The following is a 70,207-nucleotide window of genomic DNA, read 5'->3' on the forward strand; positions in this document are numbered from 1 at the left end:
CATTATTTCATTCTTTTTAATGACTGAGTAATATTCCGTTATATATATGTACCACATCTTCTTTAGCCATTCCTCTGAAAAGACTCACTTTAGATCCAAAGACACAAATACAGTAGATTGAAAGTGAAAGGATGGAAAAAGATATTCCATGGAAATAGTAAGCAAAAGAGAGCAAAAAGACAAAATAGACTTTATATCAAAAAAGGTTACAGATTACTAGGGGTATTAGCAGAGGTAAGGGTGTAAGAAAAAGCAGGCCAGAGAGTACAGAGTTTTAAATGGCAGGCTAGGTATTCTTTCTGCAGTGTGCAGTCATCAAGGCCATCCAGCAGGGAGGAGCCATAATCCTAGACCTGAGTGTGAAGGATGAAATGAGAAGAGTGTGGAGGAAGTCAACTTGGTTGAGGAGTTATTTCAGTTTACTCAGAGAACAATATACCTTTTTCCAGAAATGTCCTGATATAAAATACCCCTAATAGGGTCTGCCTCTGAAAATATGTCTCAAAGAGTTAGACATGATTTTTGATAGTATAAAATGAAAGGCTAAAGCTTGCCCAAGCTCCAGCACCTATTGCCCCAAAATAAAAGAACAAATGTACAGATTTTGACCAAGTTGCTTTTGTTCTAATTGGTTTTTAAGAGAGCCAGCATAGGTTGGCTGTATAATAATACAATAATAATAAAACACAACATTGTAAATCAACTATACTTCAATTAAAAAAAGAATTAAAGGGCTTCCCTGGTGGCGCAGTGGTTGAGAGTCTGACTGCTGATGCAGGGGACACGGGTTCATGCCCTGGTCTGGGAGGATCCCACATGCCGTGGAGCGGCTGGGCCCGTGAGCCATGGCCGCTGAGCCTGTGCGTCCGGAGCCTGTGCTCTGCAACGGGAGAGGCCACAACAGTGAGAGGCCCACGTACCGCAAAAAAAAAAAGAATTAAAAACAAATAAACAAACAAAATGATTATAGTAACCATTGAATGAGCACTTGCTATGAGCCAGGTACTGTAGATCTTTCCTCATTCAATACTCACAAACCTGTGATGTAGATTCACTTATTATCATCATTTCATAGATAAAGAAACTGAGTCTAAGAGACGTCAGAGTCAATATGCAGCATTACTTAGATTAAAATGCTGTGCTTTCTATTTCAAAATCATGTCTTTACCCATTGCACTTCATGTGCTTAAGCAGCTGTGCTTGGCAGACAGCGTATAGCATTGCCCCCGGGGATGATGTTGTGACAAGAAAAGAACTGCTTGACTTCTTTGTGTCTTGATTTGTTCAGCAATAAGTGGAAATAATAACTGCCTTTTTATCAGGCAGAGTAACGGGAGAAAAGACTGTTTTTCTCTCTTGGTTTGATTGCAAAAGAGGCCATGTCCACCCATAGGTGTGAATGGACATAAGAGGCCACTTACAGAGTGTGGTTTGTGTTGGTGGCCCAAGTGCCGCTGCCTCATCTATACAATGGGTATAATAATAATAGTGTCCACCTCCTAGGATGTTGTAAGGATCCAGTGTATTCATACATGTCACAGATTTAGGACAGTGCTTGACAAATAGCACTCGCTATCTAAATGCTAGCCATTACTGGTATTAAAGATAGAAACTTGGCTACCAGGGATCACTGTGGCCATAAATATATGTAACCTCCAAGCAGAGATAGGGAGAAGCCTCACTCACCCTGGCTTTTTCTCAGTAGGCATTTAGTTAGGAAGATTAGCTAGCTATAATCTTGGCCAACAGTAAGCAGAGCGCAAAGAAAATGACAGGGATGGAGAAATAACGTTATCAGAAGATAAAAATACCTCCTAATTTTTACCATTTCTACAATCACGCACCACATTAAGAGTATACCAACTTGGTCTTGCCTACTCCTCACAGTTCTGTGGGGTAGGTGTTATTAACTGTGTCCTCTGTCAGCCTCCACTCCCACCTCTGTAAAAAGACAATAGAAAGTGATGGGAGAGGTGGGGGGAGGGTGGTCCTGCTGGGCTCCTGGCCGAGCAGCTTCTCTTGGCTCTCTCCGAGGCAGGAAGCGCCTCTTCCACAGGACGTCAGTGTAAGCCTGAGTAACAAAAAGAATTTCTCCCTCCTAAGCCATGGCACATCAGTTGCACAGAAATACCACTTTGGGAAACAGTCTTCAGGAGAGCCTCGATGAGCTCATACAATCTCAACAGATTACCCGCCAACTTGCCCTTCAAGTTTTACTTCAGTTTGATAAGCCTATATATTCAGTGTTGGTACAGAAGGTCAGGAACAGAGTCAATTCCAGGGCTATGTATGTTTGGCTACCTTCCCTAAAGAGTTACTGAGATTTCAAACGTCCGAAACATTATCTGCAGGATTGAAGGGCTCTCTTAATACATACAGATTCTGCGATAATGTATGGACTTTTGTATTGAATGACGTTGAATTCAGAGAGGTGACAGAACTTGATAAAGTGAAAATTGTAGCCTGTGAGTGGGACCTCTCTGGTGGACAAGTGGCTAAGACTCTGTGCTCCCAATGCAGGGGGTCCGGGTTCGATCCCTGGTCAGGGAACTAGATCCCACATGCCGCAACTAAGAGTTGCGCATGCCGCAACTAAAGTTTCCGCACGCGGCAACCAAAATAGATCCCGCAGGCTGCAACTAAGGATCCTGCATGCCACAACAAAGATCCTGCACGCGGCAGTGAAGATCCCATGTGCTGCAACTAAGACCCGGCGCAGCCAAATAATTTAAAAAAGTGTAGCCTGCGATGGTAAAAATACTGGCTCCAATACTACGGAATGAATAGAAAAAAATTGGCTTTTTAATGCCATCCTGTTATTGTTCATCTCTTTTCGAAGAGAAGCATAGGAGACTTTTTAAAAAATTTATTCTAGCATTGCAGAAATGACTACACCGTGCCGTACTATCGAGAATTCCAGTAGAAAGAAGCTTATAACTCTGTACCCTCTTACATTACATTTATTATACGTCATGAAGAAACAGAACTTTCTTCTTAATGACACATCAAACACTGTTGCCTTCCTAAGACTATTCTTTAATAAATTCATTTTAAAACAAACAAACAAAAAGTGATGGGTATTCTTGCTGGGCAATATGACCCCAGAGCCCACACTTCTAACCTCTACCCTCAGCTTCCTTGAGGGTTTACCACTGGGAACCAGACGTCAAGGTGGGGGGTCAACAGGCTGGGGTGGAGGTGGGGGAACTAAGACACACCATAATTACACCACAGTCTGCAGTAGGGTTTAAGGAAATAAATTATAGGCCCCCAGTACTTTGAGTTTCCTCGTTTAAAATTAGATTTTAAACCCTAGGCCACGAGTATCAATGGTACTTTCTGAGAAACTCTGAGTGAAGCCTGTTGACACAAGTGCTTTTGAAATTTCAAAACACCAACAGATCTTGTAACCTCTGCTTAGAAAGAAAGGAGGGAGGAGAGAGAATATCTACTTCCCAGGTTTTATAAAATTTAGGTTAAATTTATACTTATTCTTGTTTTGGGGTGTTTTTTTTTGCTTTTCAATTGCTTTATTAACTTCACATTTTCCATGTAAATGGGTGAAACTCTACTGTTGACAGAAACTTAGATTGCGTGCCAAGGCAATCTCCAATTAGAAGCTGGTAACACAGAACCCACCTGACATGGAAATTACGTAAGGTTCACAGCAAATGGATCAGAAAAGGCGTAGTAGGAAAATGCAAGAAAAAAGAGAACAACAGTGGGAATCACAGTATTAATCTCGTGGAAAATGGCAGGAGTCAAGGCATAAGGCAAATTCATCACGATGGTCATGGTGATTAGAGAGCTCCCCCATAAGGATACGCAGACAACTCCTCAACTGCATCTCCCTAAGTTTTCTCCTGATTTCGCTCATCTCTTCATGAACATTTCCATATAATCTCCATCTCCACCCATCCCATCTTTGACCTGCCTATTGGGTATGGCCCATCAGAAATTAGGGGCAAGTTGGCGAGCCTGTCCCCGTCTATTACTTCCTGCCGGCTGGTGGCCTTCGCCCCCTCCCAAAAGGCGGCTTTCCTTTCCTTTTTGCACAGGCTGCTCCATTTCTTCGTTTCCCTGGGCCTGTCCTTGCTGTCTCCTGCTCCTCCTGATTCCTGCCACAAGTGCGCTGCCGTGAAACTTAGTACTTATTCTTTATACTTATTTCTATCTTGCAGAGCAGTAGAAATTTCCAAGACTCGTTACTGGGGAAGGCAATGAAATTTCTGTAAGAGTCAGAGGTTTGTTTTCATAATTATCTTCCGTGGGTTGTTTTCCCCTTACAACTATATTTTCATTATAGAAAACTATATGTGTTGCAATATAGGTCCCCTCCAAGTTGTAAAGTATGTCACAGGAGGGTGGACTTGCTCACTAACTCTATGATAACTAACCTGCTAAGCATAACTGCATATTATAATGAACACAAACAAAATATCAAAACTGGGAAGTTTCTTCTTACATTAAAAAAAAAACCCAAAGTCCTCATGTGATATATGAGGCCCTACATGATCTAGCATCCTGCCACCTCTCTGCCCTCATCTCCCTGTCCCCCTGGTCCAGCCATCCTGGCCTCCTTGCTTGTCCTTCAACACACCAGACATGGTCCTGCCTTTGTACCTTTGGACTTGCTGTTCTCTTGGCTTAGAAAAGCCTTTCCCCCAGATTATGCATATGATTTGCTCCCTTACTTCATTCACATTTGTTCAAATATCACTCCCTCAGGGAGACCTTCAAATTATCTCATCTAAAATCAAGCCACCCACCCCACCCTCACATCCATCATCTTCTATTCTTTGGTTTGCCTTTTCTTCCCCATAACACAAATCACCATCTGATACTTTATTTGTTGATTGTTGATTGCTGGGTTTTCCCCACCAGAATGTAAGCTCCATGAAGGCAAATCTTTGTTTTGTTTGCTGCTGTATCCCCAGCCCTAGAACGATGCCTGGCACCCAGCAGGTGCTCAATAAATGAATGAAGTGAAACTAATGAAAAGATATGGGTTCCATGACAGGAAAGAGCTTGCCCTGGGAACCCTGCACCAGGTGGTTTAGGAGATGCCGACCATCAGAGCCAGAGATGACCTTGAGAAGGGAAGAGATCCCTGGGAATTCACAGAAACCTGGGGGGTGAGTACCAGACTTTATGAAGGGGGTGAAAGGGGGAATATGGAGTAACTCTAACTGACACATGCATCACACACACATTATCTTATTTTATCTTAATATCACAACAGATGAGGAAACTGAAGATCAGAAAGGTGAAGTGACTTACCCATGGCTATTCAGCTAAGTAGCAGAGCCTTGATCTGAAGTCAGCTCTGTCTGACTCTAGAAACCATGTTCTTTTCAAGACACCACACAGCTGAGGAGAAAGTTTGGCAAAGAGTGTGTGTTCAGTTAAGTAACAGTTGAAGGAATGAACAAATGCTTCATAGAGAAAGTGTTAATTTGGTCTTTTTTGAGATCAAACAGCCTTATGGAGAGACCAAAGGCAGACCTGGAGAAAGAAGGAGATTGAACAAAAAGTTTTAAGATTAGACAGTTAGGTGAGGAGCTGTCCAGGGAACACTGAGTACATCAGCTTAGCTGGATCTTAGAGTGTTAATGGAGTATTTTGGGAGATAAGGTCTTCAAGGACCCAAATGTGAAAGATCTTGACTGCTTGGTTATGGAATTTGGACTTTACCATGAGACGGTGGGGAGCATTAAGCTGTAGAGTAATATGCTCAGACACTGCTTTAGGAAGTCATTCTGGGGTGCTGGGGATGGGATTACCAAATGGATTTATTGTAAAAGTCCCAGTGAAGAGTTATCGCCAAAGCAGTCAGTTCTCTCTGAACCCATGAAAGGTTGAGGTTAAAACCAGCCCTGACCTAAACATTCACACAACAGCCACTAGTTGGCAGCAATGTCCCAAGAAACAGGTGAGCCAGCCTCCAAGTAGGAGCTTCCTCAGCCAGCTCCTTGGGCTGTGATGGGGTATGGTCAACTGGTGGAACACAAGAGTAGTTGGGAGAACAGCCTGTGTGGAGGGAACCCCAAAGACGCACAGGGGAAGGAGTATGTGGAGGTCAGAGGACAGGGTGATCAATGCCTGGAGGATGGTTGCAGTGGGATGGGGGGCAGGGGTGAGAGGGGAGGCTGCATCTGAGAGGTAGAAACTGATTGCAAATGGCCTTGAATTTCCAGGCTAAGAAAGCTGGACATTATCCTGAGGGAAATGGGGACCCAGGAAACCGATGTTTAAGTAGAAGAGAAACATGACTAGACTTGCCTTTTAGAAAGATCACCAAGATTGCAGTGCGGAGAATGAGGGGAAAGAGACAGGAAGCAGAGAAAACAGTGAGGAGGTGCTGCAGTGATCCCCAGAGAGATGATGAGTGGTCTGAACTAGGGTCAGCAATTGAAGTGGACAGAAGGGGTCAGATTTGTAGGTGACTTAAGAAATAAAAATCATAGAATGAGAAAGAGGGCATTAAAGTGTAGTTTTCACAGAAGAGAATGAATATTCTCTCCCCATTATTAAGAACACTTTCTGAATTGTTGGATTTTCTCCCTAAAACTGCAGTGGAAGAGCTCAGATCCTGGAACTTCTTTAGGTCTAAATTCACTCAGTCTGTGGTGGGAACCGGCGACAAAGGAATGACTTAGCAGTTGCCTCCCCACTGGTGGAATAACAGTCAACTTTGATGGAGGAAATACAGGACAGTGTGGGGTCCAGCGGGGGAACCTGATGTAGGTTTCCAGGGAGAGGAGACTTGTGAGCCCAAAATATGCAAAGGATCTCACAAAACTGTCAGTGAGCTAAGCACTGGAAAAGAAGGGAGTCTGGGAGCAGCCCCGTTACCTGTTTACCCCTTTTCGTCACAAACCGTAGGCGTCACCTTATGCGCGATAAGGTGTCCCAGGTGAGCTACCAGGATGAAAGCGCTAACCCAGCCACGGTCGCCAGCTCCTGGAGCAAACTCACTTCCCAGAAGACAGACATGCTTAGTGTCCCTCAGAGGCTCCTGGACCGCCGCCCAGGGCAGACAGGCTGTGATTGGTGGGAGCCTGGGGCCCGCCCCTCACCAGCCCAACACTGCGGTTCTGATTGGTGGAGAAACCGCGTAGCCCCGCCTCTCCCGCCAGTCGGCAAAGGAGGCTACCCAGGTGGGTGCGCGACTGCTGAGGGGGCCCTAGAGCACCGGTGTTACGGTCTGGGAGAGATGGAAGACCGCCCCGGCCCCAAATCTTCTACACCCGCGGTGGACTGCAGTCCCTAGAGAAAAGGCGTCAAGGGACCGGAAGCTGTGCTTCCCGGAGCATTGTGGGCCCAGGCGGGGGTGGGCCGGGTCTTCCGGCGCCTGCTTGCACCTAGCAGTTTGGGAAATGGTGGCCCCCGGCAAGTTGGTGCAAGCCCTGTGAGGGGCGGGAACCGGGGAGTGGGTTCTCGGGCATTTTCAGACCAGGGTGTGGAGCCCTGGGCTGGGGTGGGGCCGGGATGTTACCGGGCGCCGCCCCGCTTTGGGGCCTCGGGCGCCACTGCTTTGCATTCTTAAGCTCAGGCCTCTAGCGTGCCCCTTCCGCCCCAACCCCAGCCCTAGTCCGTTTCCTTCCATCCGGTAGGAACAGCAGCCAGGGTGCCACCATCGGATTTTAGGAGCCCCGAGTGCGCACCTGGCATCCTGGGCCCCTGACTCCTCTTTGCATTACCCCTCCCGGGGCCCCTGCGAAGCAAGAGCTAACTCCTTTCAACAGAAGCCTGCTGGGGCCATGTGATAAGGCCTCCTCCATCGCACCTGGTCCCAGCCCTTCATCGGGTAACCACCCTGCCCCCAGGCTCAGGCAAGGCACAGACCTTCTCCGAGCCTCACTCCTGATTTGTGAGATGGGGATGGCTAACTCCTCAGATTCTCTGTACCGAATGATAATACACACAGGCGCTGCCAATTACGATGTACCCATGTACCCGTTTTCCCTTCTCACCCTCTCCGTACAACCCCGCTTCATAGCAAGCAGATTTTATAGTTTAACCTGTGTGCAGTTATGAAGGCTTCGACAGGCATATCCACTCCACCCTCCCGATTTTGTCAGCTGAGCCTCTAGGGACAAATATCCTTGGTGCTTTTATTTCAACTGTTTTCTGAGTGCCTGCTCTGTGCCAAGCACTGTATTTAGTACTGAAGACCCAGATGAACCAAATTGACTTCTTTCCATGAAATTGAGACTAGTGGGGGAGATAGGAACTTGTGATAAAGGTGGTGATAAAAGACATGTGATAAAGATACAGTGCCACAAGAAAGGAAAAAATGAAGTGCTCTTGAAATTCAGGGATTGGGAGAAGGGGATTAGAAGTCTTTAGAGGGTGTGCAGTAGCCTGTAAGCTGGATCAGAGGGGGCATTCTGAATTAAATAGATGGGAGAAGGCAGCCTGACAGCTCACTCTGCCCATGCAGTGAACATGGTTCATTTTGCTTTGGAGGGGCTGGGGGTTTGGGGTGAGGAGTGGGGTATGGGGGGGGGGGCTGCAGTATAATTTTTTTTTTTTTTGGCCACGCGGCTTGCGGGATCTTAGTTCCCTGACCAGGGACTGAACCTGGGCCACCACAGTGAAAGCGCCGAATCCTAACCACTGGACCACCAGGCAATTCCTGCAGTATAATTGTTAAAAGCAGGGGTTTTAGCATATTTGCTGTGAGACTTCAGGCACATTAACCTCTCTGAGACTGTCAAATGTACAGAGATAGTACCTACCTCACATTCAAGATAATGCATATTATCTTGATGCCTGAGCATCAAGGTCAGCACATAGCTGTCATTTTTTTGAATACCAGCTGTCATACGTGACGGAAAATGGGAATGCCTCGAATGCCAAGATTTTTAGATTTTTCTCTGGGTAACAGAGATCAAACAGATTTTTAAGCAGTAGAGGGTGTTGATCAAAGGTGCTTGGAAGTGACTGAATCTCGGAGTCAAAAAGTCTGAAGCCGCTCTAATAGTTGCTTCTTTCCCATTCCCATCCAGATCTGTCTACCCTCAACCCATATGCATTTCAGAACGATGTTTCTAAAAACCAGCCATTTATATCTGCTTAGGTAAGTTACAGAGTGAGGTGGTGTATTTACAAGTTGGTTTTTCCAGATATACTATAACTTAGTGTCTGTATTTAATATTGACAACCAAAAAATATATATAAATATCTTCCAACTATACACAGCAGGGCAGGAGTGTTCACGTCTTCTTGAATAGTGAGTTCTCAGTTTCCCATGGCCCTCCTCTCTTGGTGACCGTCTGGCCCTCAGTGCAAAGGAGACTAGCACCTGGCAGCCCAGTCTGGCCCTTCCCCTCTCCTCCCTGTACTCCAGTGCTCCCAACTGGTCTCAGGCAAGGGAAGATTAATTTGAGTGGTTGGGTAGGAAGAGACAGGAATGGGCGAATCCTAATGGAGCCTGATCCTGGAGCCTGATCCCTAGGTGGGGAGACCCAGGCCCACAGAAGGAGTGGCCAGAGCCACCTCTTGGGGTAGAAGACTCATGGTTCGTAGTTCGATTAGTGTGTCCTTGGGTCATAGGTCCGGCCCTACAGATTAGCTTGGCAAAGAAGGCAAGTGTCTAGGCAGGGCTTGGTCCCCACCCTCAGGCACTGAGCCATTCAGGGTGAAGCCAGGGATGTGGATAAAGGAGACTCTGGCTGATAAAAAAATAATAACAAAATCAGTAATAAAAAAATTATAAAACCCGTTGCTTGTCTGAATAGATCTGAGCAACAGTCTTTTGTTAAAATCCTGGAGCCATTAAAAGTCCTGAATATTCTTCTGGACATCACTACTGGCTGAAGGAAAGAGCCCCAGGCCCAGCTCTGCTGAGATCTTGTCAGTTTGAAAGTCTCATCCAGCTGCCTGTGCTCCGAGAGATCCCTGGGCTGCTGGGAGCAGACCGGGCTGGTGGTGTGGGGCACCTCACACTTGTGAATCAGCTCCCAGGGGGTGGAACAGCTCCTCGGGTGTCTTGTCACTTTGGCTCGCTCCCCCCTGCCGGAAGCCGGAAGCAATCTCATCGAAGGTCCTGCCTTTCGTCTCGGGAACTTTGAAGTAGGTGAAGATGAAGAACAGAACCAGGAGCACGGTGAAGATGATGAAGACATAGGGACCACACAGTTGCTGAAAGATACACAGAAACACTCGGTTGGAGACCTGACCCTACCTTGGGCCGTAGGACCTTGGCTAAGTCACTTTACCTCTGGGCCTTTGATCTGAAAAAGGGAACACCCACCGACAACCCAGGAGCATTGGGATGTTAGTATTAGACTCCGCGGCACCTGGCATGTGATAGGAGCAGTTTCCCACAGCAGAGCAGAACAGAAAATTCAAAGATAAGGAAAGAACCCTGTGTGACTTGGGCTTCTGAGCCTGCTTCCTCCCCAGCATGATTCCCGTAAGAACGGCAGGGACAGCATTTTGCACAGTACTATGGGGTCCTGCATGCAGGAGAGAAATGCTGAGTGTGGGCACTCTGGGAGTTCTCACCTCCACATACTGGAAGCACATGCCCACAATGAAATTTGAGGTCCAGTTGGAGAAGCCAGCGACAGCAATGGCAGCTGGACGAGGGCCCTGGCTGAAGAGTTCAGCCACAATGAACCATGGGATGGGGCCGGGGCCCACTTCGAAGAAGGCCACGAAGCCAAAGATGGCCACGATGCTCAGGTAGGACATCCAGGGCAGCTGCTCCTGTTGAAGACGAGAGACGGGAGGAAAGTTAGATTGGGCTGTGCTGGATCCTCAGGAGAAACAAACTGCAAAGGCAGCCCAGGGCAGGCCTAAGAGCTCTAGGCTGGAAAGCAGGAGGCCAGCGTTGATCCTGGATTTGCCGCGTGACTTAGGTAACCTGTGCCGGGTCTCGGATTCCTCATCTGAACAAAACAGTTTAAGTCCTGCATGGTCTGCCCTCCCAGAATGGTCATGTAGTTGCATGTGGAAGGCCCTAAGAAGAGGTCCCTGGGGTCCCCCGGCTCTGGCTGTGGAGCAGTCTGCTTACAGTAGGAGGATGTGGAAGAACATTCCTGGGGGTGGGTGTCAGAAGGCTTGTAAGGTGCCCTACTCAGGACTGGCACAGGGCAGGCATGTGGTTTTACGTATAATCATTCTCGAGGAAGGTGCAGCGGAAAAGTTATATGGGCTTTGTTCCAGATCCCAGATCCGCTGCTCACTGCCTACGGTATTGCCAGGCCTCTCGGCCATCACCGCGCTCTCTAAGCCTTGGTTCGGCTGTAAAATGAGTGCACTAGTGCTTTCCTTGCCCAGATGTTGGACAATCAAGTGCTGTGTGTGAAGTGCCTGGGACAGGATTATCACAGAGATTACAGTCACGGGCTTGGGGCCAGCAGACCTGAGGTTGATTCCTGGCTTCGTCCTTTATCTGCTACATTACTAACCTCACTGGGGGAGGTTTCCTCACCTGAGAAATGGGAATATTGACTGAACTACACCTGTGCGTTGTGAGGACTGAGTGAGATGAGGCATGTTTCCACGCCTCTGTGGTGAGGAGGGCATTACTTTCTAGGGCTGTTCTGAAGATGAAGATGCAGAGAAGACTTTGAAAAATTTAGTATCAGGCAAAGTAGCTCCTGGGGAGAGAGAACTTTAAGTCTGGGGCTGGAGGTGCGGTGGTGAGAAAGCACCAAGCAGCGAGGAGCCATTTGAAGACAGGATGGGAGTGGGATGGAAGGAGCCAGCCTTAAGAGGCAGAAGGTCAGGCCCACGCCCAGGATTGTGAGGGGTGCAGAACCAGGGCGAGGGCAGCCCCCCCTGCCAGCACCTGGCCTCCAGTGCTGCTCGCCAGCCTGGGGCTGAGACAGGCACTTTGGGGTCTGATGCCCACGTGAGCTCCCCCCACCTGACGCCTCACCCGCCGAGCAAGGCAACTCACCAGCAGCGCCAGCGCGATGGTCATGAGCACCGCACAGCCTGCCATACCGGCCAGGCCTATGAGGTGCAGGGTCCGCCGGCCAGCTCGTTCCACCACAAACAGCTGTGGGCAGAGAGGATGTCAGTGCAGCCTGCCTGGTGCCCGTCTGAACATACCCCTTCCTCCGGGAGGGTGGCCCCCAGTGCTGGGAAAGCCACGTGGCACTGCAGAGATGGACGCCTCCTCCCTGGGGCTCAGCTCGGGGACTACATAGGATCTGAGGGAATGAGAGCTGGCCCCCGAGAGCCAGACAGCTGAGCATTCTGGCTGTGGCCTTGGGTCAGCCATTGCACTTCCCTGAGCGTCAGTGTCATCAGCTGTTTGATAGAGTAATGAACTTGACAAGTTGTCCAAGATGAAATGAGAGAGCACTTAGGGAGCCCGTGATGCGTGCCTGGCTCACAGTAAAGGCTGCTGTTTGGTCATGAGGCCCTGAGGCCCCAAGCTGGACCCCAGCTGCCGACTGGCTTGTGGGCAATGATGCAAAAGACTCACCGACACGACAGTGAAGGCTGTGTTGACGATGCCGGAGCCGATGGTGGCATACACAGGCTGCTGCACCCCCGCCTTCTCGAAGATGCTTGTGGAGTAATAGAAAACCTACGAGACACAGAATTCACGGAGCTCAGCCAGGTGCGGTGGCTCTTCCCCGGCCTCTGTCCCAGTGGGGTCAGGACACACGGTCAGTAAAGAATGAAGGGGACACTGCACCAGTGCCCTCATGGGTTCTGGTTCTAAAGGACAGCTGCTCCTCTGGCAGGGGCTCGTCTGTTGTTCTAAGTGTGGGACCTGTCCACAGCACACACTTGACCGCAGGGTTTGGTTGGGGACACAGGAAAGGGTGGGTGAGGGCACTCACAGCATTGATGCCAGACAGCTGCTGGGACAGCTGCAGCACCACGGCAATGAGGATGGGCTGACGGTAGGCGGTCGAGCGGAACAGCTCCAGGATGGTGACCTTCTTCTCTCGCATCATCTGCCGGCTCTCCTCCTTCATCTCCTGCAGGTCGCGGGTCACATCCGAGGTCCCGCGCAGCTTCTTCAGCACTGGGGGGGCCGGAAGGAAGGCGGGGGTGGCTCAGAGCAGGGAGGAGGCCGGGGCCGGGGGCGGGGAGGGGCAGGGCCTGCCGTACCGCTCTTGGCCCGGTTCTCCTCGTTGCGGTTGATGAGCAGGAAGCGGGGGCTCTCAGGGCAGAAGGGCAGCAGAATGCACTGCAGCAGGGCTGGGATGAAGATGACGCTCAGCAGCAGGGGCCACAGCTCCTGGTTGCCCATGATGGAGTCCAGGCCAAACACCTGGGGGAGGCAGGGCCAGAGCAGCAGCTGTGAACACCTTGCCCTGGGCCCACTCGCGGCCCCAATCCACCCAGGGGCCTTCTTCACCTGCTTTGTGGCAGCTGCTGCTTTAGAGAGAGGGCTCTAGTTCTCAGTCTAGTTCTGCCACTAACGTGAGGCTTAACTTCTCTGAACCTCAGTTTCCCCATCTGTGACAAGAGGGAAGTAGGACCTACATCACGGCATTATTGGGGGATAAGATGGCAGGGCTGCAGACATGTCTGGCAGGGGGATGGGGGCTGCTACTTTGCCACAGGACGATTTAGGGGTGGGGCAGGGAGAGCCTCGAGAGAGGGGAGTGCATATATATATATATATATATATATATATATATATATATATATATATATACAGGCATCAAGGTGTGGAAGTGTGAGAGAGTCGGCACGTTGAGGAACCAGTGGGCTGCCCTGTGGTTGGATCCCCACAGTGAGAAGAAAGGATGCAAGGCTGAGTGGGCTGGGATGAGGAGGGTCGAGGCATCTGGACTTGCTCTCCCACCGGGGGGCCCCGGGAGAATGGTGAGCGGTGTTGTTCTCGGGACCTGCGCCTAGGATGTGTCTACGAGGCTGCCCTTTGCAGGGCTGTGGAAGGCCAGGTGAGGAGTTGAATCTGGACACACACCTGAGGCACTGGAGCCATGGGTGGGGGCTTACCTGGGCGATGAGGATGCCGACGACGATGCCCAGCTGGTGCAGGGTACCCAGGGCCCCGCGAAGGTCTGTGGGGGACACCTCCCCCACGTACATTGGCACAAAGCCAGTGGTCAGGCCGCAGTATACACCAATGACGAAGCGACCCAGGATCAGCATCTCAAAGGACTTGGCCAGTTTTGAGAAGCCCATGAGCACAGCGGACACAAAGGTCAGCAGGTTCATCATCAGCATTGAATTCCGCCTGGGGGGCAGGACGGGGAGGAGGTCACAGGTCAGGCAGGTCCCTGGACCCCCCGGAGGCCCCAGGGGCTGGGTCATAGGTAGACCCTAGGACAGCCAGGGAAGGCCCCCCACCTCCCACTACCTGGGCAGGGCCAGGACCCCTTCTGCTCACCGGCCAAAACGGTTAACGAAAAGGCCCACAGAGAAGGAGCCAATCATGCCCCCCACGGAGAAGATGGCCACAGAGAGGGACCAGAGCGTGGTCAGTGTGGCAGGCAAGATGCGCTCCCCATAGCGGTGGATCCATGTCTGGTTGTAGAACTCCTCAATCACCTGCAGGAGCAGAAGCAGCCTGGTGGGCGAGGCCAGGACCCAGTCATCCTTCTCCCTTGCACTCCCCCGCCTCAAAGAGGACCATTTTATCACGGCTAGAGGGGGCCCAGGGACCCAGCACCAGGCCCAGCCCCAAACTCGCTGCTTTCTTACACCGGGTGCCACCCCTTTTGTGGGCCTCAGCCACCCACACCACCGAGGGAGAGTGGTTCCGGCTCTCATACCTCCCCCAGGGTGGTTTCCAGAGCCCTGTAGTTTCAGGAGCTCAACAGGACTTTCTGGGGATGATGGCAGGTTCAGGCATAGCAGAGAGAGTGCTTCTTCCCACATGCCCCTCCCCAATCCCCCTTGCTGGGGAGGAAATACAGCTGGACAGAGGCCCTTCGAGGAAGGGAAGGGCAGGCTGACTTTGCACTCAGACCTGGTGTGAGCAACTTGCACACAAATGCTTGTGAGATCCACCCCCGGCTGGCCTGGGAGTTCCCCTCTGAAGGACCCATGGCCTCGTCCCCTCTCTCAGGTGCCCAGTTGGGCGGTACAGGGAAAGCTACAGACAAGGAAGCAGTTCCAGGAACTGGAGACACCTGTCCTAGAACAGGCCTCCCGCTAGCCCTGCCCCCACCAAAGGGAGGGCCTGGCTGGCCCAGGCCCAGGAATGTGGCAGGCAGGCAGCCCTGGTTCTGCTTGCTCACACTCACCCCTCCTCTCAGGTGATGCAGATACATGCCCAGTGCCTCGGGACAAGCCAGACCCACCCAGCAACGTGCGCAGCCACAGGCCCGCCATACCCAGAAACAGCCTCCTGTGTACACACGCCATCACACACACGAACTCGCGCTCACGTAACCTGAATATTCCCGACTTCAGCCAGTCACAAACCTGCATGCCCCTCTTCCCCTCCCCACTTGCAGCTCAAACTCAACTCCACGTGAGCCCAACCCATCTGGCACCCCTCCCCACTGCAAGTTTGTGTGCACCGGGCAATATGCAGCCTCTCATACAGTACGATCTCCACTGCTCTTGGCCCTCCGTAACCCTCCCAAGCTCCAGGGGTCTAGCAGAAGAGGAGGCTGTGGGTAGCCGCAACTGCCAAGCCCACAGTCCCAGGAGTGCCCACTGAGTTACCTACTTGTCTGTCCCAGGGAAGCTGGACAGCTCAGGGGTGAGGAACCTGGACGCAACCAAGTTCAGACCCCGCTCTACCACTCATCTCCAGTGTGACCGAAGGCAAATGATTTTATCTCTTCCATAGTGTTGCGGGAAGTTAATGAAACACCCTTGGCAGTGCTCACACGGTGCTTGGTACCACCACTGAGCTGAGGGACCCCACCACGTCCTGGTACTGATCCAGGGGCAGTGCAGGCCACTGACAAAGGCTAACAGAGCCTGCGTCCCATAATTCAAAGTCAAGGCTCCTGCCAGGTATCAGTCCCACCTCCCAGCATCTCTACTTTTGCCCTATGCACCCTTTCCCCCAGTTCCACGGTTACTCCTCCTGGAGGGCCCACCTGCCTTACCGGGCTGAAATCTTTTGAGACCCAGCTCAGAGGGTCCCAAGAGTCTGTCCTCCCTGAGGGCAGGGACCCCAGTGGATTCACCCCAGGGCCTCTCCCAGAGCTGGTGCAGGGGCGCCTAGCAAGTGGATGGAGGAGCAATGAAAGGGCCTTAGGCTTCCCTCCTAGCAGCCCTTGCTTCTGCCAGGGGCAGAGAAGGCAGATTTCAACAAAACAAACACAAAGTGCTTGTGTTCTTCAAGGGACAAAACCAACCCCAGAGGACTGGTTGGGAACAGTAATGCTCCACTTATCAGGCTCTGCAGAGAGCAAGCTGTCCTGGATAAGGGAACTGCCCAGATAGATGGCCCTCACCCCTTGGAGGGCCCATCATCTGGCTGGAAATCTTTCTCCCTCCCGTCCCTCACACTCTGCCGCCCAGAGCAACCAGACCTACAAGCAGGGCTCCGGGGCACTGATGTCCTTGGGGCTCTCTGCAGGGGCAAGGAGAGGTGTTTGCCCCGGATGACACTTAATTTTTGCATGCTGTAGTTCTCAGGCTCACCCCCTGCCCCCTGTGTTTCAGACGCTTGTCTCATAGAGCTCTCCACATCTCATTTTAAAATTTGTCAAGTCGGCTAATGGAACTTGCCTGAATTGTACGCAGAGCCAATACGTGTAGTATTTAGGCAGTAAGTGCTTACTACCTAAATGGGTTTAAGGGTGTGAGGTTGAGGTCTCTAACCTCTCCTTGGGATCCGGCTGGAGATGTTGAGGAACCATGTGTTAAGTGAGGTGTTACCAGAGCCTCCCCAGTTAAGTCTCCTGCATGTGGTAACAAGTCAGAGGGGCCAAACCCTGGCCATGGCTAGCTCCGTTATGGCTCCTGAGCCCCTTGCTGCTTAGACCACTTTATGGGGTTGAGGCACGGTGAGCAGCCAGCACCGTCCACCTTGGCCCCAGGCTCATCCTCTTCACCCCCCAGCAGCACTTCTTGGCCAAGCCGAGGTTGCCCACTGGGTTCCTGCCTCTTGATCTGGTGCTTGAGATTTGTGGGAAGAAGCCAAGTGTGGTTTTCCTTTCCTGCGGGCGGTGCACGGGCTGTTTGTCCTCTCCCCTCGGGTCCATGCCCTGTGTGGGGGGTGAAGCTGGCCCTTGGCCCAGGAAAGGCGGTGGGTCCCTGGAGAACAGGAGAACCCTGCGTGGGGAGAAGTTCTGGGGTCACCTCTTCCACCCAGCCGCTGCCTTGAGCATCATCCAGCAGTGGCTGGGTGCCCGTCATGGAAGAAGAGCCTCCTTACTGCTCTGCACCCTTAACAGGATCCCACAGGCCTGGTCTTGGCAGCGAGCTTCCTGGCGGCCTCCTCAGCCCCGGCTCATGTCTGAGGCGAGGCCTCACACGTGCTTCTTCTGAATGCTCTTTCCTCACATTCTGGTTACAAGCCTGGGAGCTACCCTTGATCCTGCCACTGCCCCACATGCAGTCACTCACCAGGTCCTGTCCATAAAATCCTACCTCCTTATCGGTCCTCCTCTCCACTCACGCAGCACCTGCCCTAGGTCTCACCTGGATTCTGCTCCTGACTTCTCCCATCCACCGAAGCCAGATTCCGATTCCCACCATTATTCCCTGACTTGGCAGTCGAGCCCTGGACATCAAGCAGACCAGGCTCAGCCCTCCGTTTGTCTCTGTTCCCTTCCCAGCCCATTCCCGACCCCTCTCCCTGCCAAGGGCCGGTGTGAGTGCACGCGTGCTGGGGAGAAAGGGCAGGTCCCGGTCAGCCATGGCATCAGGCTGTTGGAAGCTGAGGGGCTATTAGAGCTCTTTCTCTAAGCATCCCCTCATTGAACCTAGGGCGGAGGCTCACTTGGCGACACTGTAGGGGCCAGCCTGGAGAAGCAGGATGGCCCTGGGCAGCTGCCATCCCTTGGACTGAATGGTTTCCAGTAAAGAGCTATTCCTCGGGCTTCCTTGGTGGCGCAGTGGTTGAGAGTCCGCCTGCCAATGCAGAGGACACGGGTTCGTGCCCCGGTCCGGGAAGATCCCACATGCCGCGGAGCGGCTGGGCCCGTGAGCCATGGCCACTGAGCCTGCGCATCCGGAGCCTGTGCTCTGCAACGGGAGAGGCCAGAGGCCCGCGTACCGTCAAAAAAAAAAAAAAAAAAAAGAGCTATTCCTCATCCCAGCAGTTCTCCTGGGGGTGAGGGTGGGGAGAGGCTTGTGTCATGTCTGTCATCCCCCCTCCCTTCCCTGCCTGGGTAACTGTGGCTGAAGGACCACACGTCTCTCTGTCTAGAGCAGAAGTTCTGACTTTCTCTGTGTCAGGGCAGCATCTGTAGTGAGGCTCTGGGTGTGAGGCGGAGCCCACTGCCTGGCACATGGAGAAAGCTGTTCCTTGTGTCACTGTTCTCTCAAGGAGAGAAGCCATCTCCTTGAGAGGAACATTAAGGACAGAGTTTTCCATTTTTTAATTACTGCAAGACAAAGCATTAACCTAGGAATTTATAGTACAAGAAAGAACCTGAAGGAACTAGAGGCTTGCCTTGGGGAGTAAAGCTCTATCTTCAGAACTTGCTGGCTGCCCAGGCCGAGGGACCCAGCAGGTCTGCAGAGCTCTATGAGACAAGCATCTGACTTCAGCTCAGGGGAAAGAAGAGCTTTCTAGGCTTCAGAGGATGAGATTACCCATGTTACAGTTAGTGAGTCCCCTGTCAGCAGGGAGCATACAAGTCAAAGTTTGGATCAGGGATTGATATAAACAATTTATGTAAAAGGCTAGATAGAAAATATTAGAGTCTGTTGATGACACATGGCCTCTGTTGCTTATTTTTCTTCCCTTCCCTCCCTTCCCGCCACCCCAACCTTTTAAACACGTAAAACCCATTCTTGGCTCATAGGCCATACAAAAACAGGCTGCTAGCTGGATTTGGTCCCCCTGCCAACCCGTGTTCTAGAATTCCAGACCACTGCCAAGAGAAGGGGTATATGTTTTGGAATTTCTGGCTGCTCTCCACATCTTCCCTGCAGAGGCCTGGTCTCCTAGATCAGCGGGCCCCAACCTTTTTGGCACCAGGGGCCGGTTTCATGGAAGAGGGTTTTTCCATGGACCGGGGGTGGCGGTGGGCGTGATTCAGGCAGTAACGGTGGGCGTGATTCAGGCAGTAACGGGAGCGGTGGGGAGCGGCTGACCGGCCCGCCCGCCGCTCACCTCCTGCTGTGAGGGCCCCCATACTGGTCCCTGGCCCGGGGGTTGGGGCCCCCTGTTCTAGATCATCCTGAGAGGGAATCAGCTCTCTCTCAACCCTTTCTTCTCTCTCTTAGATATACTGTGGGCATGAAGGGGTTAAACAGCCGCCCAAGCTTTGAGGTCCAGTCGCGAGGAAGAAAGGGCCAGCTTGTCCAGTTCAGCCCCTCAGCCTGGCTTTGACCCCTATTTCCTGTTCCCTACCTACCCCTCCCCCACAGCTGGGGCTGCCCCCGCCCCTCGCCCCAGGCGGTCTGTCTCCATAGCAACTCAGCCACGCCCCAGGGTCAGCTGGGAGTTCGGAGACAGATGCTACAGGTGGGGCTGGACAGATAACTTCTGGGTTCCTCAGGGCCTCTCCCTGGGGCCTGGTGAAGAGGCCCAGGCAGCCAGATGGAGCTAGAAGCTGGGCCCCAACCCCAGAGCAGATGATCGGACCACCCTGGCTGCTTTGGCTGCTTTTCTGGAAGAGCCCTGATAGGACTTCTCTCCAAGCCTTTGCTCTGACCTCCTCACTGGTCCCTGGCCTCTGGGGTCTCCCCTGCAAACAGAAGGATCTTCGTTTCCCCTGCTCACAGCTTTTCTTGTCTCCCCACCACCCTCAGGATGAAGTGTCTCTTCCCACCCCACATGGCAACGCCCCCATGCTGCCCGGGCACCCCACACCTCTGCACCTTCGCCTTCTGCCTGGTGAGCTGTTGGTCACTTTCTAGAGAACGCGCCATCCCTCCTCTGGAGAGCCTTCATAACCTCTTCATTACTGCAGTGGTTCCCAAACAGGCGCAATTTGCTCCCCCCGCCCAATGTCTGGAGACATTTTTGGTTGTTATACTGGCAGGGGTAGAGGCCAGGGATGCTGCTAAACATCCTACAATGCATGGGACAGCCTCCGTAATGCCAAAGAACTATCTGGCCACAAATGTCTACGGTGTTGAAAAAAACCCTCCTCTATGGGCCAGGTACCCTCTCCCTCCCCCTTGTCCGCTTACACCAGCCTGTCCTTGTTTCCATCACTGCCCCGGACAGCTAACTATGAGGCACTGTGTGCTCCCTCTAGACAACTCCAACAGGGGGACAGTCTGGTTCATCTGGGTCCCAGCACAGGGCTGGAGGCAGAAAGCATCGTCACTAATTGATGAACAGGCCATGAACCGGAGAGGCTTAAGAGATGATGGAGCTGTGGCAGGGTGTCGTGGTGTAAGAGGCTGTGCAACTGTGCGTGGGAAACTGGGACGTCTGTGCGTGACTCAGCTTGAAGTAAGAGCAGGAGAGAGCAGCAGGGTAGCAGTTGTTGGCATGTAAAAGGGTGTTTCGGTGCCTGTTAAGTGTAACTGCCATTTCTTCTGTGGTGGTCAAGGATGTAGACTGGAGCCAGACTCCCTGGATTTAAATCCCAGCTCTGCCACTTACTAGCTGTGTGTCCTTGGTCTAATTGCTTAACATCTCTGTGCCCTAGTTTTTTATAAAACAGGGATTATGGTGTCTCCCTAATGGGGTTATATTATATGGAACAATTGAATTATTGTTTCTAATGCATTTGGAACAATGCCTGGCACATGACAAGTGAGCTGTAAGCTGTGAGAGTCCGTATAAGCGGAGATGGGCGAAGGGGAGAGGGGGCCCAGAGCCCTTTGGATCTAGGCAGAGATAAGGAGAGGCTGCCTGGAGCCTGGGCTGGGAAGCCCATCTTGCCTCCAGTACTTTCACTTACCAAGCAGGTCGTCCTGGGCAGACCTCGCCTGCTCTCTAGACCAAGTTCTTCCTTTGGCAAACAAGGAACGTTGAGCCTGTGGACTGTCAGGCCCCTTCCAGCCCAAGCGGTCTGGTTTCTGAGGATGCCTCAGACATGCCTGACACTGTCCCTTGGCCAGGAACTCATGGTTCCTCAATGGCCTTTAGTCACCTCTGTTGGCAGCTCAGCCATTTGGGGAGGGGAGAGGTAGTTCTCTCCACCCAGTATGATGGTCAGGATGCCCTTGCTCATTTATCTGCTCTCTGTGTGACTGGGCTCCCCTCCTACCCTGCAGAGGCCGGAGGCCTGGCAGGGATGTCGTCATCAGGCGTGAGGCCTGGCGTCCATCTGTAACTCAGCCTCTCACTCTCCAGGTGACCTCTCCCAGCCTCGGTGCCTCCTTTATGAGGGGAAGATAAGCCCGGCCCCACCCACCTTGTGGGGCTGCTGTGAGGAGGTAACTTATTAGGAGGTACTTTGTAAACATTTAAGATAATGTTATGATTAATTAACCACTTCCAAGAGGAAGCCCTTTGGGGCCTGTTTTATGGAGGAGACCAAGTTTCTGGTAATTAACAGCAGTACTGGCACCCTCACCTCTAGTGGGACAAAGTCTCCATTGGCAAGTAGGCCAACCTGGCCAGCGCAGTGCAGTTTCCTAAGGGAAGTGCCTCTACACAGACAAGGCGGGTCGGCCTGGTCAGCGCGGGCCGTTAGCAATTCCCCATCAGTGGAACACTTCACGCCACCGCATCTCTGCACAAGCCGTTCCTATTGCCTGGGATACCCGCCCCTCCTTCCCTCTGGGGCCGATTTGCCCTCAAGGTCTAGCACAGCTGCTAACTCCTTCGTGAGGCCCTTTCTGTCTCTGCCATCAGCCCTACCCCCAGCATTAGTCATTCCTTTCTCTTCGTTCCCATAGCACTGAGAAGCCCTCCGTTAATAATACTGCGGCTTTTCCCAAGGGGTCTCCCCTCCCCACCCCGCCCCTGCACTCTGGATGGTTGAATCTTTGGAGGGCAGGGACAGGGCCCAGCTCTGAGGGCCAGGGTGAGCCTGCGGTGTTCTCGGCTCTATCCCTCCCCCATCTAGGGCAGCGTCTGGCATAGTCCACGTTGAGTGACGGTGTTGGCACAATCACTGGGCCCTCCCAGGACAATGGCTATGGTGCCTCCCGAGGCACGGCCGTCGGCTCTGAGCCCCGCTTTCATCTCTTCCTCTAGTGTCGTCCTCTCCCCTCTTCACCTGTTAAGTTTATCCCGTTTGCTTCGGGTTGGGAAAACTACGGCCACGCTTATGAGAAGTGTCTGTAAAGTACAAGAGTAAACAGGCGGAGGAGTGCCTGAGCACACGCCCCCGGAAACGCCACGCAGGTCTCTCACCTCAGTCCTCAGAGGCTGGCTGCCCAAGTGACCTTTGGACAGGTGCCCGCAAATGCTCCTATAAATGTTTACCGCTGGGCCCTCTGTGCTGCCCGGACCCCCTGCCCGCTGCCCCACCCATCTTCCGCTGTAATTCTCACCTTTCGCCTGTTTCTGATTAGATGGGAAGTCCCAAGAATTAGAGAACCTCACTCTGGGTTTGTCCACAACTGCACCCTTGGAAGTGTCTTAGTCCCTTCCGGCCAAATGCGACCCCTTTGCCTCTGCTCCACCACCACCGGCCTCCTGAAGGACCACCCCCACTCCTTATCTTCACCCTCTCCTCCTCTGCTGATTCCTTACAAGCCGTTTAAAACTGAAGTCTTCGTATTAAAAAAAACCTTAGCCAGACAACCCCTCTGGCGACCACCCTTCTTTCTTCCTTCTCTACCGAGTCCCTTGGAAAGGCTGTCTCTGCTCTCCCCCATCTCCCTTCTCCCTGTTCAACCCACTGCAGGGAGGTCTCTACCCACAGGACTCCACTTGGACAGCCTTTGCCACGGCAGGGTCACCGGAGGGTCTTTTGCCTTTGGCAAAATGGAGCTGATCTGCCCAGGTCAGCCTCCAGAGCACCGGATAGCATCCCTTCACTCTGTCCACATCTGAGTGCCTGTTCCTATGGACGGGCACTGCTCTAGGGACGAAGGATGTGGCCATGGACGCTCATCCTCAGGCGCTTCCATTCCTCCTCTGGCTCAGAAGGGTCTTGTCTCCTGGCGTAGAGGTGCCAGCTCTCCTCCTCCTTCCCAGGATCTTCTGTCAGTGGGTGTGCTCTCCAGGGCTTGACCCTTACTTCTCTTTTTACTCTGCAGTCCCTCTGGGAGATCCTTCTCTATCACTATGGATACCGGTGACCAACCTATCGGTCTTCTCCCACTGACTACCCTCCAAAGAAACAGACCCCCGTGTCCAAGTGCTCGTCCCGCTGTGTCACCAAACCTCAGTTCCTGCATATCCCACGGCACCTCCCTGCTCTGCCTCCAGACCCACATCGCCGAAGCCAGTTTTAAACCCCGCTCTCTCATCCTCGGGCTGAACTGATGATCAGCTCCTGCCCATTCTTCCTACTCAGTGTTGGTTTTTCTACCCCTATTACAACAGCAACCTTCTCACTATTTCCCTGTCTCTAGTTTCACATTCTGAGACCCATCCCACTGCACCAGACGCCTGAATCATTTCCCTAAAATGCAAATCTGATCCTATCTATCCTCTTTAGTGGAGTTCTGAAGTCCACACTCCCCAGCTCGGCCTACGCATTGGTGCCCACCTGCCCATTCTTGCTGTGCCATGCCCTGCCAGTGGCTGAAGAGTCTACAGATGAAACTACCGACCACAAGAGCCCCTTGCGGGCAGCTTCTGGCTTACCTCGTCGCCCTCCCATCCTTCTCCCTCCTCCCATTTACCCTAGTGACACACAGACTTTCTTTCCTCTGGGCATTTTATCCCCACCTGTGGGCCCCTGCTTACCACAACCCTGTTCTGTTTCCGGATAACACCTCTATCCTGTTCTTAGAGTCCTCGTTCTGTCACCGTGCGTAACTCACTATGTGATCAGTCACGTGACCACCCCTGACTGTGATCACTTAATCCAGTGCTTCTCATCTTTTGACTGCATGTTAGATTCAATTGGGGAGCTTTAAAAATTTGATGCCCAGACAGCATCCCAGACCAGTGAGGTCAGATTCTGTAAGTGTCAGGGGACACTTACTGATGTGCGATCAAGTGGAGAACTCAACCTGTCTCTAAGACTGTACACACTTTGCATCTGTAAGGATTCCCAAAGGGAGCCAGCTCCGAGGCACACACCTTGGCAAGATCTGCTCAGAGCACTTAGCAAAAGCAGGGCTTGGAACTGTTTCAAGCATGGGCCCACGGTCGCCACTTCCCACAAGCTTGGAAAAGCCCCATCACGTCTGCTACAGCTGAGCATGACTCAGCGGGCCTGGCCGCTCTGGTGACCTGCTCCCCAGCATCGGGCATGGCCCCCACGGCCACCCTCCGCCTACTGGGAGGAGGCCCAGCTCCCCCACACAGGCCCCGATCCTCGGGAAGCAGCCACACTCACTTCCTGGCCTCACCTGTCTGGACCATGAATGTGGCCTTGACAGGACAATCCACTCTCATCTTGTCCTGCCCGGGAAGGTAGAGACTTTTAAACTGACCAGGTGGCTGGTCCGGAAGGCAGCCTGAGGTTGTGTAAACAACAGAGTTTGGCTTCTGACTCCACCATCCCCTAGCTATGTGGCCTTGAGCCCATTGGTCCTTTCACCTGCCCTGGGCCTTGGTTTTCGGGTGTATAAAATGGAAATCACCGCCCGACCTTATGAATGTACACAACAGGCCTGGCGCAGAGGAGGGACTCGTTACAGTCTCCTTTCCTGCCCCTATCCTCCGCTCTCCTCCCCAGAGCAGTGGGTTGGCTACGCTGGAGGCCCTCACCGGGGCACCCCCCAGTCCCGACACCGGTGAGCACGTGAGGACAGATCTGGGCTGTGCTGTGGGGAAAAGGGAATAAGTGCACACTTGCACCCCTCCAGTTCCCTAGGGCAGGATGCCATTTTTGCTTTGCCTGGCCCAGGGCCTCCAGGGAGATAGGCAGTTTCAGCCTAGAATGGGCTCCCTTACAAGGGAGTGTGCTGCATGTGGATGGGTGAGAGCACGGGCTTGGGGACCACCTGGCAGGGAGGGCGCCAAGGCAGACTGGTGTCGTATACCAGCTCCATCCCTGACTAGCTGGTCATGCTGGGCAGGTTCTGGCCATTCCCCACACCTGCAGGGTAGGAGTGGGCACGGCTGCCTGCCTGCCTGCCTTAGGGCTCGGTGTGAACAGGTGAGAAAAGCACCACAGAAGCCCTCTGTAGCCCCAGAGGGCCGCACGAATGCAGCATCACTACACCGAACACGGCTTCAATTTTTACAAATTTCTGTGTCGGGTGGGAGGTTGGTCAAGATGACCTATAAAGGGCTTAACTAGTGGCGCAGTGGTTGACAGTCCGCCTTCCATTGCAGGGGACATGGGTTCGTGCCCCGGTCCGGGAAGATTCCACATGCCGTGGAGCGGCTGGGCCCGTGAGCCATGGCCGCTGAGCCCGTGCGTCCAGAGCCTGTGCTCCGCAATGCGAGAGGCCACAACAGTGAGAGGCCCGCGTACCACACACACAAAAAAAAGATGACCTATAAAGACCCCGTGGTTCTGTGGGCCCCAAGTTTCCAAGGCCAAAGCTAAGAGTCTCTAACCCATTCAGGGCCAGAATATTGGCTGGTAAGGCAGATGGTGAGTTGATGTAAATGACTCCAATGTCCAAGAGGCAGGGTGAGCGTGTGTGTGTGTGTGTGTGTGTGTGTGTGATGGGGGCAGGGGTGCACAGCAGAGCCCTCTGGTCTCCAGAAGCCTAGGACAGCACAGCACTCACCTTCTGGGGGGCATTGATGACTCCAGTGTTGTAGCCAAACTGCAGGGAGCCGAGCACTGCCCCTCCCACAGCCAGCATGAGGCGGCCCGTCAGCTTCTGCAGAGAGAAAACCCCACACTGTTAGAGGCACGTCAGGCCCAGGTTACTAGAGGGCAGGGCCTGGGCTGGCAGGTTCCCTTGTTCAGATAGCTTGCCTGACTCCTGGCACCACACCAGCCCTTCTCTGAAGAAACCTGGCCACTTCCTGACCTCAGGTGCCCAAACCAGCCCTGCCAACTTCTAGACACCGGGCTGGCCAGACTTATTCCTGGGGAGAGAGGGTAATTAGGGTCTTCCCCCTCTCTGTAGCCAGGGCTTGGCATTCTCCGGGGTCTCATTCCCCTGTTGAAGCCATGCCTGGGCTTGAGGTGGCTCCAGACTCTCTGGCTGGGAGGCCCAGGAACCAAGGCAAGGGGGACCCAATTACGTGGGAGGAGTGGCATGGATAGGCAAAGTGCCCTGGATTTGGAGCCCAAGATGCTGGCTTCTAATTCCAGCCCACCTGCCTCCTTGCTCTGTGAATTCCAGCAGGTGAGTCCCCCTCCCCACTCCTCCCGCCCGTCTGTTTGCTTGTCTGCAAACCCTCGCCTCCATTCACAGGGTAGATACTGAGGCAGAGACAAGTTCCAGCTTACTCAGGGGTCTGCAGAGAGCCAGGCTGAAGCTCGGGGCAACCATCCCCAGACCACGAGCTTCCCAGGGTTGTTAGGACACAGATGACATACCAGCCAGGAATGTGCTTTGGAAAAGTACACGACACAAGGTGAGTAAGAGTGCTGGGTCGAGGTGTTTCCAATGGGCAGAGGGCTGGGGGAGAAAAAGGGCAGTGGGATTCTGTCACCTGGAAGCCAAGGGCCGGAGGCAGCAGGCAGGGAGGAGGCCAGCAGGCAGGAGGGCCCGGGGAGAGCAAGGTGCCTTGCTAGGGAGAGGACTTTTGTTTTCTTTTAAAATGAAGAAGCCAAGATGTATGACAGTTAAGGCAGGCCCTTAACTGACCGAAAGAACGGGGCCCGGGGGGAGGGATGCCAAAGAAATGATGGGCGGGCATTCACCAGGTGCACCACACGGGGCTGGGCACTGGAGGGGAGGGGTGGAGGCACAGATCCTGAGCCGCACCTACCTGTGGACGGGAGAGCCTCAGCTTGGCGATGGCCTTGGTCTCCCCCCCTCCCCCCAGAACCCAGAAGCAGCCCTGACTTTGAGATCCTCACAGATAGCGCTGGGCTTAGCTGTTAATCAGACACATTCCTAGTGTGGTCTTTTCATTCTCTAGAAGCCGGCAGGCCATCGATTGCGAAAGCTAAGGTTCTCACGTCAGAGGCTAAGAGGAAGGTTTCAGCCAGCAGGAGTTCAGAGCCCATTCCTTGTCAAGGGAGAGCTGGATCCTTCCTCCCCACGGGCTCCTTCCTGGCCAAACTCTGGACATTCATCCTAGACGCTGGGGCTTTCCTCACAGCAGGCTGCACTCCCTGTAAATCCTGTCTGTCACGGCCCACCCTGCCCAGCACCCCTCAGAGCCTCCCTCCCAACTCCTTAGGGAGCCTTCAGACCCAAGGCTGTTGGTTCCGAGTGGGTGGTGAGCACCTGACAGGCCTCCTCTGGTGGGCCCCGGCCAAGCCCAACTCCTCGGGTGACCACTGGGATTAAGTAAGAGGAGGTCACAAGGACGGCACGACAGCGGCTGTTGAACCCTCATGTGGGGGCTTTCTGCCTGGTGAGTCACAGGTGTCACGGCTCAGGGTTGGCCTTGAGGTTGGCCATCTGATACTAATGGTATACAAGGTATATATTATTCTAGTACACACTCGAATAAATATAAAACTAGCAATGCAAACCTATGATTTGAAAAAATGTGGCATAGCTATATAATGGAGTACTTAACAAAGAAAGCTCTTTAGCTACTGATTTGGCATACTCCCCAAGTTATAGTAAGTAAAAAGCAAAGCTTCAGAACAGCGTGTTGTATGCTACCTTTTGTGTGGGAGGAAAAAAAAAAAAGGCTAGGATGGGGGAGAATATACACATCTACTTCCTTAAAAGAATGCACAAGAAAGGTAACAGTGTACCTTGGGGATCTGGGTGGCAGAGGCAGGGTAGAAGGGAGAATTTTCATTTTATATCCCTTTGTACGTTTTTGAATTTTGAACCACATGAATGTATCACCTATTCAAAATATTTTTTACAAGCCCTGTGGTTTCATATTATTTAGAACACAGCAATTTAAATAAAAATAGAAGTGAAAAATGATACAGATGATATGCGGATCTGGTAAAAATCGTGCCCTTGCATGAATGCCCTCGCAGAAGGGGCTCTGCTGGGGGGCAGTACTATTACCACAGCCCTGTCTCCAGTCTGGCTCTGGTGTGCCAGGGGCCTCTGGGCCTCTGAAATCAGTCTTGGGGCCCTGCTGAGCAGCTGTGCCTCTGAGAGCAGGGGCTGCTGGGAGCCAAGGACAAAGCCCTCTGCTGGACTTTGCCACTTGGCAGGTCAAGGTCAAACTCTGCTTTAGAAAACCTGCCTACCCACCGGCTGGGTTACATCCACATCCACCCAGGCAGGCTGCTGCATCAAGAACTACTAAAAGGCTCAGTGACTCGCGCCCCGGGCCCTGGTCCTGACATCAAGGAAGAGGCATCAGGTCCATTGGGAAGGGGAGGCTAGTGTGGTCTGAGCTTCAGCTGGGGCACTGCGGGAGCCCTGCAGGGACAGACTTGTAATTTTGCCTGGGACAGTCAATCAAAGGTGGGTTCCTGGGAGGTGACACTGGAGTTGGGCCGTGAAGGACATGCAGGGAGTCTGCCAAGTGGAGAAGCGGTGGCAAGACTGCATTCCAGGTAGACAGAACAGTACGTGCAGGGGGAAGAAGGGGGGGCCCTGCAAGGCCGGATCTAACGGGGTGCTCAGTGTGGCTGGATGCTAGATCCAGGGGAGGAGCATGGCCCCCGCTCCTGGGCAGGCAAGCGGCACCCACCACCTCTCGCCCCCACCGCACCCAGCGTGCTCACGACAGGACTTGGAATCAGGAGACCCAGGCTGAAAGGCATCGAGCTGCTTCCCTCACCTTGGAGTTGAGATATGTGGTAGCCCTGACTCTGGGTCTCAGTTTCTTCACATAAGAAATGGGGATAAGAGTGCCTTCCCTTAAGGCTTGCTGTCAAGCTCTGCATCATGGAGCCGGCAGGGTTCACTCGACAGGTGTTCGCTGAATCAAGGAGGGATGGGAAGTCCCCATGGCACCATCTGCCTCCACCAGTCCCGTGGCTGGAACTGAAAGGCGGTAATGAAGTCCATTCATTCAACATGTATATATTTACGTGCCAAGCTGATGGACTCGTTGGTGATGCCTTAAAGAAGGGGTACAAGCCCCACAGCTCACGGCTTTCTTGTGGAAGCCTTTTATAGGGGTGGAGGAGCAAGGGAGAGTCCAGAATCTGGGACCACGGCCGCCCATCACCACCCCTGGGGATGGGGCTACCTCCTAGAACATCCTGTGCTGTTCCAGGCCTTTGCCCTTGCTGTGTGCTCTACAGTCTCCAGCTTGGGAATACCCATCTGCTGTCCACCCACCACACTGGGAACTCCTTAAGAGTGGTACCTAGGGTGCCCAGAGTAGGGCGCAGTGCTGAATATTTATACAAAGCAAACCTGTCACTTCTGAAATTAACTTTTTGGGCAAAACTGGCTCTGCATGTATCTGTTCTCTGAGAACAGTGTTCATCCTAACAGATTTGAACTCGGCCATGTAGCAAACCCCTGATGAGTACTGGAACATCAGCTCTGAGAGCTGGAAACAGCCTAAAAGTAACTCTCCAGGCCCCCACCCCAACCCACAGGGCTGTGGAGGAAAGACCTCTGACCCGAGTTCAAATCCTGATTCTCCTAGGGGTGCCCCAGGCCTCTCAGTTCAGCAAGCGCTTGGGCTCGGGGTCCTGCACGAGGAGGCTCTCATGCCTTCACCCCTCACCACCCTATCCCAATTCTGGGGGTCCTGAGGCCCACTTAGAGCTCTCCTTCTCCCAGGAAGCCACTGATGAAATGTTGGCTTCAGAACCTCTCCTCCCACACACGGGGATGCCGGGTGGCCTAGCCAGGTCATGTAACTTGCCAAGCACCGTGCATGGCCTTTCGACTTGCGTCCGTGGGCCGGGCCTTTCCCTGGCATGTACTCCAGCTCCGGGCTCTCCCAGTCAGTACTGGCGGAGGGAGGGCTTGTGGCCACGCCATTCAGAGGTAGGTTACTCCCAGTGGGAGGAGGGTCCGGGAGGAGGGTCCTGGAGCGGGGATGAGCCAGGTGTCACTCACATCCTTTCCTCCTCCCACAGCTCCTGAGTAGCCCTGGGTGCACTGGAGCATGGGACAAGGACCTTGTAACTGCGTGGTCCCCAGTTCTAAGCAGGGTGGAGCAGTGGTTTATGGGATCCGTGACAGCTCCCTTTTTATTTATTTGTTACTTTAATTTTCTAGGATTTCATTTGAACAAAATTCTGGGAGATGAAAAAAGAAGCGCAAGAAACTGCAGAATCGCTGTAATACCCTCATGCGATTGATGGGGAGCCTAAGGTCAGAGGGTAGGGGCCCAGGATACTCGGCAAACAAAAGCTAATTCTGGGACTTGAGTTCTTTGGATTCCTGGACAAGGCATTTTACCCTCTGAACTCGTCCAGCCTGTCAGGTCTTTTCAAGAAGAAGAGTAATAACCATGTGAAGCCTGACCTTCAGGTGACCTCAGGCATTTACTCCTCTCAGCCATCTTCTTCAAGTCCTCCAGTGATGTCAGGACTTCTGCATGGCTGAGCCTCCCCTGCACCCCGCAGTGGCCCTGGAGGCAGAAGGTGCTCATCAGTCTTTAAAAGCAGAGAGGAGAGGGAGCTGCTGCTTTTATCAGCGCCAGCAGCACCGGGCAGGCCCTAGGCAACGTGCCAGGGGCTGCATCCACATCCTGATTTAACCATCACCAGGCTCTGGGGGAGAGATGGCTCCCACTTCACGGATGAGAAAATGGGAGACTCAGAGAGGAAAAGGCGGATGATCAGGAGGCCTTCGGCTGCTGGAAGCTTCAAACTGAGGGGTCTCTGCTGCCAAACCCTTCCTGCTCACGTCCTCCCCTGCTTCTGGGTACTGGTCCCCAAAGGAAGCAAGGTTTCTATCTGCTCTTTCCTTCCTATGTAGGTCAAATTCCATTCCAGCAACTCGCTGGGCCTTGCCCAGTTTGAGCCAGGACAGCCCAGGCCCAAGCTCAGAAACCTCTCGGTCGCTTGGGTAGATTTTACTCTAAGCCCAGGTTGGTCAACTATGGTCCGTGGCCAAATCCAGCCTGCCAGCTAAGAATGGGTTTTACATTTTTAAGTGGCTGGGGAAAAAAAAAAAAAAGAAGGCTAATATATTGTGATACATGAAAATTGTATTAAATTTAAATTTCAGGGGAGTTCCCTGGCAGTCCAGTGGTTAGGGCTCAGTGCTTTCACTGCCGTGGGCCTGAGGTTCAATCCCTGGTTGGGGAACTAAGACCCCACAAGCCGTGTGGCTCGGCAAAAAAAAAAAAAAAAAAAAAATTCAAATTTCAGTTTCCATTAATAACATTTGATTGGAACACAGCCAAACTGTCCCCCATTCCTTTGGGGACCAGAAGTCTATATTGTTTATGGCTGCCTTTGTGCTACAACAGCAGACCATATGGCCCACAGAGCCGATGATATTTACTTACAATTTAGCCCATTACAGAAAAAATTTGCCCATCTCTGCTTTAAGCTCCAGGTGCTCTGAATTAACAAGTGCAGCCCCAACACAGGAGCTGCACAGGACTTTTCAAAGCCTTCCAGGCAAAACCAAATCGTCTTCCAAAAAGGTGTTAAATGCAAACAAATGACTCCCTGAGAGCCAGCACCCGGGCATCTGGAGAAGCTGACACCCCAGAGAGGTACCCATTCAGTGGAGAGGTGGGCACCAATTTGACTACGATAAGATTAATTTGATAAGACCATGGGACTATGTAAAGGTCCCCAACACTCTCAGCAGACAAGTTTAAGTACCCCACTTGTGTGACCGTGAAAAATCCTCTTCCCCTAAGACCTCCTGTTCTCCATAAGAGAGGTTTCCTAAGAATAAGAAATTATATTACTAAGGAAAGACAATAGCCGAGTGCACGTTCCCAACACTATTCTAGTCAATGGGGATTCAGCAATAAACTCAACCGAATCCCTGCTTCACGGAACTTGATATTTTAGTCGGGGGCTGGCAGCGGCGGGTAGGGTGGAAGGGTAGAAAAAAAATACCTAAAATACATCAGGTGGTGAGTGGTATGAGGAGAGAAAGTGACGAGGACAATCACTTAATTCTTAATCACGGTGGGACATTTTGTGATGGGATATTATGCAGCTATTGGAAAGAATGCAACACATCTGTATGTTCTTGATACGAAAAGAGTGCCAGGTAAAAAAGCGAAGTACTAAACAACGTATAGAATGTACATTTTGTGTAAGGAAGGAGGAGATAATGAACTTGTATAATGGCACTTCCTTGTATGTGCAGAGAAACACTGCAAGTATTGGTAGGTGAACAGTTTGGGCTACACTGGGCTGAACTATGTAGAAAGTGTGATCCAATTACACTAAATTCCATTTATAGGCACACATATCCACATGCACAAAAAGAGGTCTGTGAGGGTAAACACCAAACCGTTACAGCTGGGAGAAGATGTTTACTCTCTTCCTCTGCCTGCTTCTCTATAGTTGGCTCCATTACAGTACTTCTGTAATTAAAAAACCCCCCTGCAACCTGACCTAGAGAGGTAGGTATTATCCCTGTTACAGTTGAGGAAATTAGCTCCAACAGGAGCTGTGGCTGGTCTGAGGTCAAATGGTAGAGCTGTTTCTGGTGGAGCCCTTTCCTCCTCACTCCCCAGTGCCAAAATAGTGGGGGTGAACTCTGGGCTAGGCGCTCTGGGCAGATGTCCTGTCCAGCAGAGGCCTCAGTAGCCAAAGGCTCGTTAAGCTGGGGTCTAGCGACCGCTCTCTCCCCTTCCAGGGTACCAAGGCCCTGGGGAGGCAAAAGCCAGCAAGGTGGTGGTGCTGAAGTCTTGGACAGGGTGGACACTGCCCTCATTCTGCACGAGTTCAAGGTCTGGGAGCCCTGCTCCATTACTGCAAAACCCCAGTGTTTATGCATCAGCTATTGAGCTACTCCCTCCCTGGCCTGAAGGCTGGATGGCAGAGCCTTCCGCTCCACTCCATGCCTCCCACGGAGGAGGCCGGTAACAACTGGAGGTTTGTTTTGGTGACCAGGCCTAGACACAGCCTCTCTGAGCCCATAGGTCCAACCAGGAGCCTTCTCAACCTCTACCATTCTGGGACGCAGGTTACCAAACTGAGCGGCTCTGCCCAGGAGTGAGGTGGGGGAGGGGGGAGGTTGCAGGTCCCAAGCCAACACTGCACGCTTCCCCTTTGTCCCAGGCCTCCCCAGCTCTGCCAGCTAGGGTGGGAGGGGGAGAGAACCGGATGCCTGTACCCTTGGAGCTGGAGCAGAGCTCCAGGCCCTGACATCCTGTGACCAGGAGGCACTGGGTAAAGCTGAGCTCTTTGAAGTCACAAGCTGATTACAGGGGGATTGGGGGTTAACCCAGCTCCAGGCCAGGTAGGGTTGGTCCCGGAATGGCCCAGCATGGGACAGGGATCATCATGGACCTGTTGACGATGTCCGTACACCCAAACTGGACGTGCAGAGGGTCCTTCCACTGAAAATAGCCGCCACCCTGCTTGAGGGCACTGGGCAGTCTCGCCACAACTACCATGCAGAGTGAGCCTCCATTTTACGGGGAAGAAAACGGAGGCTCTGAGGAAGGCCACTTCCCCCAGGTCATAGTTTTATGAGGATGTGTTTTGTTTCCATTCACAGAAGGCTTTCAGTTGTCAAATTATATCTAATCCAACTAGTGGACTGCACCCAGAAAGAGGCTGAAAAGTCCAGGAGTCTGGGAACTCCTGCTCATTTGGGGGGAGTGGAAGGTGGCACATAGGACAGGGGTGTGCAGAAAAAAACATGTTTTTTAAAAACAAAACTGAAGAACATCTCAAATTTTTTGTGACAGCCTTATCTTGGCTAAGCCTCTTTCCTTCTCTGGCCTCAGTTCCCTATTTGTCAAACAGGGTTGGGACATGCACTGGAAGGTCCCTTCCTGCTGGGGACTTTCTTTTATCCTCTTATGCCATCCTAGAAAGGCTAGCAGGTGTTTTGTGGTGGGAGGCTAGTATGTGACCTTGGAAAAGTCATTTTCCATTGGATTGTGATGTCATCATGACTTGTTATCACCCTCACGGGGCGAGGGGGCGGGCAGGGCAGCCACATCAGTTGACCCATCTCTGGGCCTGGCACTCTCACCCATGGGCTACTCTGCAAACCAGCTTCCTGACAAAACCCCTACTGGAGAACTAGCCAGCAGAAACTTTAATGATTTACCCAACCAAGCGATACAGCCCGGGCATCCTGGGACTCCCCAAAAGCTCATGTTGCCCAAATGCCAGACTTCTGGACAGAGGCTGCAACCCAGGTAGCAGGTCACCTGGGGCCCAGGTAGGTGCAGTGCATCATGGGAATCCAGAGAAGCAAGGGATATTTATGGAGCATCCATGGGGACAGACAGACACATTTATTTCTGAATTCTTACAGACACTCTAATGACAAAAATGACATCATTCTGCAGACGTGGCAACTGAGCTAAGCTGGAATTCAAAACCACAAATGCAGGACTTCAAAAGCCTATGCTCTTCCGTACCACTGAGGGGCTGAGGAACCCCACGGATTTCTCATTTCTCCTCTGTCTGGACGGCGGAGTGGCAGAGTCCTGGGGCGTGACTGGGGTGCTAGGAGGGACTAGTTGGGAGTTCTTCACAAAGGGCTGGGTGAGACATCTGGGGCAGGGCTCACCCTCATCTGCTGCAGGACGGAGCATGAGCAAAGTGCGCTGGGACAGGAGGGTCTTCAACCTGTCTCCTCCCTACTTCCTACTCAGTTAAACTCAGCACACTGGGCCACAGAGGAGCACGACAGAAAGCGGGAAAGTCAGCCGAGTCAACTGAGGAGATGAGGAGGAACATAGCCGAAGGAACTTCAGAACTAGACACGCCTGGTTTTAAGACCTTGGGCAAGTGATATAACTTCTCCAGGCCTCAGTTTAACCTTTTGCACAAAAGGGCTGGGCTTGCTGATCGAATCAGCAGCTCCAAAGGGAAGGGCTTTTTTCTAGAATGTATACAGGATGATCCATAGAAAGTTTAGCAAAAAAATAAAAAATAAATTTTTTTGACTATAACTGTTATCTGTATTTGTCTTTTGAAATTTCTACTTTATGTAGGCATATAATCTATTATTATAACAGAGCACATACATGCATTTATAAATACAGATAAACCACTGGGAAGGAGGTGCCCCAAAATTATTTATTGATGGAGCCGGCAATCAAAAGTTTGGAGGGTACTGCATGAAAAACACCTACCTGCTACAGAACTGGCTGGCACATGGGCACCCCTGAAGTTAGGCAAACTCTCTCCTCTCAGCTCAAAATTCAAGAAAGTCTATGGTGAAAAGGGATAGTGTAGACTGAAAGCCCTTTCTGATTGGCCTGGGTTCAAATCCAATTCAGCCACTTACTAGCTGTGTGACTTCAGGTAACTTACTTCCCTTCTCCGAGCTCTAGGCCCCTGAACCAGCAGAGCTATATATGGAGGGTCAGTGACACTGAAAAGCATTTGAGCCCAGAGCCTAGTGAACTACAAGTGACTGTTGACTTTCTCCTCCACTCTTCTGTCTCCTCTCAAAATATTCACTTCTCCACTCAACAGATGAACACCCAGGTCCTGCATCACATGCTGAACAGACATTTCTTACCCTTGCAGGAGTGAAAAAAGTTTTCCCTCTCTTACAGACAGTGAAACTGAGGCCCAGAGAAGTTAAGCGACCTGCCAGAGCCCTGAGGTAACACAGCAAATATTTAAGCTTTGCAGTGGCACCGTTCTTACCACTAGCTAAAATAGCTTCTCATTTTATTTTCATTTTGTTATATCCCAGCATAATGGCTCACCTATGACTGTCAGGAAATGTGTTCTGGGCTCAGGGTCTCTCTTCAGGCCAGGGCGGGGTGGTGAAGCAAGTTGTTTGGATTCATCAGGCATAAAGGAACCTTTTCCCGCTGAGGGTACAGCCTGGCGTCACTGTCACGCACCTCTCCGCCCAGCCAAGACCTCGTTCAGTTCCACCGGACACCTCCACAGCCCATAGAAAGGGCAGCGCAGAGTTCAGTGCTAACCCCCCACGCCAGGTGGAAAAACGGACATCCTCGTGCCTTCCCTGCCGAATTTCAAAGAAAAAAGTCACTTGAAAATATTCTATAGAAAGGGGAGGAAGGGAGGGAGGAAAGAAACAATGCCCTACAACACACAAGGTGGGGCCCAATAAATATTTGTTGGAAAGGAACCGATCTGGGAAAGTCACAAAGATCCCCTGTAGGACAAGCCCGTTTACAGATGAAAAAAAGAGATCGTATCTAGGCAGCTGCTTGCTCCCGGGGGAAGGAAGAGTCCTCATCTATTCAGTCCCGCGTCCCTCAGCTCCCCGGCGCGCGCTACTCCCACTCCACTCCAGCCAGGGGCCCCTTCCCGACCCTCGGCCCCCCCGGGATCGCGGCGGCGGCCCCTGGGGTACTCTCTCCGTCCGGCCCTCACCAGCTCCGCCCGAGCAGGGAAACGTGCCACCTCAGAGCACATCTCCCCGTGTCTTGGCAAAAGCTCTGGGGCCTGCACTACGCGTAAAGAAGGGCCTCGGAAGTCAGGCTTTTCGCCTCAACCCTGTAGCCAGGCACCCTGGGGTTGGAGCCCGGGCCTTAAGAGAGTGCCCTCCGCCTTAGAACCCCGGAGGACAGGCGCGGGGACTGCGCGAGGCCGCGGAAAACGCCCAACACCAGGCCGCGCGCCCAGTGTGGCGCCCAGGAAAAGGGAGCATCTGTTCCGAGCCGGCCGAGCGGGGGCGGGTCCCTCCTCCTCCAAGCGCCGGGGCCGGGGCCCGGCCGGGGGCTCGGCCGGCTCAGCCAATGGGCGCCGCGCTCGGGCCCCCTCCCCCGCCCCGGGAGAAGTCGGAGCAGGGCCGCTGAGGAGGAGATCGTGAGCGACGTGCCGCGCCCGGGCCCTGGGTCCCCCGGCCCTGCCGGGACGCGTGGACGGCGCGGCGCCCCCGGAAGGAAGCCAGCTGCTCACTGCGGGCGCCAACAACGCACGCGGCGCCCACGCGCCCGCCAGATCCCGACCCCATCCCCGCCCAAGTCCCCGGCAGCAGCAGGGCGCTGCGCTCCAGGCCCGCGCCGAGCATGGCTCTGAGAGGCGCGCCGCCGGCCACGGGCTCACAGAGCGTCCGGGCCGCCGGGGAGGCCCGGGGAAGCCTAGGCCGGCGGAGGGGTGACCGGGGGTCCGCGCCTTTGTTCCAGGCGGGGAGGGCCCGCGGGCGCGCGACTCACCTTGCTGCTGGGCTCCATGGCCGCGCTGCGCCGGAGGCTCTGGCAGCGCCGGGTGCGCGGGCGGCGACGGGCGGGCGGGCTGCACTCTGCGGATCAGGCTCCGGCTCCGGTCCCGAGACTCCGACTACGACTCTGACTCCGACTCTGGTCGCTTGGCCTCCCGCTCCCTAGCGAGCTAGCTCCTGGGACCTGCGGCCCACGATCTGAACGCTCGCTGGGGTTACCTCTGAGCGCTGGGACGTTCTCGTTTATAGGACCCCAGCCATTGGCTGGCGCGGCTGGGGTGCGGGGTGGGGAGGAGGGGTGGGCAGAGCCTTGGGGGCGGGGACTGGGGCACGTCCGGGGCGGGGCTCCGCGGGGAGGGGGCCAGGGCCGGGGTAGTGGGGCGGGAGGGCGCCCCGCGGGCACCTCGCTGTGGCTTAGCGTCTCCCCTGCTCTCTGGGTCCCGGGAGTTCCCTCGCTGTGTGACCCTCAGCAAGTGTGCGCACCTCTCTGAGCCTCGGCAGCCTGTAGCAAAATGGAGGAGCTCGTACCGGCTGGGAGACAAAATAGGAGCGGCAAAGGGTAGCGCTTAAGAGCAAGGACTGGAGTCCTCACTCCGCCACCGGATAACTTCGGGAAACTAGCTGTACTGATAGAACCACCTCATAGGTTTGTTATGAAGATTAAGTGAGTTAATATTTGTAAAGTGTTTAGAACAGCTTCTGTTACGTGGTAAGTGGTATTTAAGTATTTGTTAGACTACGGGAGGTCTGCCTCCGCGATTTTCTCCCTTCCCCTCTCCATCCCCACATTCCTGTTTGTAAGCCAAGCCTTGCTTTAGCACAGGCTGGGCCCTCTGCCTGGAAATCTATGCCCACCTCTTCTTTGCACTTTAATATCACCCCCTTTGTGAAGCCTTTCTCCACTTCTGACAGTATATGTGACTCTATGGTGACAGGTAAGTGTGAAAAATATGAATGGTAGGAACATAGGAGAACTTGGGTTTGAACCAGCTCCACTGTGGACTAGTCCTCGAGTGATCCTAGGCAAGGTGCTGGCCTATGAGGTTCAGCTTTCTTCTGGGTTAAACGGAATGAACATGACCACCAACTTCATGTGCTGTCATGAGAGATGCAATGTCCAGATAAGCTCATGAAATACTTAGCGCAGGCTTAACTCGTGGTAAGTCCCCCTTTAGTGGTAGTGGTATTATTTCACCTTATTTCATCTGATTTCACCTCATTTCTTCTTCTAGACCCGTGTCTTACTTGAGACACAGTGAAAGGAAAGACCCCCCCAGTCCAAAGGTCTGGACAAAATCCTGAGGTTAGTTTGAGGGTCCCTTTCCCTATGGAGGGGCCCAGGGAGGGGCTACTTTCTGTTGGGAAGGAGGAGCCTGAGCTGACCCCATGACCCCTGGAGTCCTCTGTCTGGGCTGGCCTTGGGAGGGGGCACCCTGGCTGACCAAGAAGCCCTGGAAGGGAAGGCCTGCCCCTTCTGGGCACACCCCTGCCCATGGCTCCTATTTCTGCGGTCTCCCAGCTGCTCAGCCTGGAAAGCTTAGGGCCACCTCTCTCCTCATCTGGTGCCAAGGGCCCCTGAGTCCTGTTGATTTCACCTTCTGTACCACCTCATCCTCCTTCCCTTCCTTCTGTCTGCAGGGCCTCCAGTGCCTCTGGCCTCATGTCCTCTAGTGCTGACCCTCACTCTCCTGTTCGTATGTCACCCGTTGCCGTAGAGGCAGCGAGGTCCAGCCTGGCTAGCTAGGCCCTCAGGGCAGCATTTTACAGGCTCAGCCTCACCCCTCACACCAGCACTTTCCGCATCTGTACCTTTGCTCAGATTGTTTCTTCTGCCTGACTCCCTCCACCTCCACCTCACCAAGGCAAAATGCTTCTGACAGCACAAAGCACCCCTAGAATGGGGCCCCTTCCGGGAAGTGTCCCTGAGTCCTCCAAGAGCTTGTTCTCTCCTTTACCCTTCGATGCTTCTTAGTGTGCTGCTGTCCTTTCTGTCTCCCTCCAGACTGAGCATCTTGAGGATGGCTACTGTAGCTGAGACACAGGGGTGAGGGAGTGAAGGAAGAAGGCAGGAATGAATGAACATATGAGCAGCTAGTCTGCCTGTTTCCTGCCAACACCAGTGTTCCCTTAAGTACTATTTGGGTTTTGCCACGTCCCTGCTCAAAGTCTCTCCATCGCTCCCTGTTTCCGAGCACATCCAGTCTACTGCATATGTCTCCTCCCAGCTGTGGGTACACCCCACCCAGCTCATGGGGCACGCTCACCATCAGGCTCCCTTTCCTTCTCCAGGCCAGCCCTGTGCTGGCCACTTCCCCAGGGGCAGAGGCAGGCAAGCCTGTTGCTAGCCTTATGGAGCCCCCAAACTGGAGAGGATGAAGCGGCGAGGTGCACAGCAACAGTACCAAGTTGGGTGTGCATGGTTAAGAATGTGTATGGGAGGGGCTTCCCTGGTGGCACAGTGGTTGAGAGTCCGCCTGCCGATACGGGGGACACGGGTTCGTGCCCCGGTCCGGGAAGATCCCACATGCTGCGGAGCGGCTGGGCCCGTGAGCCATGGCCGCTGAGCCTGCGCGTCTGGAGCCTGTGCTCTGCGACGGGAGAGGCCACAACAGTGAGAGGCCCGCGAACCGCAAAAAAAAAAAAAAAAGGGTATGGGAAAGAACTTGTACCACAGAGGAAGGAGAGGGAGTGGAGAGAGCTTCAGGAAAGGGAGAGGGCAGGCTGAGCAGGGTTTAGAAGGTTGAATATGAGTTCACCAGGTGGGTCAGAGGGAAGGCCATCCTTGGCAAGGGGAAGAACATGTGCGAAGACAGTAGACAGGCAGAGAGTAACTGCTGAAGGGGAGAAAGAATCTCTAGACCACACCCAGAGACTGATGGTGGAGCCCTGGATTTGGACTCCTGAGTCCCAGATCTGCTACTTACTCGTCAAACATCACCAAGCAAATCCTTTCTCTTTTCTGAGCCTCAACACTCACATCTGTAAAATGGGTGTAACAATCCCCTCCTGACTTGGCCAGAGGAAAAACGGATTGTGTGTAAAAGTTTATCCAAATAAACAGTACTAATTCATGATGTCAGAAGTCCAATCAAACCCCCTTCCTATGGTCAGGGTAGGACTTGAAGACAGAGCAGAGTGGCTAGAAAAACAGCTTTACCTTCGCCCTACCCCATCATACCTGCCCCAACGGACTCCCATTAACTGCTTGAAATTGCATTTCTAGATGTTCTTTGTGTAAAAGCTTTATGATCCCTGGAGGGTACAGTATAGAGGTAAATTCATCAGAAGCTATTGACACTGATCAGATATTAGATTCACAGGTGGGCTAGTTTAGTTTTTGGATGGCTGAGTCCTGGGCAACCGGATTTAACTGCAACCAGAGAGGAAGCACCAGAGAAAGCCTAAGGAAGTGAGCCTGGAAGTTTGGGATGCCTGGGAAGAGAGAGCGAATGCCCAGAGTGGCTCATGGAAGTGCATCTTAAGCCAGAGAGCCAGGCTAAGTAGCCCCTGTGGCGGGAGTGTAGGGGATTGGGAGCAAGAAGAGATGAAGTTAGGGGGAATTTGATGGGAGAAGAAGCTGAGGAGGGGTCAAATGCCAGGTATAGGAGTTAGGGCTTTATTCAGTGGGCAATGGGGAGCCATGGAGGGTTTTTGAGCAGGGAAGGACCTGAGGAAGTCTCAGCCTCCTCTCAAGCCTTCCCTATCCCGAGGCTTTAAAGGGGAGTGTGAGGAGGCTGGGGTGGAGCCCTTGGGCGCCGCTTGGAAGGACCAAGTGCCCACCTCCCCAAGCTGCTCTCACACTGGCAGCTTTGTTCCCTGGAGGCTGATTTAGCCCAGGAAGGAACTCGGACCTTTGGATTCCAAGCAGCTCTAGCCCTAGCCAGTCGGAGGAAAAGAGCTCCCTTGGACTGGCGGGGCGGTGCCAGGTTGTCAGGCGGATGCCGGCGGCCTGGTGCGTGCCTGTGCGCACGCTCGCACGCTCCGGGACCCCAGCCGCGCTGGGCTCGCTGTGCGCGCTGGGGGCGGGGCGGGGTGAGGGGGTAGGGGTTGGTAGCAGCAGCTCCCGAGTCTGGAGTGAGTAAGGGCTGCCCGGGGAAAGGCGCTTTTTTTTTTTTTTGCCTTTAAAGGCAAGCGTCTCTGGCGGCCAGCAGAAAAGGCTTTGCTGAGTCAGCTGCCGCTGATGCAAGTGGAGCTGGCAGGGACTGGGACTGGAGAGCCCCTGATCCGCAGGATATTCTGCAACCCCGATCCTCACAGGCTGCAGGTATACACTGTGTTGGACTCCTGGAAGTCCTGATGGGCCAGGGAGGACAGTTTTGTATGTTTAATATTTTCATTCTGATTTGCGCACCAGTTCATACCACCTGCTCTCAGAGAACTTTTCAGCTTCCCTCCTTTATCCTTTCACAAGACCCTCCCCGGCCCTCTGCACACGCTTTCATCAGGGCCACCACCTGCTCGCCCGATGCTGGGGGCTATTGAGGGAACACTTCCTTCCCCCAGTTCTCTCCCGCACCGGGCTTGTCTGTCCAGCTGCCTCCAGGACAGCCCTCTGAATGCCCCACAGGTACCTGGCCTTCACCATGTTTAAGTCTAAACTCATTATCCTCTCCCATCCCTCCTGGACCCCCACTACAGAGACGGTTCCTCTATCCACCAAATAGCCCAAGTCAGAGATCTGGCATCTTCCTTGACTCTTCTCTCTCCCTCATCCCCAATATCCAGCCAATCCCGTGGACTCTGCCCTTCCAAAATAGCACTGGACTCCATCCCCTTCTCTCCGTTCCACTGGTCCTGTGCTAGCTCTGCTCATTCTTCCGCCCACCTGCCACCTCCATGGTCTCTCTCAAACATCCAGCCAGCACATGGTCATTTCCTTGTTTAAGCATCTTTCCCTGGCACACAACAACGTGGCTACAGCTCACAGACACGATGTTGCGTGAAAGAAGCCATATGCCAAGGAGTGTGATTTCATGTATGCAAAGTTCAAAAACAGGCAACACTTATTTATAGGATTAGAAGTCTGGGTATTAGTTACCCTTGGAGGGATCAATGACCCTCAGGAGGTCTGGTAATCAGGGTGGGACCAAGGTGAGGCAGATGAGGCAGGATCAATATTATTGATATTTCCCTTTTGCCCTGAACTTTAATGTGACTCAACACAGCATTGTTACTAATCCTGTCTTTATCTAAAAGTTTAATATTTTGTCATCATGGATTTTCTTGCATTAGTTTTGGTTTTTAAAAAATATTGCATTAAAAAATATTGCATTAAAACGTTATTTATCTTGATGGCTGAGCTTTTCGGTACCCCCTTAAATTTTACTCAGGGGGTGAGTGTCTCACTTGCCACGTCCTAGTCCTGCCCCTGCTGGTAATGTTTTGTAATCAGAGTGCTGGTGACACGTGTGTGTTCAGCTTATGAAAACTCATTGGGCTGGACAATTCCAGTTTTTACACTTCCCTGTGTGCATGTCATGCTTCAATTAAAAAAATTTTTTTTTACTTAAAAAAAATTCTTTCTGTGGTTCCAAGGGAATGACTGCTGTCTGCTTCTTCCAGCATCCCCAGCACCCAAAATGGTACCTGGCTTCTTCCAGTTAGTTTGATCCCCACAAGACCTCAGTGAGATGAGTCTTTTTCTCTCCATTTTCTAAAAGAGAAAACTGAGATTTAGGGAAGTGAAGTGATTTGCCCAAGATCACACAGGTAGTAGGTATGAGTTCTAGCACCTTGATTAAAAAAAATCAACAAAAACTCTGACCTGTAGCACCTGCTCAGTCACCTGGCCCAGCACCAGCACGAGCAGTGCCCCAGGGCCTGGCTCTTTACCGCTGAGATTACAGTTATTTGAGCCATATCTTTCCTCCCAATAATGACCTCCTTGGGGTAGGGGCTCAGGCATCCCTGTCTTCCCTCTGTCCAGCGAGTTACTTAGAGCACAGAGAAGAGGCTCTAAATGTTTAATAAATGAATGAAGCAAAGAACGAACAAGTGAGGAGGCCGGCAGTGATATACGGTGGGTGGAACACAGGCTGGGGAGGCAGATCTGCTAGCTGTGTGTCTTTGGGCTTATTGCTCAGTCTTTCTGAGTCTCAATTTCCCCACCTGTAAAATGGGAATAATATCAGTACTTACCTCAAAGATTTAGTGAGAATAGGAAGTGAGAAGATGACTGTCAGGTGATTGGCATATAATACATTCTTGAAAAATGGTAACTACTGTTATTCTTTCCAGTGTTTCACGTTCCCAAAGCCTGATTTACTTTAGGGTGGCAGGGATCGACCTCTTTCGATTTCCGTGTATTGTTGGAAGCAGGGGACCTGATGCAGACCCCAGGAACTTTCCTCCTTGAGCCCACAGAGAGGACCAGTGCCGGAATAGTCGGCAAGTCTGGCTTTAGGGCCCAGCTCTACCCTTCCTGTGGTGCCATCTTTGATGAGTTGCTTCTTCTTTGTGAGCCTCACTTTTCTCTCTGTAAAATGGGGCTCAGAATAATCTTGACCTTGTGGGGCTCTGGGGAGGGTTCAGTGGCTTGTCCCTGGGCCTAGTCCACAGTATGCCTTCCGTTAAGGTTGGCGCCCTGGGGAAGAGCAAGGAGACCAGAGGCTCTCAGACCCTAAGAAGTCCAAGGACTGATGGGTAAAGCAAATAAATAGCCTGGCTGGGCTCTGTTTTGTTCTTAGAACTTTATTTCTCCCGAGAAGTGAAATAACAATGCCATTTATGCTGGTGCAACTTTTTAACTGTGCAAAACACCTTCTCAGTGTCATTCCTTGGGTCCTCCCCACACCTTGTGCAGAGGTCATGACCAGATTTATTTATATGCCCATTGGACAGGTGAGGAGACCGAGGCACACCAAGGTTAAAGCCATTTGCTTGAGGTCACACCAAAGGAGGAATTGGGTAGCAAATGGAAGGTGTGAGACCTGGACCTCTTAACCTCCAGATACCACTATGCAGAAATTTGGAGCCAAAAGAAAGCACAGACCTCACCTCCTGAGTGAGCGGACATGGCCCAGTCGGCATCTGGCTGTGCCCACTTCCCCCACTCCCAGCCCCACCTGGATGCCACCTGGCAGTCACATGTACATTCATCACGGAGGAGCCGGCTGACTCACCGCATTATACCGGAGCTGACTCACCCTTTAGAAGATGGAAAGTGAGACACTGAAAGCCTGGAGAAGCCCTCCCTTCCTCACTGAAGCTTGAAATGAATGCCCCAAACCCACGGCAATTTAGCTCTTAAGAAAGGGAAAGCACTGGAGGTGGACATCCCTGGACTCAGAAGGCAGTGTTTCTACTCCACTCTGGGCAGTTACGGGTTTGCTGGGTGACTTCAGGCAAGTCACTGTCCCTTTCTAAGCCTCTGTCTCTTCAGTTTCGTAATGAAGGGGTTGCAACAGGTCACTTCCAAGACCTTTGTAGCTCTGGGTTGAGAAGCCTTGTCATAATAAGTGCTAGACCTCTGTGTCCTCTTTTTTTTTTTTTGCGGTACGCGGGCCTCTCACTGTTGCGGCCTCTCCTGTTGCGGAGCACAGGCTCCGGACGCGCAGGCTCAGCGGCCATGGCTCACGGGCCCAGCCGCTCCGCAGCATGTGGGATGTTCCCGGACTGGGGCACGAACCCGTGTCCCCTGCCTCGGCAGGCGGACTCTCAACCACTGCGCCACCAGGGAAGCCCTGTCCTTGTCTTTAAACTGTGATAACGACAACAACAACAAAACTGTGATAACCAATGTCAAGGGTAATTTGATCCTTCTCCCAGTGGGCAGTTGGCTCAGACTTGGATTGAAGCTTCAGCGCTTCCATTCAACAGCTGTGTACCCTCAGGCAGGTTGCTTAACCTCTCTGCCTCTCTCATTTCCACATCCCTAAGATTGGCCTAATAAGTCTGTCCTTGCAGAGCTGTTGGCAGGCTCACAGGAGACAGTGGATAGGGAGGTGTTTGGAAAGTCCAATGCCCCTGCTAGAGCTTGTTATATATGCCCTCTTCCTGGCATGCTGGGACTGGGACCCTGGCTTAGACTTGTAGGTGTGAGAGCTGGAAAGACCTTAGAATTGTGCTTTTCAACACATTTACAGATGAGAAGACTGAGGCCTAGAGAGGCGGATATGACTTGCCTAAAGTCACACATGGAACTTTATACATCGTGTGCATCTATGCCTCTCGCACAGTGTCCTGCATGGGGCAGGTGCCCAACAGACGTTTGCTGCTGAGGCTGGAAGGCGGGGGCCATGTCATCGAGGGAGGGCCCTGACTGCTTGGCTCTAGAGCCCTCCCCTCAAACAGCTGGCATTCCAGCCTGTGTACCCAGTATTGGAAAGTGGCTTATAGAAGGTGCTGGGGCACTAGTCTTCTGTCTTGGGTGTTCTTTTTATTGGTTCCCAGAGGCCTGGCCTTGTGGCTGAGAGTTCCATCTGTCTTATTTCCTTAGAGTAATCATTGCAAGGAATTTTTTGGTTGCCAGTGTCAATATATTTAAGCCAACTTCAGCCAATAAAGGAGACTTCATTAAAGGCAACAGAGGTGTCTGGCAAACAGTGGCAGGGGTGCAGTCAGAGGCTGACTGAGCTTGGGACCTAGTAGAGTGCCACCGGGATGGTCTACATCCCTCATTCTTGCTTTATTTCTCTTTCCCTTCACAGACAGGCATGTTCTGCTCCATGTGGTAGACTGTAACCACCACACAATGCCAGAATTTACCTGGGACCACTTCAAGGCTGACTTGACTCTCTCCTGGTCTGGATTCCAAATTTCTAGAAGAGAGAAGCGGATTGGCCCAGTTTGGGTGAAATGTTTGTCCTGGGTCCTATTGGCTGTGGTTAGGCGGTGGGGTCATAGAAAACGAACAAGGCTGGCAGGGCTCATATCTGTTGTGAGGGTGGGGTGGAGGAGGGTGCAAACACATGCATCCGTTAAAAATGTGGAACAGAGATATATGTTCATTGACATGGAAAGGGAGTCAAGATATTTTTGAATTGAAAAAATGGGTTACAAAACGGTATGTTTATCACATTTTAAAAAGTAAATATGCATATGTAATGGAATTGAATTTCCATACATAGATGCTAAATGTTAATTGAAATTACGGGTAGTAGAATTAGGGGTAATTTTTCATTTCTTCTTTTGTAATACCTGCATTTTTCTCTAATGAATGAGTGTCAGTTGAGTAATAATAAAATGATCACTTTTACCACCCAGGGCTGCAGTGTGTGTTAACTAAGACGTTTATTCACTTATTCAATAAATATTTATTAAGCACCTAGTACATGATGGTGCTTGTGAAAGCTACATGATGACTGGCCAGCAGTAGAGGTTCAGCCATCGGGGTCACCCAAGGCTCTACCTCCAAGGTTTGCACAGCGGGCTGGGTGCTCAGACACAGGTGCTTCTGCTCTAATGGTCTGTACGCGTTCTGAAAATCTAGGAACTGAAAAACGGGGTGTTTCAGCTATCTACTGCTGCCGAATAACCACTCCAAAACTTAGTGGCTTTAAACAGCAATGATGTATTTCTCTTGATTTGGGGGATTGGGCAGTTCTCTTCCCCGTGATGCAGCTGAGGTTATTTATGCAGTTGCATTCGATGGGGTACTTGGCTGGGGCCATTCTCCACATGTGGTGTTGCATCCTCCTCTGTCTCCAGCAGGGTAGCCTGGGCTTCCTTACAACATGGCGGCTGGGGCCACATGGGAGAATTTCTCAAGAACAAGCCCAGGTGTGGAAAAACTTATCAAGCCTGCTCATATCATGCAAATAATTCTGGATATGACTTGCTTTGTCTCTTAATCTATAATGAGCATTTTCTCTTTGAGTAAATATTCTTCCCAGCCTGATTTTTAATGGCTGACTGATAGCCCATCATTGATTCAACCAATCCCCTACTGATGAATATTTAGGTGGCTTTCATTTGGGAACAGTTATAAACAACACAGTGAAGATCAACTTTGTACCAAAAACTAGGTACAAATCCTTGTAGGAGAGGGATTGCCGAGTCAAAGGAGACGGGAATTTTTAAAACTTTACCAAATAGCCCTTCAAAAACATAGTATTTACTTGTTGCATTTCTACCGGCTGTAAAGGGACCTACCCTTTTCACAATCCTCTGGTCAATCCTGGGTGTGGTTTATCTTTTTAATCTTTGTCAGTTGGATGGGTGAGAAATGGTATCTCATCTTTGTCTTCAAAGGGTGAAAATTAAAAGTAAGTTGCCCCAAAAAAAAAAAAAAAAAAAAAAAAAAAGTAAGTTGCCCAGAGCCAGTTTTTATCTTTCTCCGGGAAAGCGCCCTAATAAATCAGCAGGGAGAAGGCAGTGCTCTGCGGTGTGTCTCTGCCCGCTGACTCAGGCTGTTAAAAGGAACACAGGGCTGGCAGCTGAGCTCCTGGCTGTGGAGACGAGGTCACCGTGTCCTCACAGTGTGGATCGACTGGGACAAGCCCGCTGCTTTCGTGTCCTGTGTCTGCGGGTCTTCCGGTGTGCACAGGGCACACGGCCCCACCTGCCGTGACCGCCAAGTCCATCTTGACTCTGACCCTGTCCACTCTGACCCACTCTGGAGGGCCTGATGCTGAGGCCTGGAACCTGGGCAGCTATGACTAATGACGGTTGTAAGGTGAGGCATATAAAGCAGGATCCTGAGATCAGTCCTTGGCCTTGAGCAACCAGAGCCATACCTCCTGGCCTCACGAATTCATGAACTGGGGGACAGCTTCCTGTGTGGAAGCAGGTGTCCTGGACTCAGAGTCAGCCCTGCTTCTCACTAGCTGTGGAACAAACAATAGAGCTTTTCTGAGCCTCAGTTGCTTCATCTAGAACGTGGGGGTAACAGAGCTATGAGGATTATTATGTATTTCCCCTGTGCCTGATCCTTGTAACTCTCACAGCACCCTCAAAGGTTGGGCGTATCGTGCCCACTTTGCAGACGAGGCAGAGTGAGGCTCAGAGAAGAGAAATAGCTTTCCCAAGATCATCCAGCAAGTAAGTGGCAGAGCTGGAAATGAGCTCAGGCCAGCCTGGAACCAAAGCCCACGCCAGCTCCTTTTACAGGCTTTGTAAAGGATTGGAGGAGAAAAGGGCATGTGAAAGAGTTCTGCAACGTGTGTCCAAAACAGCTGCAGTTACAACCTGCAGTCACCCTCTGGATGGTTAGAGTCATGCTTGGTGGGTGGGATGGCTGCGCTGGGGACCGACCTTGGAGAGCCAAGTTTCCCATCAAGTTCTCCAGAGAGGTGCCTGACTGCACAGCTATACTTCGGCTTTAGTCTGCTCTCTCCACAGAGAGAGGCAAGGCCCTTCATTTAATAACTGCCGCTATTTACTTATGGAGCTATTACTCTGTGAAGCACCCTGTATTTGCTTTGGTTGTGATCCTGTTCTTTAGCAGGGGCGCAGGGACGTTAGGAGGGCAGGTAACCGCCAGGGCAGCGGAGGTGGATTCCAGGCCGACAGGGGACGCCACCCTCCTAACCAGGACTCGGGAGTGAGGCAGTCAAGGCTGGACCACCAGTGTTTACGAAGCCTTTTACCCCAGGATCACTAGAGCCTCCTTTCAGCCCTGCTATTGTCTGCCCAACAGATGGAGAAACTGAGGCCCAGGGAGAGGAGGGGGCTTGCTCCCCCTACTGCCTCAGCCTGCTCCGTCTGGAATGCGGATGGGGAAGTTGCAGGGAAAAACTTGCCAGCAGGGCTGGACCTTTGCCTACCAGCTGAGTTGTGACCTCCGCAAGGGCTGGGAGTTCCAGGGAACTCAAGGTGGGGCAGTCTGGGTAGAAGTGAGATCAGAGGGCAGGCCAGTCTGCGAAGAGGAAAGGGCAGGTCTCTGGGGAGTTGTGGGAAGAGGAAGGGAGCCTGGAACAGGCCAGGAATGGGGCATGGTCTGCGGATTGCTCAGCGGAAGTTTTAAACTGGGGCCATGTGGGAATGTGGAGCTCTGGGTCAAAGGCTCCTGGGTGCAAATTATAATTGTGCTACTTATGAGAATGGTGTGTTTGGGCAAATATTTCCCTGAGCGTCAGTGTCCTTATCTGTAAAAGGGCTGGAACGTTCTCTGAGTTAGATCCTGGCTCTACCACTTATCAGTGTGACCCAGGGCAAGTGAATTCACCTCTCTGGGCCTCAGTTTCCTCATGTGTAAGATGGGCCTGATAATAATGGTACCTACCTCACCCAGTTATTGTGAAGATTTATGGGTCTAGCAGCATTTGTAGGCTTCCAAGCTTTTCACCTAATCAGTCTTTGCTATCATCATCATCATCTACCTCAAAGTCTTCCTGGGAGGCTTAAACAAGGCGCTGACGCAAACTGTCTGGCAGAGGCATTATTAGATACATCGCCCCTTGGTATCCACAGGAGATTGGTTCCTGGACCCCTGTGGATACCCAAATCGGAAGATGCTCAAGTCCCTTATATAAAGTGGCATAGTATTTGCATATGACCTACACACATCTTACCACATGTTGTAAATCATCTCTAGATTACTTATAATACCTAACACAATATAAATGCTATGTAAATAGTCGCTAGCATGTGGCAAATTCAAATTTTGCTTTATGGAACTTTCTGCCATTTTTTTTTCCAGAATATTTTTGATCCGCTATTGGTTGAGCCATGGATGTGGAGCCCGTGGATTGGAGGGCCGACTGTAATTACAGGGCAGAGTGACAGGTGCTACGATGTAGATGGTAGGAGGTGCTGTGAGACTCAGGAAGATGAAAGTTCTACCTGGCTGGAAGATAGGTGTGGAAGGCTTCCTGGGAGAAGTGGCATTTTCTGGGCCTTGAAGAAAGGACGTGTAGAAGTTCTCAGGTGGAGGAGGGGAAAGGCAGAGAGATGAACTTGAGTGAAAGCTTGGTGGTGAGAGAGCCTGAGCGTGTCTGGGAACGTGGAGCCTTTTCATTAGGCTTCGTGTCTGGGGTGAGGGGCAAGGCATGAGGCTGCCTGGGGGAGGGGGTAGGTGCTGGGTGCAGAACGCCTTGCCTGGGGGTTTAAACTCACTCCAGTAGGTGGGGAGTTCCTATGCCTGTCTACATGGAAGAATCACCTGAGACATTTAAAAAGCACAGAATCCGGGAATTCCCTGGCAGTCCAGTGGTTAGGACTCTGTGCTTTCACTGCTGAGGGCCCCGGGGTTCTATTCCTGGTCCGGGAACTAAGATCCCACAAGCCAGGTGGCGTGGCCAAACAAAATGAAACAAAAAACAAACAGAATCCATGGTCCCACTTGGCAATATTCTAAGTAGCAGGCCTCAGCTGGGACCCAGGACTCTATACTGTTTAAAGCGCCCCAGGAGATTCTGATGCCCACCCACGTATGGGGACAGGGTGTCTTTATGCAGGGAGGGGCCCTATTGGAATACCAGATTTGAGCAGAGAGCTTGAGAAGATGGGAAGTGGGTGTAAGAGACCCCTGACTCTGACCCCCAGCCTCCCACCCCTCTCCAAGGAAGTCCACACTCTGATGATCACATTTGCCACCAGGGATGGACCCTAGAGATGCTACTGCCCTATAGCCCTCTAGCTCCAGGAAGAGCAACCTTCTTTCTCTCTGCCCATCTGTCCATCCGTCCATCCATCCAATACAGTTTTTTAGTTCCCCACCCTGCCATTTTCCAGGCATGGTGCTGGATCATGGAGGTACAGGGTGAATGAAGTGGACACTCCGTGCCCCCCTAGATAACCTTCCATCAGTCCTGACTCCCTCAGCTGGCTAGCCTGGAGTGCACTGGGAATGTGGCTGAGCACAAGAGAGCTGGGACAGGAAACCCACCCGGGGGCTCAAACAGTAGCAGCAGTGGTCCATCCTCCAGGCCCCCTGGCTTCCCGGTTCCCCTCGTCTCACAGGCCCAGTCTCCTGTCCCAGGTGGCTCAGGCCTTGCCTGCCCAACTCCCAGGGCATCCCTGGGATACCCCCTGCCAGGAGGGTCCTGGTGCTCAGGAGAGGGGGTGATCTGTGCAGCCCTCCCCTCACCCCCCGCCCACAGAGAAGGCAACAGCCTTGGGTAAGGCCTGAACAACTCACGGAGCATTTCCTCACAGGGGCAGCAGAAATAACAAACAGGAGGAAATGACAGGGATTCCCAGGATTTCAGAGCACGCAGCTCCGGTACAGGATGGACCCATGCAGAGAGATGGAGTTAGAACCGTGTTGCAGCAACTTCCTTGCCTCTGTCTTGGAGCCGTCTCCTTGTGGCTTCATGCTTTTGTTCTGTTCTTCTGTTTCATCATCATCCCTTGCCCACCCCAGCCCCACCCTCACCGTCACCAGTGTGGGTGCTGCGGATGTCACTGTCACTCACTGCCATGCATTCATTTCTTCCCTCATTCGTTGAGCACGTAGGTACCACGTGCCAGACAGCGAGGATGAAGCTGCAGGCGCAATCGGGCCTCACATGGAACTCCCACCGGGTAGGGAAACAAACAGAGTCAAAGAGCTCTAATACTGATACAAGGTGATTATGGCCACTGTGGAGCTGTGCGCAGGCTGCTATAAACCCAGGGAGGAACGAAGGCAAGACTGATCCTTGATGAATGAGCAGGAGAGCAGGCCAAGCAGTGAGAACGGCACGTGTAAAGGAGTGACGTTTGCAATGACTCCGGCACCGGGAAGGGTCCAGGGACAGAGGAAGCGGAGGCTGGAGAGCTCAGAGGGGCCATCCATGAAGGGCCTTGAATGCCGGGCTAAGGGACTAGAGCTTTCTGCTATAGGCAATGGGGAGCCATTGGAAGATTGTGAGCAGGGGAGGGACACGGTCAGATTTGCATCTCAGAAGCTGATTTGGGTGAATGGGCTGGAGAAGGAGAGGCCGGGCGGAGCAGCCAGTGAAGAGGACCCGACATAGTCCAGGGAAGAGCAGCCGAGGCAAGGGCAGGTGGCTCAGCAGGCGTGAGCACCTCTGGGTGCAAGAACTGAGGTGGGCACGGGGCAGATGGGCTACAGAGCTGGCCCCACTCAGGGCAGCTGGGCATTTCCAGGGCTCGAGGTCAAAGAGAGGCTGAGGCAGGCAGGAGCTCCAAGAGCTCCTGGGCTTTGGGCTTGAGCAGGCTCAAGGTCAGCAGATGCAGCTGGGTTGTGTCTAGAGACTTAAGAGGTCCACAGCAGGACCCCAGTCCACATATAGGGGTCAGGGCCAGGTCCAGCCCTAGAGAAGAGTTCCCATGAGCCAGGCTGGCTGTCAGATGGTGCCCTGGTCCTGAAGCGAGAAGAAGCTACAAGTCAAAGCAGCAGACGATGCCTGGCTCCAGCACCTTCATTTCCCGGACCACCTCCCTTCTCTGGCTACCTGTGGAGATGGACTACGGGGGCACCTGTGGCTGTCTTACTGCCCATGCCTGGCCCCCTCACATAAGGCTCCCCTCAGACTCTCCAGCTACCATCTACTCCTGGCCTAGGGACCCGAAGTCTTCACGGATCGGGCCTACCCCTGGTTCCAAGGTTCTTTGAGGATGAATTCTGGCTTGGCTTCACCTGCTCGGGTGCCTTTGGGAGTGTGCCCACCTCGCCAGCACCCCCCCCTCAGGATACAATCACGGGACGATGATCTCAGGGTGTATGGCTGGAAGAGCTCACTACCTAGAGCCTGCTTGGCCAATTAGTCACTTGTATTATAGGCATTTATTGAAGCACCCACAGTGTGCCAGTCCCTGGACTGAAGCAGATCCAGTCTTTGTCCTGTCAAAGTACAATGGAGGCAGACAAACACACTAAACACAGCACAACCTATTGTAACATAACAACACAACTCAACACATCTCAGATCTCAGGTCTGTTTTCCAGATCTCTGGGGCCTGAGCTGGAAAGACGTTCAGCTCATAGGCAAAAGGGTTGTGAGGGACAAAGATGCTTGAAGGAATGTCAGCAGTAGGGGGCACAGGTAAGGAGCCTCCACGGTCAGAATACCTGGCTTCAGTCCTGCCTTTGTGATCTTGGACTGATGACTTAACTCTCCGTGCCTCAGTTTCCACATCTGCAAAATGGAGAGAATAATGTGTATCTCATAGATTTTGAGGATTAATTGAGATAATACTGGTAAAGTGCCTGGCACAGTGCCTGGCATGTGGTAACACAGTAGCATTGGCTGTGGTGGTAGTGGTTGTTGCCTTAGAATTATAAAACTGTTATACTCTTAGATTCTTGGAGTCATAGAACCCTAGGATCTTACAACCTTAAGAATAGAACCTAAAGAAAACATAAAGCCTGAATATTAGCTGGGTGGGTCTCCTTGTTCCTTCAGATGGAGGTGAAATTTCCTCTAACGCCTCAGGCCAGGGCTGTCACATTCAGTTGCTCCGGTCGTGCCCTATATGCCTCTAGGGAGAGCCATCCACATAGACTTTGATAGGAATGGAGTCCCCTAGATGCCGTTTGACCCCTAGATGCCTGCCCCACCACACAGGGAGGCCCCACTTTCTCCAGAGAAGCCTGCTAAATGTCAGGGGGTTCACATTAACCCCCATACTCTCTTCCCCCAGCAAACCATGCTGGCTTTGTCCTGAACCACGCTGACTTGAATGTGATAAAACTCACACTTTTATTTGGATTTCATATAAAAAACAAAATCACTCCTCCCAAGCATTCCTGAGAGTAGACTTTACAGAGGTTTTAGAATGCTCCAGAGAGGGAGCACAGCCTACTGGCATCTAGAGAGTACGATGGGTCATGTACTCCCTTTCCCCACCTTACATCTCCCCGCCACCCCACTCCCTCTCTCCCTTCCAGTTCATTCCTCAGGAGTCCAGGCTCTCTATGGGGTCTCTACCCTTATCAAATCATTTCCTCCACAAAGATAGTTCCTTCTCTTCCCAAAAGGACTTCTGGGCCATGTGTTAGGTAATAATTTTTGTATACCTCATCACATTTAGTACCACTTATGAAACCCAAGACTCAGAGAACTTTATTTTTTTAATTTAATTTAATTTTATTTTATTTTTTTTTGCGGTACGTGGGCCTCTCACTGCTGTGTCCTCTCCCGTTGCGGAGCACAGGCTCCGGACCCGCAGGCTCAGCGGCCATGGCTCACGGGCCCAGCCGCTCCGCGGCATGTGGGATCTTCCCAGACCGGGGCACGAACCCGTGTCCCCTGCATCGGCAGGCGGACTCTCAACCACCGCGCCACCAGGGAAGCCCTCAGAGAACTTTAAAATCAAATAATCTTAGAAGAAGAATCTTGGAATAATCTAGCCTAAGGATTGTAAATTCTGAGACTCATGGAGAATTTTAGAATCCGCCACATCTTGCAGTTGGAAGGAACCATAGAGAGTCCTGGAGTCCACACCTTATTCGGTGCAGGCATCTCCTCTATAACAGCGTGGCTGGCAGCTGTTCTGACTGCTAGGCCGTCTCTACTGAAACACAGCTCTCACTCTCTGGCCAGGTGGCCCATTCCATTGTTAGATTATGACATCAGCTGCCTGTAGAAATGCTTGCAATAAGGACGTCCCTAATTAACTTTCTTCTGTACCTGTGATAACACAGGTGGACACTAGCTCAAGGTGTGCCGAGTTTTTAGAGCAATGACAATTGGGAAGACCAAGGTGCAGTAAACTAGCTAGACCCGAGAGCTGGGACCTGAGTGATCCAGTACGTGTTAATCACGGTGAGCTCGGCTATGATTGGGGCAGGGCTGCAGCCAGAGAATGAGGATAATGGCGATGGCTACCCTGTATTGGTAAGTTGTACTTTCATTTATTTCAAAATATTTTTAAATTTCTCTTAAGATTTCTTGTTTGACCCATGCGTTATTTAGAAGTGTGTTGTTTAATCCCCAAGTAATTTGGGACATCCCTCCCAGCTTTCTGTTACTGATTGCTAGTTTAATCCCCCTGTGGTCTGAGAGGAGATCTTGTATGACTTCTACTGTTTTAAATTTGTGAAGGTATGTTTTATGGGGTAGGATGTGGTCTGTCTTGGTGAATTTTCCATGTGAGTTTGGGAAGAATGTGTATTCTGTGTATTCTTCTCGTTGGATGAAGTAGTTGATAGATGTCAATTATATCTAGCTGATTGATGGTGCTATTGAATTCAACTGTGTCCTTACTGGTTCTCTGCCTGCTGGATCCATCCATTTCTGATGGAGGGATGTTAAATCTCCAGCTGTAATAGTGGATTCATCTATTCCTCTTTGCAGTGCTATCAGTTTTTGCCTCATGTATTTTGATGCTCTTTAGGTGCATACACATTAAAGATTATTATGGGGCTTCCCTGGTGGCGCAGTGGTTGAGAGTCCGCCTGCCGATGCAGGGGACACGGGTTCGTGCCCCGGTCTGGGAAGATCCCGCATGCCACAGAGCGGCTGGGGTGAGCCATGGCCACTGAGCCTGTGCTCCGCAACGGGGGAGGCCACAACAGTGAGAGGCCTGCGTACCGGGAAAAAAAAAAAAAAAAAGATTATTATGTTTTCTTGTAGAGTTGACTCCTTTATCACAATGTAATGCCCCTCTTTATCCCTGATAACTTTCCTTGCTCTAAAGTTAGCTCTGTCTGAAATCAATATAGCTGCTCGAGCTTACTTTTAATTAGGGTGAGCATAGAATATCTTCCTCTATCCATTTACTTTTTTTAAAAAATTTATTTATTTTTGGCTGCGTTGGGTCTTCGTTGCTCCACACGGGCTTTCTCTAGCTGTGGCGAGCGGGGGCTACTCTTCATTGCGGTGCACGGTCTTCTCATTGCTGTGGCCTCTTGCTGCGGAGCACGGGCTCTAGGCACACAGGCTTCAGTAGTTGTGGTTCACAGGCTCTAGAGCACAGGCTCAGTAGTTGTGGCGCACAGGCTTAGTTGCTCTGCAGCATGTGGGATCTTCCCGGACCAGGGCTCGAACCTGTGTCCCCTGCATTGGCAGGCGGATTCTTAACCACTGTGCCACCAAGGAAGCATATCCATTTACTTTTAATCTACACATATCTTTATATTTAAAGTGGGTTTCTTGAAGGCAACATATAGTTAGGTCTTGTTTTTTTATCTACTCTCACAATCTCTGTCTCTTAATTGGTATATTTAGACCATTGATGTTAAAGTGACTATTGATATAGTTGGATTAATATCTACCATATTTGTTAGTTTTTTATTCATTGCCCTGTTCTTTGTTCCTATTTTTGTCTTCCACTCTTTTTCTGCCTTTTATTGTTTCAGTTGAACATTTTATATGATTCCATTTTTTTCTACTTTCTTAGCATATCAATTATAATTTTAAAAAATATTCTTAGTGGTTGCCCTAGAGTTTGCAATGTACATTTACAACTAATCCAGGTCTACTTTCAAATAACACTATTCTGCTTTACAGTAGTGCAAGTACCTTATAATAACAAATATTTCTAATTCTTCCTTCCCGTCCCTTGTATCATTGCCGTCATTCATCTCATATACACATGTTGTCATCATCAGACACATTGTTGCTGTTATTATTTTGAAACTTTTATCTGTTAAGATCAATTTAAAAAATTAAATTTATGATTATTTTACCATCACTTACTCCTTCTCTGATACTCTTCCTTTTTTAATGCAGACCCAAATTTCTGACCTATCGTCATTTTCCTTTTCTCTGAAGTTCTTTTAATATTTCTTTCAAGGCAGGTCTACTGGTAACAAAGTGTCTCAATTTTTGTTTGTCTAAGGAAGTCTTTATTTCTCCTTCACTTTGAAGGAAATCTCACAGGATACAGATTCTAGTTTGTGGTTTTTTTCTCTCAGCACTCAGTTTCACCTCATTCTCTTCTTGCCTGCCTGGTTTCTGAGGAGAATTTGGATGTAATTCTTATCTTTGCTCCCCTACAGATGAGGTGTTGTTTTCCTCTGGCTTCTTTCAAGGTTTTTTCTTTATCTTTGATTTTCTGTGGTTTGAACATAATAGGTGCAGGGTTGTTGTTTTTTGGGTGGGGCGGGTGTTATTCTGCTTGGTGTTCTCTGAGCTTCCTGGATCTGTGGTTTCGTGTCTGACAATTTGGGAAAATTCTCTGTCATTATTCCTTCACGTGTTGCTTCTGCTTCTTTCTCTTCTTCTCCTTCAGGTATTCCCAGTACATGTATGTTACACATTTTGTAGTTGTCTCATAGTTCTTGGCTATTCTGTCCCATTTTTTCCCCAGTCTTTTCTTTTTGCTTTTCAGTTTTGAAAGTTTCTATTGAGATATCCTCAAGCTCAGAGATTCTTTCCTCAGCTGTGCCTGGTCTACTAATGAGCCCATCAAAGGCATTCTTCATTTTTGTTATAGTGTTTTTGATTTCTAGCATTGCATTTGGTTCTTAGGAATTCCAACTCTGTGTACATTGCCCATCTGGTTTTTTTTTTTTTTTTTTTTTTTTTTTAGCCATGCTGTGGGAGCTTAGTTCCCCGACCAGGGGTTGAACCTGGGCCCTGGACAGTGAGAGTGTGGAGTCCTAACCACTGGACCACCAGGGAATTCCCTGCCCATCTATTCTTGTATGCTGTCTACTTTTTCATTAGAGCTCTTAATCTATTGACCATAGTTGTTTTAAATTCCCAGTCTGATAATTCCAACATCCCTGCCATGTCTGAGTCTGGTTGTGATGCTTGCTCTGTCTCTTCAAACTGTGTTTGCCTTTTAGTATGCCTTGTAATTATTTATTGAAAGCCGGATATGATGTGCTGGGTAGAGGGCACTCCAGTAAATAGACCTTTAGTGATATGGTGGTAAAGGTATGGGGGATGAGAGGCATTCTGTAGCCCTATGGTTAGGTCTCTGTCTTTTAGAGAACCTGCACCCCTGGACTGCAAACTTCATAAGTGCTTCTCAGTTTTCCCCCCTTAGGTGGGACAGGATAGGATGGCTGGAGGGGGCTGGAGTTGGGTATTGCTCTTCCATGTAGGTTAGGCTCTGATAAAACTCCAATAGGTTAGGCATTGGTCAAATAGTTTCTCCCGAGGGCAGGTCTTGTTAAGGAGAGCAGAATGTTCCTTTTCCCTTACCCTTGCCAGAAGCAGAGGGGCAGAGCTCCGGAGGTAAAATTCACAAACATGTGGGGTCCCCCTGTGTTTGGGCCCCCACCTGGGCTTTTAAACTCTCTGTGTCTGCACGGAGTCTTCAGCAATTCTTCAGTGACAGCTCAGCTTTCCCCATCCAGTGCTAGTTTTGTGGAAGCGTCTACACATAGGTTTCTACTACGGCAGATTGTGAATCTCTGCATTCACCTGTCTGTCTCTCCAATTTTCAGTGCAGTGGTTTGCCCTGTGACCTCACTTCTCTAACAACTCTAAGAAGAGTTGTTGATTTTTCAAAGTTTATCCAGCTTTTTAACTTGTTTTTAGTATGGAGCGATGACTTCCAAGCTCTTTGCACGCTGGACTGGAAACTTTTTTTTTGGCCACGCCCCCGGGCTTGCGGGGTCTCAGTTCCCTGACCAGGGATTGAACCCGGGCCACAGCAGTGAAAGCACCGAATCCTAACGACTAGACCACCAGGGAACTCCAGTAAGTACTTTTTAGAAATATCTCATTTAACCCTCACCTCAATACTGTGAAGTAATACCATTATTTGATTTTGTAGTAGCAATCCCTGTGGCTTAGCAAGAGTACATGGCTCCCTCAAGTTCACACCATTAGAAAGTAGGATTTGAACTTGGGTCTGTTTGATTACAAAGCCAGTGTGTGTCCCACCCATCTCCCCCCATGTCACCACCCATAACTAAGCAGGTTCCAGATAGGGCTTCAGGCCCAGAGGCAGACACAAGTCAGAACTAGACACAGGAGCCCGGGCCAAAATGGAGGCTCTTTCCGGGCAGGCAAGACACCAGGTCTCTGGAGGTAAGTGCTAAACCATGATTCTGCCCCTTCTAGCTATGTGACCTTAGGGGAGTCACTTTACGTCCTCCAGCCTCAGATTCTTACTAAGTAGCCCAGGGTCAGGAAAATGGCAGTTGCTTTAAAAAAGGAAATTCTTACTGTTGTTACTAGGTAGTAGTTAATGTTGCCAGCTGGGAGGCTGCAGGTGCCAACCCCTTCCAGCCCTGGCCAGTAACCAGAGGAGAGGTCAGAGTTGTCAGAGACTCCAGCTGGGATGGCAGAAGGAGGAGAAGGCATTGGAACCTCAGTGCGGAATCATTTTGTTGACAAAGTTATAATGAAATACCCCAGCTCGACTTCCCATGGGGCATACTGGTTACCTCCTCTTCCTGGCTACTGCTCTGGTTGGCACCCAGTGCCTGAGAGCTTGAGAGCACACTAGGATCAGCCATTCCCTGGGGCCAGCTGTGCCACGTGGTATAAGAGAGGAAAAACCTCCTAGATGCAGCTCAGAGCCAACCACGACCAATTCCAGTACCAACACTGATGACAGGAATTTCTGCTTCTGATTAAGATGGAGTAACAGAGACTAGATTTACCTTCCCATCTGAAATAACAACAACAAAAGACCCCCCCCCCCCGCCACGACACACACACAAAATGGCACTCAAGACATTGCACATCAGGCAATGACAAACAGTGATCATACTGCTTGGAGAAAGTTGCCAGGCCATGGCACAGGGGTAGGGGAATTCAGGCAGAGCCTGACAGTCTCCTGAATTAAGGAGACATAACTGGGAACCTGGGGGATGCCAGAGAGCCTAGAGTTTGTAGGGAGAGAGCCTGCAAGAATGAGGGCCCTGGAGATCTGCAGTGGGTACCCCTCCACCCTTCAGTGGAGTATTAATCAACTAGAAATTATCTGAGGCTGCAGAGAGACCCACCCAAAAGGATAAGAGGGCATAGTGCTCAGGGCTCACACAAGCCTGAGAAATAGAGCCTGTTCCTCATAGCCTGATAGCCAGAGTGGAAGGTCTCATAGTTCAAGGGACATCAATTAGAGTACTAAGAAGGGTCTTGGCTGAGTACTGGGGAAAAAGTAACCCTAACGAAACACATTTCTGGTCCCACCTATCAAAAAGATGAAATTGTTTCCAAGTAACTTAATTACTTCCAAGAATAAAACTCAAGATTATTTATAGAAATACAAAACTATACAGAACCCAAAAAGGTAAGATTCTGGCATCCAATCAATCATTACTAGGCATGCAAAGAAGCAGGAAAACACCATCCATAATGAACAGACAGTCAATCAATTGATACTGACCCAGAAGCAACACTGATGGTAGAATTGATAGATAATAACATTAAAAGTTATTACAGATGTATTTCATATGTTTAACCGGAAGAAAGGTTGCCTATGTAGAGACATGAATCAACTTAAAAACAAAAAAGCAGCACTTCTAATTTTAAATTAAAAACTTTTTTTTAAATAAAACTTCTAGAGATGGAAACTACAATGTCTGAGATAAATAATACAGTGGATGGAAATAATGGCAGATCAGTCGTTGCAGAAGAAAAGATCGGTAAACTCGAAGACATAGTTATAGAAACTATGCAAAATGAGACACACAGAGAAAAAATACTTTAAAAAAATCCCCAAGATTTTAGTGAACTGTGGGACAACTTTGAACAGCCAAATAGCTAGTACAATAATATTAAAAAAAAAAAAAAAAAAAGGCAACTAAGATTGGAAAGGAAGAAGTGAAACTATCTTTACAGACAATATGATGACGTTTGTAGAAAATCCTATGGAATCTACAAAAAAAGGCACTAGAATTAATAAGTGAGTTTAGCAAGAATGTAGGCTATAAGATCAATATATGAAACAATTATATTTCTATACATTAGCAACGAACAGTCTGAAATCAAAATTTTAAAAATTTCAGCGGCATCAAAAATATGAAATACTTAGGGAGAAATCTGACAAGATATATGTAAGATCTATACACTAAAAATGATAAACTATCGCTGAGATAAATTAGCACCATCCATAAAAAAATTGATAAATTTGACTTTATCAAAATGAAAACTTACCACTTGAAAGACCTTGTTAAGAAAATGAAAAAGTAAGCCACAACTGGGAGAACAAAGACTACATATCTGGCAAGAGACTTGTTTGCAGAATACATAAAGAGCTCTCACAGATCAGCACTAAGAAAACGAATATTAAAATATGGGCAAAGATTTGAACAGACACTTCACCAAAGAAAATATATGGTTGCTAATAAATACGAGGAAAGAAACTCAATATCATAGTCATTAGGAAAATGCAAATTAAAGTATAATATTATACCACTACAGATCTTTTAGAGTGGCTAGAATCAAAAAGACTGACCATACCAGGTGTTGGTGAAGATGTGGAGCAACTGGAACTCTCAGGTGTTGGTGGGAGTGTGGAATGGTTTGACCACTTTGGAAAAACAGTTTCTTAAAAAGTTAAATGTATACCTACCATGTGATTAAGCCATTCCTCTTCCAATTATTTACCCAAGAGAAATGAAAGCATTATAAAAACTTGTGCATGAATATTCATAACAACCCTATTTGTAATAGTCCCAAACTGGAAACAATCCTTGTCCCAGGACCAGGAAAAAAGAAGGGCTTGGCCTGTGGATTACTAAGTAGAAGGTTTAAACAAGGGCCTTGTAGGATCAGCGGATCCTGGGTGCAAATTTTGACCGTGCTACTTAAGAAAATGTTGAATTTGGGCAAATTATTTCCCTGAGTGTCAGTGTCCTTATCTGTAAAAGGGCTGGAGCATTTCCTGAGTTAGATCCTGGCTCTACCACTTACCTCTCTGGGCCTCAGTTTCCTCATTTGTAACATGGGCCTGATAATAACAGTACCTACCTCATCTGTCTGTTGTGAGGATTTAAGGGTCTAGCAGCACATGCAGAAGGACTGTAGCAGACTTTTCACCTAATCAGTCTTTGCATCATCCTCACCATGACCTACCTCAACGGTTTCTTAGAAAGCTTAAGCAAGGCTGCTGATGCAAACTGTCTGGCAGGGTATTATTAGATACAGTCGTCCCTTGGTATCCGCAGGGGATTGGTTCCAGGACCCCTGCGGATACCAAAATCAGAGGATGCTCAAGTCCCTGATACAAAATAGCATAGTATTTGCACATAACTTATTGGCAATCCTCCCGTACACTTTAAATCATCTCTAGGTTATTTATAATACCTAATACAATGCAAACGCTATGCAAATAGTTGCCAGCATATGACAAATTCAAGTTTTGCCTTTTAGAGTTTTCTGGAATTTTTATGTTCTAATATTTTTGATCCACTGTAGATTGAGCTGTGGATGCAGAGTCCGTGGACTGGAGGGGCTGACAGTAATTACAGGGCAGAGTGAGTGACAGATGCTATGATATAGGTGGGGGTGGTGCTGTGAGACTCAGGAGGAAAACAAAATTTCTGCCTGGCTGGGGGATGGGTGTAGAAGGCTTGGGGTAGGTGGGGAGTGGCCTTTTCTGGGTCTCAAAGGATTTGTAGAAGTTCCCTGGGTAGAGAATGGGGAAGGTAGAGAGATGAGTGAAAGCTTGGTGGTGAGAGAGCCTGAGCATGTCTGGGAATATGGAGCCTTTTCATTAGGCTGCATGTCTGGGGTGAGGGGCAAGGCATGAGGCTTCTGGGGCAGGTGGTGGGGGGGCATTGGGTGCAGAATACTTTGCCTGGGGGTTTAAACTCATTCCAGTAGGTGGGGAGTTCCTTTGCCGTTTTACATGGCAGAATCACCTGAGACATTTTAAAAAAACACAGATACCTGGCCTCACCAGGCAATATTTTCAGTAGTAGGTTTCAGGTGGGACCATGTTTAAAGCTCCCCAGGAGCTTCTGATGCTCACCCCCATATGGGGACAGGGTGTCATTATGCAGGGAGAGGCCCTTTTGGAATACCAGATTTGAACAGAGAGATTGAGAAGGTGGGGAGGGGGTGTGAGAGACCCCTGACTCTGACCCCCAGCCTCCCAACCCTCTCCAAGGGAACTCCACACTTGGAACAACACATTTACTGCCAGGAAGTTTCTTGTAAAGATATATACTAACATTACAACTCAGCAATCCCACTCGTCGGTATTTCCCCAAGACGCATGAAAGCAAATGTCCACCCAAAGACTGGTAAATGAAAGCTCTATTTGTAATAACCAAAACTTGGAAACGATCCTCATGTCCACCAACAGGTGACTGGATAAACACATTGTGATATATCTATATAATGCGGTACTTCTCAGCAGTGAAAAAGAAGGAACTGTTCATATATGCAACAACATAGATGGATCTCAAAAGAAGGTGAATGAAAGAAGTCAGACCAAAAAAACAAGCAAAAAAGAGAGAGAACATAATGTGCACGACTCCATTCATATGAAATTCTAGGAAATGCGAGCTAATCTCCAGTGACAGAAAGCAGACGAAGGGTTCCCTGGGATGCAGGGTGGTAGAGGGATGAGAGGGCGGTTTTGGGGGTGACAGATATGTTTGTTATCTTGGTGGCGGCGGCAATGGTTTCAAGTGTGTATACGTGTGATAAAACTTGTCAGATTGTGTAATTTAAACATGTGCTCTTTATTGAATGTTAATTATACCTCAATGAAACTGTTTAAAAAATCTGATGCCAGTTCTGAGCAGTCACGGCCAGTCTGGTCTTTACAGAGTATCCCTGCCTCTGTATCTTCATCTTGACTGCCAGTGTACATTGAGTGGGCTATTATGCACAAGGTACTGTGTGCTAAACACTATACGGAATTTTAAAATTTACCCACACAATAGTCTTGTGAGGTGATGCTGTATTATTAACTCTGTTTTACATATGAGGAAACTGAAGCTCAGAGTAGTTAAATTACTTCTCCAAGGAAATGTCATCTGACTGAGTCCTCACCCCAGCATCTACTCCAATCTAATTCAAACTCTGTTCTGATTGGTTCTTATGATTATACAAACATTGTGATATTTCTGGAAGACAAAATTTAAAAATTTAAATTGCTTTCAATCAACCCCTGTACATTATTGACTATCCTCACACATCTAATGATTTTTATTTTTCCATGTTTTTTCCTGTTTTTTTTTTTTTGCGGTACATGGACCTCTCACTGTGGTGGCCTCTCCCGTTGTGGAGCACAGGCTCCAGACACGCAGGCTCAGCGGCCATGGCTCACGGGCCCAGCTGCTCCACGGCATGTGGGATCTTCCCGGACCGGGGCACGAACCCGTGTCCCCTGCATCGGCAGGCAGACTCTCAACCGCTGCGCCACCAGGGAAGCCCAAACCTGTAGTCTTTAAAAGATAGTCTTTGTTTAGGTACAACTTATAGAAATAAAAATTCCTCACTTTCAAGTATAAAATATCATGAGTCTTGAGAAATGTATGTAGTTGTGTAACCCCTTCCTCAATTGAGATACAGAACATTTCTGTCACCCTAAAATATTCCTGTGCCCCTTTGAAGTCAGTCCTCTCTTTCTCCTCCCAGCCCCTGGCAACTACTAATCTATCATTGTAATTTTGAATTTCCTGGAATTTCTTATAAATGGAATCATACCATATGCATTCTTCTGTGTCTGGCTTTGTTCACCCCACATAATGATTTTGAGATTCATCCATATTCTTTTTCTTTTTTTTCCATTTTATTTATTTATTATTTATTTATTTATGGCTGCGTTGGGTCTTTGTTGCTGCGCGCGGGCTTTCTCTAGTTGTGGAGAGCAGGGGCTACTCTTTGTTGCGGTGCATGGGCTTCTCATTGCGGTGGCTTCTCTTGTTGTGGAGCACAGGCTCTAGGCACATGGGCTTCAGTAGTTGTGGCACGTGGGCTCAGTAGTTTTGGCTTGCGGGCTCTAGAGCGTGGGCTCAGTAGTTGTGGCGCACGGGCTTAGTTGCTCCGCGGCATGTGGGATCTTCCTGGACCAGGGCTCGAACCCGTGTCCCCTGTCCCCCCATTGGCAGGCAGATTCTTAGCCACTGCGCCACCAGGAAGTCCCTCATCCATATTCTTGAGCAGTTTGTTTCTTTTCATTGCTGAGTAAATTCCACTGTATGGATGTACCACAGATTTTTAACCCATTTATCTCTTAATTGGCATTCAGGTTACTTTCAGTTTTTGGCTATCATGAATAAAGTTGCTATGAACATTCACTTGTAAGTCTTTAGGTAAATACCTCTCTTGGTAAGTATGTCTTGGGTAAATACCTAGGAATGGGATTACTGGGTTGTAAATGTATATTTATCTTTACAAGCAACTGTTTTCCAAAGTTGTGCCATTTTACATCTCCACCAGCAGCTTATGAGACTTCCAGTTTCTCCACATCCTTGCCAACATTGGTATGGTCAGTTTAAAAAATTTTTTAGTCATTCTAATGGATGTGCAATGGCATTTCATTGTGATCTAAGTTTGCATTTCTCTAATGACTTGTATCTTTCTGTGTGCTTACTGGCCACTCATATATCTTCTTTGGTGAAGTATCTGTTCAAATCTTTCTCCCATCAAAAAAACTGGTCATCTTCTTACTTTGAGTTGTAAGAGTTCTTTATATATTCTGGATAAAAGTCATTTATCAGAAATATGTTTTGCAAATTCTTTCGCCCATCTGTGACTTGCCTTTTGCTTTTTTTTTTTTTTTTTTTTTTTGCGGTACGCAGGCCTCTCACTGCTGTGGCCTCTCTCACTGCGGAGCACAGGCTCCGGAGGCGCAGGCTCAGCAGCCATGGCTCACGGGCCCAGCCGCTCCGCGGCACGTGGGATCTTCCCAGGCCGGGGCACGAACCCGCGTCCCCTGCCTCGGCAGGCAAACTCCCAACCACTGCGCCACCAGGGAAGCCCGCCTTTTGCTTTTTTAATGGTGTCTTTCAAAGAGCAGAAATTATTTTTTTTGGTAAAGTTTAATCTTTGAGTTTTTCAAATTCTATGGTTTCTGACTTTTGTGTCTTATCTAAGAAATCTTTGCTTAGCCCAGGGATTCTCAGTTTCGGTACTGTTGTTATTTTACACTAGAAAATGTTTTGTTGTAGGAGGCTGTCCTGTGTATTGTAGAATGTTTAGCAGCATTCCTGGCCTTTACCCACTAACTCAGTGGCATCACCCCTCCAGTTGTGACAATTAAAAATGCCTCCAGACATTGCCAAATGTTCCCTGAGGAAAATTGCCCCAAGTTAAGAAACAGTGGCCTAAACTAAGATAAAACTAATTTTCTCCTACATTTCTTCTAGAAACTTTATAGTGTTAACTCCTATGATTTTTCTTTGACATATTTTGAGTTAATTTTTGTATTTGACATGATGGTTGAGATTTGTTTTGTTGGATATGGATACCTAATTGTTTCAGCCCCATTTGTTGAAAAGACTATCCTTTCCCCATTGAATTCTCTTGGTCCCTTTATAAAAAATGAATTGACTACATATGTGTGGGTTTGTTTCTGGACTCTGTTCTAGTCCATTGATTTATATATCTATCCCTATATCACATCAATATCCATGCCTACATCAAAGTGATTACTGTGGCTTTATATTGTCTTGAAATCAGGTAGCATAATCCTCAAACTTTGTTCTTCCTTTACAAAATTGTTTTGGTTATGTTAGGACCTTCACATTTTCGTATAAATTTGGCAATTAGCTTGTTAATCTCTGTAAAAGTATTCTGCTGGTGTTTTATTGAGGTTGTAGTGACTCTATAGACCAATCTGAGAAGTGATTTCTCAACAATATTGAGTCATCCCATCCATGAACATGCCTAATCTTTCTTTTTTATTTGTCATCAGTTTTTGTTTTTTCATTTATTTATTTTTTATTTATTTTATTTTTGGCTGCGTTGGGTCTTCATTGCTGTGCGCAGGCTTTCTCTAGTTGCAGCGAGTGGGGGCTACTCTTCGTTGCGGTGCGCGGACTTCTCACTGCGGTGGCTTCACTTGTTGTGGAGCGTGGGCTCTAGGCACGCAGGCTTCAGTAGTTGCAGCATGTGGGCTCAGTAGTTGTGGCTCGCGGGCTCTAGAGCGCAGGCTCAGTAGTTGTGGCGCATGGGCTTAGTTGCTCTGTGGCATGTGGGATCTTCCCGGGGCCGGGCTCGAACCCGTGTCCCCTGCATTGGCAGACGGACTCTTAACCACTGCGCCACCAGGGAAGCCCAGCATGCCTTATCTTTCCATTTAAAAATTTCTCTCAGCAATGTTTTATTGTTTCCAGTGTATTGGTTATGGTGATTTTAAAAATAAGTTCACAGTTTATTTGATACACCTCCCTACCAGAGGTGGAGATGAATTTCCCTCTCTTGGAGTATGGGCTGGACTTAGTGATTTGACTTGCTCTAACAGAATAAAGCAGAAGGGACAGTGTGGGACTTCAGTGACTAGGTCATGAAAAGCACTGTGACTTTCTAATTGGGTTGCCCTTTCTCTCCTGGATCATTCATTCTGGGAGAAGCCAGCTGTCATGTTGTGAACAGTCCTATGGAGCATTTCATGTGATGCAAAACTGAGGCCTCCTGCTAAAAGCCACATCAAGCCTTCAGATGACTGCAGCTCTGGCCAACATCTGGGTTGCAACCTCATGAGAGACCCTGAGCCAGACCATCTGGCCGCTAAGCTGCTCCTAAATTTCTGATCCCTGGAAACTGAGATAGGAAATGTATGTTGTTTTAAACCACTAAGTTTGGGATAATTTGTTAGGTAGCAATAGATAACTAATATACATATCTTGCATCTATCTTGATAAATATATCACCTAGTCTTTGATGGTTTTTTGATACTATTTAAAAAGATGTTTTAAAATTTTCAGTTTCCAACTGCTTATTGGCAGTAGATAGAAATATAACTGAATTTAGAATAGTGACGTTATATCCTGTGACCTTGCTGAGCTCAGTCCCAGTAGCTTAGAAGTCTGTAGATTTGATATGTTAAGAAACTAGCATGGTTGGGAATTCCCTGGTGGTCCAATGGCTAGAACTCTGAGCTTTCGCCCGGTTCAATCCCTAGTCGTGGAACTAAGATCCCACAAAAGAAAAAAAAAAGAAAGGAAAAGAAAAGAAACTAGCGTGGTAGTCCTCAGTTCTGGCTGGTGAGCATTTCTTCCTTCTTCCCTGCAGCGCACTTTGAATAGAGTTCTTACTAATTCTAAGTCTGAGGCCTTTCCCCTCCAGTGCTAGAACCCTTTAGGACAGCCAGCTGCAGGAGCGCATGGACTTTTACTTTCACAGCTCAACATTAACACATCCCAGTGTGTTAATGGGACTTAACATTAACTTGGCTTGACTACCATCCCAGTTTGCTTCACCTCATTCTGCTGGCTACTCACTCACTTCTTTTAATTTCTCTTTTCAGTCACTGGCTTGACCAGGCTCGGATCTCTGCACTTCTCTATAGTGTGACTTCTTTGTCTCCATTTTCCTATCACGTTTTCCCATGTTTCCCAGTTCAAGTTCCCAAGTACGACAATGTGGTGGCCCATCTCATCTTTTCCCTCCATATCATTGGTTGCCGGGCAGCCCTCTCCTCAGGTCCCCCCTTCTTCCAGTTGGTTCTGTCCACAGGAGACAAAGTTCTATGGTCCAAATGTACCCACTTGGGCTGCGGGGGTTGGAGACCCAGCAACCTCCCTGGAAAGGGGTGTGACAGGGTGGGCCTTTGATGGACACCTCTCATGCAGACCTCTAACCCCAAGCGCTCCTTCCTTCCAAGCCTTGAATCCCTGTGTGACACTGCTTCTCATCCAATCCACGAGAAACCCAAACCCCACTTATAGAATTGAACACGTTTACGCGTGGCACTGACTAGCTTCCTCCTCCCTCCCCAGCCCTCCCGCCCCCTTTCTCTGTTTATTCACAGTCAGAACTGCACGTGCCCAGGAAAATCACGCACTTCAATCCAGGCCCCAGCAGAGGAGACAACTGTGGCCTGGAGAGCTCAAGTGACTTGCTCAAGTCCACAGAGAGGCAAAATTTAAATACACACCCCCTGACTTTCCCAAGTTAGTGTTTTTTCCCCACTAATCCATACTTGGCCCCAGGAGGCACACCACCTCCCAGTCCTACTGGGGTCTGATGGCACAGAGAACTGGTGCTGAGTCCAGTGGATTCAGGTGGCAGCTGTGATTCAGCCTATGCTGTGGGTGGCAGGTGTCCCATCCCACTTAGGACTGGGCTTTAGGGCTTAGTGGGCGAGTGCCTGGGGGGTCCAGGTCCAGGTGTGGCTAGGAAATGAAAGGTACAGAGGCAGGGGGCTGGCTGAGTTGGAGGCAGGACCAATAACCCTATCTTAGTTACCTTGGCTGCTGTATCATAAGCTGGTTAGCTTACAAAAATAGACATGTATTCTCACGGTTTTGGAGACCAGAAGTCTGAAAGCAAGGTGTTGGCAGGGCCCCACTACCTCCCGAGACGCTGGGGAAGAATCTGCTCCTGGCCTCTTCCAGCCTGGTTGCAGGCGCTCCTTGACTTGTGGCCACATGGCTCCAATCTCCCACTGTCCTAGTGCTTCCTTCTCTGTGTATGTATGTCTTCTCCTCTCTCCGGCCCTCTGCCTCTCCCTTATAAGAACAGTTGGGATGACACTGAGGACCCACCTGGACAATTCAGGATAAGCTCCTCTTCCCAATATCCTTACCGTAATCACATCTTTTGCCCGATATGCGAACACTCACAGGTTCCAGGGATTTGATTTGGATATCTTTGGGGTACCAATTTCACCACCCGACACCACTACCTTCCTTCCAGTGGCCTCTGAACTGTGGGGGAAGGAGCAGCAGGCTCTTTCCTTATTCCATCCTGAGAGTAGAGGGGAAACTGGAGATGTCAAGAGGGAGAACAATTATGGCCTCCTACTTATTTAGTCATTGTATTACATTGGGCTGCCATAACAAAATACCGCAGACTCTTTGGCTTAACCCACAGAAATTAATTTTCTCACTGTTCTGAAGGCTGCAACTCTGAGGTCAGGGTGCCAGTGTAGTTGGTTTCTGGTGAGAGCTCTCTGCCTGGGTTGTAGACAGCGGCCTTGTTGCCATGTCACCCGCCACATAGCCTTTCTTCTGTTTGCACTTGGGGCGGGGGGTGGAGGGGAGGCTCTCTAGTGTCTT

The 70,207-nt window shown here is 50.4% G+C and overlaps 2 protein-coding genes and 1 pseudogene across 2 annotated transcripts; 1 reads left to right on the forward strand and 2 right to left on the reverse strand.

Annotated features, from left to right (window-relative positions):
* The first annotated feature begins 2,105 nt into the window (after nt 1–2,105).
* Nucleotides 2,106–2,783, forward strand: LOC136120191 (transcription initiation factor IIA subunit 2-like). Its single transcript, XM_065873669.1, has 3 exons — nt 2,106–2,282; nt 2,360–2,465; nt 2,743–2,783. Exons 1-3 carry the CDS (start codon nt 2,106–2,108, stop codon nt 2,781–2,783), a joined length of 324 nt encoding a protein of 107 aa, XP_065729741.1.
* A 953-nt stretch (nt 2,784–3,736) lies between these two features.
* LOC136125553 (protein BEX3-like) lies at nt 3,737–4,068 on the reverse strand (annotated as a pseudogene).
* A 5,636-nt stretch (nt 4,069–9,704) lies between these two features.
* SLC2A1 (solute carrier family 2 member 1) lies at nt 9,705–25,911 on the reverse strand. The gene is made up of 9 exons (XM_065873643.1): nt 25,807–25,911; nt 14,342–14,502; nt 13,948–14,188; nt 13,090–13,252; nt 12,816–13,003; nt 12,452–12,556; nt 11,918–12,019; nt 10,516–10,719; nt 9,705–10,149 (listed from the first exon to the last, which is right to left on the reverse strand). Exons 1-9 carry the CDS (start codon nt 25,882–25,884, stop codon nt 9,949–9,951), a joined length of 1,443 nt encoding a protein of 480 aa, XP_065729715.1. The 5' UTR covers nt 25,885–25,911; the 3' UTR covers nt 9,705–9,948.
* Between the last annotated feature and the right edge of the window lie 44,296 nt (nt 25,912–70,207).

The sequence above is a fragment of the Phocoena phocoena genome, chromosome 1, assembly GCF_963924675.1.
Source record: "Phocoena phocoena chromosome 1, mPhoPho1.1, whole genome shotgun sequence".
Lineage (NCBI taxonomy): Eukaryota > Metazoa > Chordata > Mammalia > Artiodactyla > Phocoenidae > Phocoena > Phocoena phocoena.

What these genes read in the sequence shown, in the direction of transcription:
- SLC2A1 (XM_065873643.1), bottom strand. Translation starts at nt 25,884, where the DNA reads ATGCTGGCTGTGGGAGGGGCAGTGCTCGGCTCCCTGCAGTTTGGCTAC. An exon ending in GGAGAACCGGGCCAAGAGCG is followed by an intron (nt 13,004 to 13,089) that starts GTACGGCAGGCC and finishes CGGCCCCCCCAG; the next exon opens with TGCTGAAGAAGCTGCGCGGG. An exon ending in CCATCGCGCTGGCGCTGCTG is followed by an intron (nt 10,720 to 11,917) that starts GTGAGTTGCCTT and finishes CGTCTTCAACAG; the next exon opens with GAGCAGCTGCCCTGGATGTC.
- LOC136120191 (XM_065873669.1), top strand. Translation starts at nt 2,106, where the DNA reads ATGGCACATCAGTTGCACAGAAATACCACTTTGGGAAACAGTCTTCAG. An exon ending in GGAACAGAGTCAATTCCAGG is followed by an intron (nt 2,283 to 2,359) that starts GCTATGTATGTT and finishes GCAGGATTGAAG; the next exon opens with GGCTCTCTTAATACATACAG. An exon ending in TAAAGTGAAAATTGTAGCCT is followed by an intron (nt 2,466 to 2,742) that starts GTGAGTGGGACC and finishes AAAAAAGTGTAG; the next exon opens with CCTGCGATGGTAAAAATACT.